General features: G+C 41.7%; 2 protein-coding genes and 1 long non-coding RNA gene across 3 annotated transcripts; 2 read left to right on the top strand and 1 right to left on the bottom strand.

The window, feature by feature from the left end:
- The first annotated feature begins 40,769 nt into the window (after window positions 1-40,769).
- LOC134647191 (uncharacterized) lies at window positions 40,770-43,164 on the top strand. Its single transcript, XR_010096811.1, has 2 exons — window positions 40,770-40,903; window positions 41,237-43,164. It is a non-coding gene; the product is annotated as an uncharacterized LOC134647191 (long non-coding RNA).
- Window positions 43,165-45,258: 2,094 nt separating this feature from the next.
- ascl1a (achaete-scute family bHLH transcription factor 1a) lies at window positions 45,259-46,984 on the bottom strand. Its single transcript, XM_063501335.1, has 2 exons — window positions 46,180-46,984; window positions 45,259-46,089 (listed from the first exon to the last, which is right to left on the bottom strand). Exon 1 carries the CDS (start codon window positions 46,760-46,762, stop codon window positions 46,196-46,198), a length of 567 nt encoding a protein of 188 aa, XP_063357405.1. The 5' UTR covers window positions 46,763-46,984; the 3' UTR covers window positions 45,259-46,089; window positions 46,180-46,195.
- A 2,315-nt stretch (window positions 46,985-49,299) lies between these two features.
- Window positions 49,300-60,020, top strand: itfg2 (integrin alpha FG-GAP repeat containing 2). The gene is made up of 12 exons (XM_063460441.1): window positions 49,300-49,493; window positions 50,519-50,614; window positions 50,689-50,730; window positions 50,818-50,995; window positions 51,072-51,211; window positions 52,483-52,631; window positions 52,717-52,811; window positions 53,198-53,251; window positions 53,477-53,568; window positions 54,407-54,524; window positions 56,070-56,243; window positions 59,870-60,020. Exons 1-12 carry the CDS (start codon window positions 49,398-49,400, stop codon window positions 59,935-59,937), a joined length of 1,302 nt encoding a protein of 433 aa, XP_063316511.1. The 5' UTR covers window positions 49,300-49,397; the 3' UTR covers window positions 59,938-60,020.
- Window positions 60,021-63,757: the final 3,737 nt, after the last annotated feature.

The raw sequence follows: 63,757 nt of genomic DNA on the forward strand, positions 1-63,757 counted from the left end.
AGGAATGTGCTCTGTGTGGATGCAAACGCAAAACTTTCTCTGATTCTCTTTTCTAGCACTGCTGGGATGCTGCTGGGAGTGCTAGTGTGTGTGTGCGTGTGTGTGTGCGTGTGCATGTGTGTGTGCGTGTGCGTGTGCGTGTTTGTGTCCATGCAGCAGAGCGTAATGTGTGAAATCCCCTCAGATAGGAATGGTAGCTCCACACCGGGGATTTGCATGGGCAGTGAGCCACACTGTCACTGATCCGCTTTTAATTGGGTGTGACGGCGAGAACTTTGGAGTCTGAGGGGGGAATTGTGTGTGTGTGTGTGTGTGTGTGTGTGTGTGTGTGTGTGTGTGTGTGTGTGTGTGTGTGTGTGTGTGTGTGTGTGTGTGTGTGGGTAGGTGGGTGTAAGGTGGGGTAGATCTGGGGTGGTTTGCTTGAGGTGGTGTGCTGTATAATTTACAGTAATTTAATAATTCAGTTTAATCAATTTTTTTTTCAGCAGATTATAAATTTTTCCAACATCTTTATGGTTGTAATACAAATATTAGACTGTGTTCTACTCTTTCAAGACTATAATGTGTTGTATACTAACAAAAGTCTTTGAATGCATATTATGTTTTACCTAATTTACTTTTACTTTTACCAGCTCATTAAGATGATGTCATAAGATGGCTTCCTGCGTACCTCATTCCCAAAATATAAAACACCTTATTATACTACATGGCGTTGGTTCCATCCCCAGATGTGCAAAGCACAAACCGATGGCCATAACTTGATGGTAATGGTCAGGCTTTATTTGCTTCTTTAGTAATTAGACCTTCCAGTGTATATTTACATATTGGTTCTAAATCATTTCATAGAGTGCTTTATCTTACTAAAAAAAAGCTATCCCAAAAGCTTTAAAATATCTGCATTCAGAAATTTCTCATTAGCATGTCACTGAGGTGAATATTTTCTCAGCAATTCTAATATTCACTGCAATGTTTTCATCCTGATTTCTTGAGCCAATCGGCTGTCAGCTGTTGAAACTTGTATCTATTTAAGTAAATAAAATATAGCATGTGTCAAGACAAGAAAGCAGTGACACAGTGCTTTACAGAGGTGTCAGTAAAATATAACAAACATACTTGAACCAATAAAACAAACCAGTTGCAAAGTTTTATAACTAAGGAATGAAATTCAAAGTACCTTTTAGTTTTCAGACGGGTAAGTAGGAGCACAAGAAGACCCAAATCTGCAGACCTAGGGACCCGACTTGGAGAATAAAGGTGGAGTAGGTCGACAATATAAGTGGGGGGACACTCACTTTGTTGGGCCATAAAAGTAAGAACCCAGATTTTGACCTGACAGGAGGCCAGTACAGAACCTTTAACAATTGGAAGATGTATGAGAAGATTTATGAATAAGAATAAGAAATATTGTGGTCATGTTTTTGTTTTTTTCTTGTTTGTTTTGTTTTGTTTCTTGGGTGGACTCTCAGCTGTGGGTGGGTCTCTGGGCCTGTACCCAGACTGTTCATTGGATAATCCAGCCCAGGTTGATGTGATCTAAGGTCCTGTTGTTCTGCCCTTGAAATGGTACTTGTTGCTATTATCTAATTTTTAAAATATAACCATTAATACCTTAGTTAATGGGTAGTGAATTTTGTAACTTTTTCTAAAAGATGAACTTTTGTACTAATTTATTCATTTGTACAAAACATTTTATTACTAATTTATTCATTTGTACACTTAGAAGTTGGCTGGTATTTTGATCTATTCTTTTTACTTACTGACCACTCAGCAGACCTGCACAGCTGATATACATGGCAATGCTTTTTATTTAAATGAAACAGTAAAACTTTGTTCATATATTTATATTTTACTAATTGACAGCACACATATACTGCACCCGTATGTGTGGGAGTGTAGTATGTAGTTTTACTTCATTGGGTGGTTATTAGTCCACCCTGCTGGATGGAAGTAATGGGCAGGAGTGTTTTCTTCAATGGTAGCAATAGGGGTTAAAGTTTGTTTTGACCTCTTTGTTTCCCTTACTGTTTGGTTAGATTTAAGCACCAATACGATACCAGAAAGTTCAGTGTAGGTTAATTAAGTAAATAAATGAGTACTTTTATTATTTAAGGGTACCTAATGGCAACATTTATATGACTTAAAAAGAACTCATAAATGCTGTTGAATAGGTTGATAACAGGCTCAGATTGGCGTGTGGTGTGTGGTTTTGTCGGCCCAGCTGGATATTTTCTGATATTCCCTTATTGTTATCAGGTTAACTTGAAGTGAGGCAACAGTGCTAACCATCGTGCTGCTCGCTTCTATGACAACCATATAGGGAAATTCACTCCTACTGACATTTGTTTACATTTTGTTCCACAGGTGTTACTTTTATATAAGATGACCTCCATTATTGGAACTTTGGCCATGTTTAATACGTGTATCCACCATTATTCATATTTATAATAGCATGTGTTATTATACTGTTATAGGATCTTTTCTATCCTATCTAAATTAACATTTTACATGTAGATGTATTAATTGTAAACGGCTCCAACATGTCTGGAGCTTTAAAGTTTATTTTTCTGATGAATATTTGAAATAATAACTGCCTGGACTAACTGGTCTGTTTGTCTAATCTTCACTGCAGAATATCAGAGCTCTCTGAACGATTCAGATCTTGTTTTTCTGGTGTAACATCTGCTGCCTCCCCCAGCAGAACTGTCCCCTGGCCTCGCAGCACTCACAATGGGCTGCGACTCTGGAAATCTGGGCTCCCTGTCCCGGGTTCAGCTGCTCCTCCTGGACCGACCGGCGCCTGAGACTCTTTTGAGTCCCTTTGAGCTGGAGGAGGAGGTGTCCCCGAGGTCCGATCTGACGATGCAGTATGATTCAGCAGGTAAAACATCAGCAATATCAAGCACGCAAAAGCTAAAAATCCAAGCTGTGTGGAAATGTAAAGACCTTAAATGTTATGAATGGAGGGAAGAGGGGTTGGTGGGTAGTTTGGGAGATTGCAATATAAACCATGGATTTAACACAACCCTGCACAAACATGCAGATACACCTGATACAAGTAGCTTGTTAATGATCAGGGGACACTGAGCCAAAAGAGGAAGTTCAGACCCAAAGAACAAACTCTGACTAACACCCGTTATTTCAGTTAAGATGTTTCTGAACAGTCTGGATCGTTTGTGTGAGAGTGAGAAAGTGAATTCCTTCTGATTTTAATTCTGGTTTTGCATGTTTGTTGTGACTTAAAGGCAAATCTGAGTTGACCGAGCGTAAACCTCCTGCTCTGACGGTTTGAGTGAGATTGTTTGATAAGCAAAAACCGTCACTGTAATAACAGGCAGCAGCCGGACAGGTGTGCCTGTGTGTGTGTGTGTGTGTGTGTGTGTGTGTGTGTGTGTGTGTGTGTGTGTGTGTGTCTGGAGAAAACACATAAGACCTTACACAGGGGGAAAATATGACCCTGAAGGTGTGTTTTCTCCATCTACGGCTGGCCTTGAGAGTAAGCAATGCATTTATGGTGTAAATCCCCCCCCCCCCCCCCCTTTTTTTTTTCTTTCTTTAACAAGCTGTAGTATCGACTCTCATCTGCTCCCAGGCATGCCGCTGCGAGCTCTTAACTGCTTTTCCCTCAAGGTGTGGTGAGGCAGAAAAAGGTTTATAGGGATATCAGGATGTGCCATATTAATAAAGATCAAACCGCTAGAGTGGATCATTAACTGGGAAAGTCCGACTAAGATAGCCAAACACACTTCGAAACAACACTGACACATAACACAGGATAAGAAACTGAGAAGAGTGTGTGCAGAAAACCCCTGCTGTTTATAGACTGATAAGGCACCAGAGAGGGAGATAAACACTGTGGATGTTTAAGAGGTCAGTTAAACCCAATCATGAAGAAACATCTCTCATTTTAACTCGACTCTGAGATTTTTGCATCTGTTCAAAAACACTAAAGATCAAGAGATCTCGCTCTTCATCGCTTCATCATCTGATTTTTTCACATAACCTCATGTTTGAGTTAATACTGTTCATGTCTTTTAGACACAAACACTGTTGTTGATTAACAAAAGTGACATATTCTGATATTTTAGTGTTAAGATGATAATCTCTGATGGTGACTTAGACCTCAGATGGCTAATTTTTTTATAATAAAGCGTGTCTTTGTCCCTCACAGCCTCTGCCTGAGTCTGATTCTCTAGAACGTTTCTTGCTTGCTTTTTCCTTCCCACTGACACCAAGTGATTTCTCATAACAGGTTGTCTGATTGGTGTGGTTTTCTCTTTATGATTAGAGGATCTTTTTCTTACAATATAAAGCACCTCGAGGCAAGTGTTGTTGTGATTTGGTACTATATAAATAAAACTGAAATGAATAAATATAATGCCAACCATTAAACTGATGTGCTTCCAACTTTTGTCCCTAGTTGGGCTTTTTCACCCCTCAGCTTCAAAGGCTTGGGGTATTGTTGTCAGCCTGCTGAGCAACCAGGCAGGCAGCATGGACACGCAACTTGGTGAATGAGGGGATGTAGGATTTTCAAATTGATACCACAGGTCTATCTACTAGGTCGTGACAGACAGACAGTTTTTTTCTTTGTTCAAACACAGACCTGTTTAAACAGACCTTGGCTTAATAGTATTAATGAATTAATAAGCTGTGTACTTTATTGTGAAGAAGAGACTGGGAATCATGTTTTATCTGTACAAAAAACAGATTGTCTGCTTCCCTAACATCCTCCTCTGTCACACCAACCCTCTGCACCTTCTCCTTCACTATACTACAAGCTTCTCTGTGGTCTTCCTCTTTTCTTCCTCCCTGGCAGCTCCATCTTGAACATCCTTTATCCATAATATCCCAAATCCCTGCTCTGTCCAAACCATCTCAGCCTTGCCTCTTTAACCTTGTTTCTAAACTTCTAAACTAGACCTGAGCTGACCCTCTGATGTATTCACTTTTAATCCTGTCCATTCTGGTCCCTCCCAGTGAAAATCTCAGCATCTTCAGCTCGACCCGCTGTCTTTTTATCCCTCAGCCGTAAAACGCTGAAAGGGTATTATCATCCAAAGTGCTTGGCAAGCGGGGAGTGCACCCAAGTTTGTGAATGCGACAACTTGAGAACGAGCTGACATAGGGATTTGAAATTCATACCGTAGGTGTATTTTCTAAAAATACACTCTCAGACAAGTTCGAATCTCAGCGACCCCAACCTCAAGGTCAGGAGCTCAAGGATAGGATGTCACATGACTTCCAAGCGTTTACTGGGTGAACCACTTGACAGCGTCACAATTTATGATGCTCTGTCTTCTTCTTTTGTTGCCAAAATATTCTTCTAAAAACATTTAACACCTTTAGTTTAATTCAGTTATCTGTACAATGGCAAATAACAACAACAGTCGCCTCAATCTGGCATTAGATAAAGACCCAACAGAGCGAAAAGCCCAACAATCAGGCAACCTCCTATGAGCAAGAACCTGCGATGGTGGGAAGGAAGAACTCTGAGTTTCTAACTTGCTGAGTTTGGTAATAAACAGTTAGTTTTGCAGGTTTTCTCAAGCATCCTGAGGTGCCCAGTTGCAGACCCCCTGATTTGCATAAAGTAAGTAAAAGACAGTGAGTGGGAAGCTTGAAAACGATGGATCTTGTGGAGACTTGCATCATCATTATCTGTATGATGGCAGTGTTTTTGCTCTTCATTTGGGGGTCAGTCAGGGTTAGTCAGTCAGTTTGGTCTTCATGTAATTATACCTTTGACCTCATACTTTTTAAACTGTAACGGTTTGTGGCTTATTTATTTAATCAGAAACAAAATTTCTCTGGGTGAATTTCCGCTGGGATTCCTTTAAATTGTCTTATCAGTGGAAATCTCCAAACTGGGCTGAATAAAACCATATTTATCTGGCTTGTGCCCAGCATAAAAAGAAATATAATCACCACGGTGTTGTTAGCATTCATGCATCCATGCCTCCGATGTTTACAAAAAGACAAAATCTGTCTGAGTTTTCTGAAAGCCCGTCTTTCCTCTCTCTGTGTCTGCAGAACAATGTTTACACCTGGCACGCTTCTGCAGACAGGTGCTCCTCTGGGGTTTTGTTGCTCCATTTTATGCCATTATTTGCTCAGAGATTAGGAGCCATAATTGGAACTACTACACAACATTACTCATATCTGAGCACACACACTCAAGTACAAAAAGACAAGTGCATAGAAGTGTGTGCCAGAGGCCAGCACTTATGTACACAGATGCATGAACACAACTGCTAACACACAATCGCTTCCTCTCCCTCCTGCCTGACGCTGTGTTCTTTGCTGGTTTCGTCAGGTGTTTCGAGGCCGCTCACAGCTGGCAGCGTCTCTGAAAGGTTCAACTCTGCAGGGAAAGTCCAAGAAAACAAATCGGTGAGTGCCGCTGCCCCTTGTGAAACCAGTTTTGGTTCTCTCACACACACCCCCAAACACACACACACACTCACCCCTCCTTCGTTCATCTATCAGATTTCCTTCAAAAGCAGGACTGTGCTTTGTTGTGAACAAACACTAGACCTTGAGGAATCAGCTACTATCGCACAACAGCCCCAAGCAGTGCACACATCCCACACAAAGACACCCTTTTACAAACTTGAACCAGCATGCATTTATAACTGTCATGCCAGTAAGACAAGCCAAATTGTTGATGATAATTGAGACACAATATAACAGAGGGCACGCGGCGTGCAGCAGGTGTGTGGTTAATCAGTCACGCGCTGCAGGAGAAGGGGGAGGCCCGACTGTATGGTAGGCTTTTACACCACCTCATTGGTGTGTCGTTGTGGTGGTGGTGGTGGGGTTAGAGCTCGACACGATAGGATTCTTTTGGAGGATGCACCACCACCAGGATCAGACAGGGTTTGATGGGGTGAGGGGTCGGGAGGGTAAACAGGGCTTTTGCACGCTGGGCTGCAGTGGAATGGATGCAGGTGCTCCACGTGATCTACGATTAATCTCCTCTTTATGACGGATGAGAGGGAGCCCCTGAAAAGGATGAATGAGAGCCATAAGCCCCCCACAATTATGCCTGACCACGATGGGGGTCTAGCTGGAGTGCTCAGAGCAGGATTCATACAAACATTTGCATAATTCACCTCACTGAAACCAAGTATCCACCCACAGGATTATTTACAATGATGAGAAACTCATAAACCATTAGTAGGTTTTTCAAGATAGAAGCCGTACTGCAAGTTCTTCCTCACGTGCTTCTTCAGAGGCAAACCTGACGTTATTAAAAGTTTTGAACCCACTTCCCTACTTGCTCATTTTGATTACTCTGCTGTGTCTTTGAAGAAAAAAAGGAAGTGCATGTACTAGGTGTTGGTTTTCAGTATTGGTGGTGGGGGCAGGAGGGGGTCCTTTTCTGCATCAATGTATGATAAAAAAAATTTTTTTATAAAGATGGAAACACAAAAATTAGGCAGCGAGTGGCAGCTTTCCTAAAGTTCCTCAACTCCTTTGCCTCATGTGTTTTATTGCAAACACAGGAACGAGCCATCTGCGTCCCCAACAAAAATCTACACTTAATAATGAAACAGAAGTTTAATCTCAGATTTTGTAATGATACACACAGATCAGCCACAATTATAAAACCACCGACAGTTAAAGTGAATAACACCAATCTTCACGTAATGCCCAACAAAAAACTGTTAAAGCAGTCTTTGCAAAGACACTCCCCGGTGGCAGCAGCTTCCCACAATAAATGGTAAATACTTTCTCCTCAATTTGAGCACTAAAAGTGCTTTCTTACTACAAGGAAGGCAAGGCAAGGCAAGTTTATTTATATAGCACAATTCAACAACAAGGTGATTCAAAGTGCTCTACAGAGACATTAAAAACAAAAACAAATAAAAAGCATGATTTAAAATTGATTAAAACAAACAAACAAACAAACAAAACAGTATATAAAATCAAAAATTAGAACAGTAGATAAAATCAGAACAGTAGATAAAATCAGTAGTTAAAATGTAAGTTTTGAAATTTAAGCTTAAAAGTGCGGATTTGGTGCTTTATTCAAATGTAGCTGAGAACAGGTGAGTCTTCAACCTGGATTTAAATAAACTGAGTGTTTCAGCTGATCTGAGGCTTTCTGGGAGTTTGTTCCAGATATAAGGAGCATAAAAGCTGAATGCAGCTTCTCCGTGTCTGGTTCTGACTCTGGGAACTGATAAAAGACCGGATCCAGATGACCTGAGGGATCTGGAAGGTTCATACTGGGTCAGGAGGTCACTGATGTATTTTGGTCCTAAACCATTCAGAGCTTTATAGACCAGCATCAGAACTTTAAAGTCTATCCTCTGACTGACAGGCAGCCAGTGTAAAGACCTCAGAGCTGGACTGATGTGGTCCACTTTTTTGGTCTTAGTGAGGACTCGAGCAGCAGAGTTCTGAATGAGCTGTAGTTGTCTGACTGATTTTTTAGGTAGACCTGTAGAGATGCTGTTACAGTAATCAAGCCTACTAAAGATGAATGCATGGACTAGTTTTTCCAGGTCCTGTTGAGACATCAGATCTTTTATCCTTGAAATATTCTTGAGGTGATAGTAAGCTGATTTTGTTAATGTCTTAATGTGTTTTTCTAAGTTTAGGTCTGCATCCATCACTACACCCAAATTTCTCGCCTGGTTTGTGGTTTTTAGGTGTATAGATTGAAGTTCTCTGGTGACCTGTAATCGTTTTTCTTTGGCACCAAAGACTATTACTTCAGTTTTGTTTTTGTTTAGCTGGAGAAAATTGTGGCACAACCAGTGGTTAATTTCCTCAATGCATTTACCAAGAGCCTGTACAGGGCCTCGGTCTCCTGGTGACATTGTGATATATATTTGTGTGTCATCTGCATAGCTATGATAGTTTATTTTGTTGTTCTTTATAATCTGTGCCAGTGGGAGCATGTAAATGTTAAACAGAAGGGGTCCCAAGATGGAACCTTGGGGAACTCCACATGTGACACTTGTCTGCTCAGATGTGAAGTTACCTATTGATACAAACAAAGGAAGGATCAAACCAACATCTTTCCCATTATTAGAAGTACTGCTATACTACCTGAGCCCAACCATGCTGGAAAAATCACCATGGAACTAACAGAGAAACAAGCAAAGCCTCAGGATGTCCATATAGCTGAGAACTCCCAGAGTCAGTTAGGGAATTTGAAAAAGGGGGACATTATGTGCATCTGAACAGGGTTAATTTCCACCCCATCTATAGCTAGGTACATTATTTAATCATTTACATATAAAATTGCTGTTTACACGTCAATTTGTTAGACATGGCAACAAATAGAACAAGAAGAAAGATCCATGTGCATTTGGAAATTTCCAGATATGGTGGCTATCGCAGACTTGTACTCAAAGAACCGCATATTACATTACACAGGTCAATCTAATTCCACCGGAACCTTAACCTAAAATAGCTCCTTCCTGTTTCTGCTGAAAAGCAGACTAACTGTTGAAAGTTAAATGATTTTTTTCCTTTCTGTTTCCGTGCAGGATCAGTCCGAAGGAGGTTCAGGGTCGCCATCGTCATGGATCATAGACCCAAGTCCGTCATTCGACATGTTCAGATCCTCCCATTCTCCCTCCCAGTCCAGCCACAGTATGTTATCCATTAGATTTACTCAGAACACATATTTTTTTCAGGCTCTGTCTGCGCTGTCATTACATACCACCTCTGTTTCAAAACTAAGAGCCTACTACAACAATACTTAATCAATACGAGAGCCCATCTTCACCATTAGCGCTTGATCCAGTAAAAGCCCACTCAGTCCCTGTCGGCTCTGCTTTATTAGAGGCCATTGTCTCCTCACTGTCAGCACTGTGTTTGGCGTTCCCTTGCCTCCGGTACACTTAAGCCTGTTAATCCTCGCTAGGGCCAGCTGGCCTGCAGTATCACCTTCACCTGTAGGGCCAGCTTGTGCACATTCATGAGTGATGGTTTAGGGGCAGTGCTTTACTGTATGGACCACAAACACTAGAGAGCTGGCAGCAAAAGGCCAGAAAACAGGCAGGAGTGTTGTCAGCACAGTGGAAATGGAGAGCCACCCTTGAAGTAATAGCTCGCTCTTTTTCCTCCCACCTTCATTTGACCACATCAGTCAGACTGTGATCATTTTCTTTCTTTTTCGCTGGTGTCTTACTTATCCATTATCCGTCATTGTGCTATAACACTAATGGTCCATGGCCTGCTGTATTGCTAGAGGAAGTTACAAATGCATCCATCACAGCTGAGATTGATGCGTCCGAAGGCTGAGCTGCAGGGCGCAGCTTTGTGTCTACCAAATCCAACATGTCTGATGCCACTGTCGGCTGATTGACATAATTAACATAATTACTTTTTTTTTTATATATATAAATTTTTTAAGTGTTCAATTACATTAATTGGATAAATAGTTTTCTAATATAATGCACTGCTTTTCCTTTTACGATCATGTCAGCATTACAGAGGCATTAAAATAAAAAGTATTTCTAAATCTTAATATGAGGTATCAGTCATGAAAAACGATGAAACACTTGTTTAGTTACAGAAAGTCTCCATGTGAAGGATTTGGCATATGTCACTTTTCAAAGCACACGTTGGCAAAGTGCTTCAGGGTTTAATAAATATACGGTACGCAATCAGACTTTCAAGCACATTATATTCTTATATAAATTCATCAGCGTGTGTGATATGGACTGGGTGTGGGGGTGTCCCAAAAATGTCATACCTCAATAGGTCACATGATAGGGTGGGACAAACCTCTTGTGGTATTGACCCCACGCCTATTTCCACACCTCGACTCATGTGATGACACACTTGATTAATAGTGCGTCACCTACCCTCCTGCAGGACAACCCCCTACTGGGATTAAAAAGCTGTGACTCTCCACCTTTTGATTTTAGAGATGAAGAGAGGATGAGAGGGTAAAAACAAAGCAAAACAATATGAATTCCTAATAAAGTTAATAATATATAAATAAATAAAACAGTCAATAACTAAGATGGGCAAATATGCAAACGTGGATAACATCTTGTGTCACCAAATGTCCCCTTTTATATCAAAGACAATAATTAAAATACCCTTGAACTTGGACATCTAGGCAGCCAAGGATGCAACCTGGATGTCCAAGCTCAAGTTCTGCTGTTTTGCATCATAGTGTAATTGAGTTTTTGAAGAGATACGTGTTTGCTTCAGTTTAGTCACTCAAGATTTTCTGATCAGGTGTCAGAACCTTTGGGACACCTTTGTACATTCAGATCTAGTCTCTTTATGGATGAAGACCTTTTCTGCAAACATGAACATACAAACTCAAAACTCTTGTTATGAAGACAAATTTTAGTTTTAACGAGGTACGGAAGTGATTGAAACTTAGAGAGGTATCTCCTAAAAAAGAGTTTGTGAGGACACCCAGAACCTCTTCTCTGTGTTTTACAGGTCTTTCCTAAAGGCTGACTTTACTGTGTAACATGTTTATTTACCTCCTCTGTTTCTGATTGTAAGAAGTGACCACACAAGTTAAGAGCATTTTATGACTCTTTAAAGGCGTTTTTACAAAGACTGATTGATTTATTAGCTTGTAGAAGGTATACAATGTATATCCATTGTCTAGTTACACAATAAGTTAAATTCCATTAAGCTGTAAAATGCTCCTTTTTTGGTTCCTGACAGATTTTAGAATAAGTCTTTGCTTGTTTAACTACCCTGTAAAACTTGGGCAAACATGAAAAAGATGTTATGCAGAGGATCCTGGTGATGGCTTGTGTGCTTTGACCTTTTAGAGGCCAAAGACACGGTCACCCTCAGAGGGAAGGGGTCATTAGCAGGCCGTGGAGAGGTCGCTGCGGAGGTTACGGCGCCTCTAAAAGATGCCCAGTGTGTGGCATGTCTTTGTGTGGATAGGTGAGATTTGGCTACCCTGGACGTGCAAGCAGTTCAACCTTTCATTTAAGCCCCTAATGGAGGGAATGACCCCAATTTGACTCCATGAGAATATGGGTATCCCTTTTGTAGGTTTAGTGTGATGTACAACTTCTCAGAATGGATTTGAAGATTATGTCAGATTTCCATCCTGAATGAACTTCCCTATATTTGTAGAAGTCATAGATCCAAACCCTACAATTATAGTATGTCCATCACTTTTATTAATAACAAAGGTTTTATGGATTGTATCATCCATAAAACCATACAACCAAACCATAAAGCCATCCATTGTTATTCACTGGACCCATGGAACTGCAATCGTTAAATTGTTGCTGGTGTTTCCAAGCAGCACATCTATATGCAGGCTAGCATTGGCTAAAGCAGTGAAAAGACATATGTCCTGCCCTATTATTTTTATTTATTAATTATGTTTATTATTATTATGATTGTTGTATATTTAGTACGTTATTGTACCACGACTGAGAGCCCAGCCAAAATACTGCAAACCATAGTTTAAGAATAATAACATCATCACTATATGAATAAAACTGAATCAAACAGAACTTTATAATAATAAAGATAATAATGATGTTATTATTAACATGTGACGGGGCTTAATGCACAAATTGCTCGTTACCCAAACATTACAGCTAGCTGACTAATTTTAGCTAGTTCATTCCTAATAGTGTTAATGCTAATGAAATTAAATTTAAAGCACATAATTCATTTCAAGTTCAAGTGTTATTGTCATATACACAGTAAAAAAAAACATAGTTCCCTGTACAATTAAATAATTCCATTGCAGTTGACAACAGAAAAGAATCCAATGATCATTTAAAACAACAGAAACAATTATAAGAGCAGCATATGAGAAATACAGTAGAAATAAATGCATAATATAATATAACATAATAAAATCAAAAATCAAAAAATATGAGCTGAAATAAGCTATTTACATAATTATACAATTTACATTCTTTTTAAGTTATTTTGTTCTTATATAGAGGTTTAGGTGGTGATTATCAAAAGTGAGGCATTGAGGCAATAAGCTCAATACCAATGTTGTTACCAATAAATTGGTAAAAAGAAAAAAAAGAGTTAAATACATAAAAAAAAATCTTCTGCACCTTCTACTTTGTTCTGGCCAAGCTCCATGAGTACTTATATCATGAATTTCCTGTAATAGAATTGAATAAAATAACCAATTTGTAATCTCTAGAAAGCTCCACCCCAGATCCCCACATCAATGAGTCATCCATCCCTTTGGATCGATTGAAAATGGTTGAATGATTTAGAGATTAAGCCAGACCCAGAAATCAGCTGCTACAAGATGCCCTGGCTCCCCAGTGACGCCTGCGATAAGACCTTTGTCCATCTTTGCTCATTTGGAATTCATAGGTAGAATAATCCCTTCCCTCGTAATTGTTTCATGGCTGTTTCTCTGCTGCTCGGTCACTCTGTGTTCACCCTCAGAGTTTAGCATTCAGCTGCAACTAAAGATGTAAGTGTCCAAATGAATGTGGCGATGTACAGGGCCACAAAGAGCACTAATCTGAACTGACCCCAGTGGATTGTTTCAGGGAAGTTGAGGAAACTACGGGACAGATTAGGCTGCAGAAAGACAGAGGTGATGCAGCCAGAGATTAGTCATGTACTAAGCAAGGATCGTTTCACCCCCTGTGGACCACACACTAACAGTGTAGCCATGTCACTATTGTCTCTGAGCCACCATCACTATGGACTCATTGGCTATTGTCTCTGAAATCCTCCGGCGTTTCCCAAAAACCTGGACTCAAGCCCATTGATTGGCACTTGTCAGGGCAGATAGAGAGGGTGACGTGTTGGGAAAGGCATCGATAAAGGAGGCCTGAAAGGAAAATCCCCTCCCCATGAATAATAATTTGAGAAGGATTTTCTTTTTTATTCCACCCTGCTCCTATTCTGCCATTCATTCAAGACATAGAGGAGTGAAGGCTCCGGGTGGCATCAGTGAATGGCCTCGGCACGTTGATTGTCTCGTTGATGCTCATCCCTTTCTCAAACATGCAAAGAAAGAGATACAAGTCCAACCTTATTGCCTCTGGCTGGTGCGCTGCATGGCAAAGGGCAGGCAGTGTGTGTTGTGGGCGGTGTGTGGCCTTTTTTCAAGATCAGCGAAGGGATTTGACTTGGCCACTCGCAGCCAAATCCAGCTATCTGCTGTGCTCAGATGCTGCGGTTGGTATGGTAACCTGCTCTGTGTGTTTTAGATGGGCTGTTGTTTTCAGCCTGAACTAACCAGTAATCACGGCTGTGCATTCATGGATTAGGCCACTGGAGGTTAGGATAGGAGGGCTTCAAAACGAATAAACTGAATACTGAATCCTTTCACCCTGATATAAAGATTGTGCAGGTTCGGAATCAGTCAGAAGAAAATATATATATAAACACCTCATAAACCACGGTATGAAGGGGATACATGAAGATGAAGGTGATTTTAATGTCGTCTTTATATTTTAGAACAATCAGTTTTAAAGTTTTGACAAATGGACACCCCCGTTCATATGCATCACAGTAGTTTGGTCCACCACCTACCGTTCACTAACTCCTTTGCTGTGCACACTTAAAACAATAGAAGTCTGCGACTTCTTCTACAGCCATCAGAATTAAACACTTAGCAGCCGCCATATTGTTTCGGGACAGCTGCATCTCCATGTTTATGCAGACTGGAGGTCTCTCTGGGAATGATTTGGGGCTCAAACACAAGCCTTCTCCCAGGCAGCATATGTTACATAGTTTTCATGCCTATGCAGCTGAGCTGAGTCTATTTGCTAAGGGGAATGTAATTTTCTTTGTAATTAGTGCAACATATGAGAAAAAAATACACATTTTTGTAATTAGGAAAAAATAAATCTTCCATTTCATGGCTAGTAAAATTAAAGATAAAGTTTTATTTAATGCTTTGACTCCCTTAAGTAAGGCGCCATCCACACTGAAAGTGATTTGCAGTGGCATGGCGACCAGAGACAAGAAAGACTGGGAAACTGTGAATATGGGCCCTGGACTTTAAAGGAGAGCGATGGAAGATGTTTGGAGTTGACCATAAACACTAAATAAGAAATGAATTATTGATTTTAGGCAGAGGAAAACAGATGAATCTGGTTAATCATGTCTAGGGATGGGTACCGGTATCCGGTGCCATTATGGCACCGGTTCTGACATAAACGGTAGTAACCAGACCGAAAAGCAGCGCACATTTCGGTGCTTTATTTCGGTGCTTTTTTTTTTTTTTCATGAGATGTCATACACTTTGGATTCTAGCCAATCATTTTACCTTTCCAAGGATAGTAGGCGGGCCCAGGTACGTACGTTCTTTTAGAGCAGAGCTACAGATTAAAAATGCCCAAGGCGAAGCGGTTAAAAGTCTGGCTGTACTTCGCAGCAAAAGATGCAAACTCAGCAGCCTGCAACAAGTGCTTTAAGCCCCACGCCCCCGGTACCGGGACCAAAAAGGAGGAGATTACGTTTAATCGGTTATAACACGGGGTGAGAAATATAAGTCCAGACATGTGTGGTATCCACAGAAACCTCTGAATCTCAGCTAAAATCTCATATAAACCATTTCTACAACTACCAAACTCAACGAAAACAAGCCATGATTAAACGAGCAGTTATGTAAATGCGCACAAGTCCGCTAAACAAACAAGGCGAACCAGAAATTCTCCAGACTTCATGTAACCGGCTAAAGACAGGCTGGTTATCTTCCAGAGCTATCACCAATTCCAAACACCAAGTTTCACCACGCTTTGACCAGAATTCACTGAATGAGCCGCAAAAGAAGACCACAAAAACACACAGCGGTGCAAATGCGCTAAGACAGAAATTGGCTTACCGTCCAGATTTCCTCCGTTATTTTCGCCGGTAGCCGGTAGCCACGTGATTATCAGCAGTTACCACGCCTACCTAGCCGCATCAGAGCCGTTTTCCGTCAACAACCTCCATTTTAGACCCACCTATAGACACGTGACTGGACAGACGTCACATGCAGTAAATTTGGGCCCACGTGGGTTTTGGCCTTGGAACGTCTGATTGGTTGAAGTAACGTGAACGTGGCATCGTTATTGTGATTCTATTGGCTCAAACAATTAAAAAGAGGTGTCAATCATGCAAATTGACCAAAAGAGTTTAAAGGGCCAGAGACCAATTAAACGCTCCATGCACGGCAGAAAAGGCCCATTACCATGTAAATGTGTGGTTAATTCTTCAAAAATGTATTTTTTTTAAAAAAAAAAGCATTTTTAGGCATGTTAATAAAATTAATTAATTTCTGCTCTTAAATACCTAAAAAATTCAACTGGCATGGTGTCCAATTGTGTGCCAAAATTGGACATTTTTGTACAACGTCTGGATATTCATGTATTGACAGTGCTGTAATTTTTCACTGTTTCACTTTAAAAACATAAATCTTTGCACAGATGATGTTTATATGTTGGTTACTGAATTTCTGTAATGAAATGTGAACTGAGGCATATTTTTAAAAGGGTTATATGCTAAAATTAAAAAAACAAAAAAGAAATAGGCGAGGATCTACTTACTTTTTCTGTGTTCCAGTCTCAGTAACTTTGACACAGTAATATCTGCTTCAATATTTACACCTCTGATGAAATTTCACAAGTGTTAGCTTTATTTTGATACCAAGATTGTAAGCACAGAGTTTGTAATTGCAGAGAAATAATCAATTAAATTTGGGCATTGCATTTTTGAGCAGGAAGCTCAGAAACCCCTTTGGGGCTTAAGAGGTTAAGGTGATACTGTGCAAAGGAGGTAACACCTCAAATCTGATGAAACACCTGGTGACGCATAGCGTTTTTTTAAAAGCCAAGAAATGCACTGTATTTGATAGCTTGCTGCAAAACCTCACACCGAGCACATCTACTGCTGGTGTGGTAAATCTCCATTAGCGAGTTAGCGTGGATCGCCACGTGCGTGGGGCTGGACGGTTCTTATCATTTTGCAGAAAAAAAGAGACTGCTAAAAATAAAAACATAAGAGGTTTTTGGACAAACTTTGTGTTCTCCATTCTTTAAGCACCGGTTCGAGCACCGTTTAAGCACCGGCACCGTTTCAAAAGTACCGATTTGGCACTGGTATCGGATAAAACCTAAACGATACCCATCCCTAATCATGTCTGTTTTGATGTTTCTTTTGTTCTTATGAGGGCTGTATAAAGTTTTATTGAGTCAAATTTGTCATTTCATAATTAATGAATGAAGATGATTGATAAAATTAAATCAGGCTTTTTTTTAACCAAAGCTTTTGTTTTCCTTTTGAAATCGTGTTCCTTCTCATCTCTTTTGTCATCGTGTCACTGTTGAAGTTTTTTGTTGCATATGAAACAGAATGATAAATTTTTTGCTCTGAAGATGAATACATTTCTCCGTCTTTCATCCGTTTTGATGACATTGGGGCTTCAGAAGGACGTGGAGGCGTGTGATTGTGTGCACTGTGGTGGAAGACAGCCTGTCAAATGAGACATGGCTCCATCAATCTGAGCTGCTGACCTCTGCACGCTCACCGGCAGGATAAATGAACGCTCGCCACCACCACGTTCGTGAGGCTTATTGAATCCAATGTCCATCATCTACTCGACCGGTCGAGCTTTCTCCTCTTAATGAATGGACCCGTCTCCCGATGTATCACATTTTGAATTATCGCTCATGTGCTAATACAAGAAACACTCGTGTTTGCAAAAGTAGCATGAAGAAAAGAGTCTAAAACTCTAATGGAAACTGTCGCAAAAGACAATTTGAGGCTCCTTTAAGCTCAAGTCTGCATTGATGGCGCTCTTTGTCTCTACGCTTCTACACCAAGAAGTGTATTCTGTGGACTTTGTATTTGGAGATAATGGGACTCGTAATTGGCTGGTCAGTGACAAAATAGATGGCTGTTTAAGTCTGGCTCTTTAGTGCGGCACTGAAAGGACTGAAGGAGATGTGACTGCAGCATTCGAAAGAACAATTTGATGAGAATTAGTGTTAGCTATTAACAGCCTGGAAATGGGTTTTAGTGCTTTCTTCTAAGTGGCTCCTTCCTCGATAATCATGAATACAAATGTGTTTCTTTTGCAGCACTGTGATGATTAAAGGGTTAAAATGTAGAGAGTAAGCATGGTAGAGCCAGGTCTTTCTTTTTAAATGTATATTTCATGTTGTATGCCTTCACTCCAGGTTCCCACACAGGCGAAGGGGTCCCAGATGAGGAGGAATCCAATTATCCAGGATGGAGGGACCAAGCTCAGTCCCCGGCTGGAGGGAGAAGGCCTGGGAGTCTCGAGGATAAGGAAAGCAAGATGGAGGAGAGGAAAACAAAGGTGCTGAACGTGCTTTCCAAACTGCAGGACGAAACGCCTCGACAGAGCAAAAGCAGCAAAGGCCACTCAAACTTCGAAGACTGTGAGTTTATAAAAAAATCTCAGAATGGTTAAAGTATTTTTAGGTTGTGTCCTGGCAGAGATTTTTCCATGTGAGTCTTATAAATCTCTGTGGCGATGGCATCTCAATGGAAAAACACCCCCAGGGAACAGCTTCTTTCCCCTCCACGATCTCTGTATTATTTCAAAACATCGGCAATCTCTACAGTGTCATGCTCTGTCTTTGACCAAAATGGGGGCGGTGTTTATGACATCATCAAATGTAAATAAAACCTTGAAGAAGACCGTTTTTCTCACCATAAGCACTTGAAATAATCGTTTGGAAAATTAGGTCCCCTCCCTTAACTTTAAGGGAGGAGGGGACCTACTCCCTTAACAGTACTTAAAGTATTGTTTGTAAAAACATGTCACAAAAGGCCAGAGACCGGTAACTGGAACTGAACCCAAGCGCAGTACCCAGAGCGGAGGCAGAGAAAAGGTTTTAACAGAGTTTTATTGATCAACACAAGGATAATATGTGGTAGTGATAAACTGTACAGGATTTGGGTAGCGTGGCAATGTGGCTGGGGCAAAACAAAGGGGCAGGACTGAGAAGGAAACTGGAGCGGGAACAGTCACATTTGCAGGTGAGAGATGGATGTGTTGAAGGAGAGACGGCGTAGGTCCGGGTGAGTTTGATGATGTGGATGTGCCTGACCTGAGTTCCTTGTGGTTCCAAGACCGAGGGACGGCAGGAGGGCAGGCAGGTGAGGCAAGGAGTGAATCCCAGGAAACGGAGAGGAAAATCCGATGTCCAAAAGCCCGTGCGGTTTAAAGCCGTGGAGTGTCTGGGAGCAGCAGAGTAGTCGATGAACTGGTGGAGAAGAGATGTCAGGACAGAGCTTAAATCTCCCAGCCTAATTAGCTCAGTCAGCTCCAGGTGGTAGAGGGTGTGGTGGCCCTGCCCATGGGCGGAGACCAGGGAAGTTCAGGAATCTAGTGGAAGTTTCCAGCCACTCACCCAGACCATGACAAAACAGTTTCAAATCTTGCAGAATTAACTAAATACATCAATGCGATGTGTTTCCAAAACATTTGTGTGTTTTATCGAAGAGATATCAGCTCAACATAAAAAACTGCTGGGCAGTACTTCTGTGTATTACTGGTTCGTACCACAAGATGGTGCAGTGTTTAGTTTAACCCTTATTTAACCAGTCGAGTCATTAAAGCTTTGAAATTTTATACTGCTGTATTGTCTAGAAAGAACTGGGGTGTCAAACTTAAGGCCCAGGGGCCAAAATTGGCCCGACAGAGACTCTAATCACACCACCACCACCACCCCCCCCCCCCCCCCCCCTCGGAATGGTTTGGAAAATCTATTACAGAAATTTTACACTAGATCCACAGTAGAAAAGAATTAACCAAAATAAGAAAACGAATTCTTCAGTTTATACAGGACAGTCTGAACAATGAGCTAACAAAACTCTTACCAAAGAGTGGTAGTGACAGATTTCTTTCTTTTACTACAGCAGTATTTCTCATTATCATGTAGAAAAACTGTACTGTTGAATTTGGACTTCTTTTTGTAATCTTGCGATATCTCAGCGATTACATGTCCAGTTAAACTTGTGTACACTGCCAGAAAGGCAAGTGTACACAATTTAAAATATACAGTGCTATAGAGCCGATACCATTGTCTGCATTTTAACACTAGCTGGCTCTGGAGTTTCTTTCACAAGTGCTACAACAGTACTAAACCTACCATAAGCCTTTGACAAAATCTGTAGTTAGATTTATGGGGAGGCGCGTGGCTTTTGCTCATGACATACAGTTTCTGACATTTTTGCGTGTATGATGTAACTACTATATATATTTAATGCAGGAGTATGAATCCTACTTAAGAGCACAAGCCTCTGTATACAGTGTTGGGGAGTAATGGAATACATGTACCGCCGTTACATATTTAAAATACAAAATACGAGTAACTGTATTCCGTTACAGTTACCGTTTAAAAAGGTGGTATTCAGAATACAGTTACTTTGCTGAAATAAAGGGATTACACAGCGGTATTTTCCTGTTTCATATGTTCGGCTATGCCCTCTCTATTTTTGGTTTCCACGCCCCAAACAAAACACACATTAAGAGGCAGTAATGCCTGGGTCTCAATCTCGCGGCCCATGTCACCCCTACTTGCGGCCCGCATAATGACGTGAAGAAATATTTTAAAAAATTATTCACAAAAATGATTTAATATGAAGGCAATAGGCAGAATGCTACAGGCATCGTCCTAAAGTATGTAGCTTCATGGGCAGTGTAGTCCGTGCTGCAGGGAGAATGGACTGCCATACCCGTTATGTGTCTGTGAGCGAGGGAGAGAGAAAAGGAGAGTGGAAAAGTACGAGCTGTCACCGACCAGAAGCGGGAGCTGGAAGCATGTAAATATAATAATAACCACTGCAGCCAAAAAGAGTGCCTGACCAGCCCAGTTGTAAGTAAGCTATTAAGACTCGACTGTACACTTTTTTCGTGTTTTTCTCCGAAACAATAATTTCAGTTGGAGCAGCCTTTCAACGCCTCTCTCCGTCTCTCGCTAGCAAAGTTGACCCAGACAACAAAGTAAAGCTAGTTGTCGGCTACGAGCCCGACACGAACCTGACGTATTAGCCAGAGGTCCCTTTACTACGGTTCGGAGCCGCGGACCTGTTTTATATATGCGTGAAACAGTTTTCTATACGAGATCGCTGCAAAAAGTGCACCTAATGTCCACCCTACTGGTGGTAAAATTTTATATTAATTCTGCAGAAGCTAATTACAAAACAGCACTTGAAATAACAGCCATAAATAGCTCTATTTCCCATCGTGTAGATTGAACTTGACCTGAAATGAGCTGTTCATTGTTGTCCTAACATCTCATTGATCACACATAAACTCATTTCTGTTTCTTCAATGGCCACTTAAAGCTGCCTAACAGCTGTGTGTACAACCACTGCATTTGGATACCATTAAAGCTTGAAGTTATGAAGTGTGGCACCTAGACTGATGGGTGTGCAGGCGCAGGGAGCTGTACCTACCTGCTAGCTGCCTCCCATTAGACCAAAAGGGTTAATGGGTGATGTCCTAGTGGTTACATCCATCTTTTATATACAGTTAAGTTGGAGGTGCACATAAAGCTGGTGTCTGGTAAGCATTTTGGCATTCCTCTGATCGTGTCATTTCACTGTTTGTTAACATGTTGAAGTTGTTGTTGCATCCATTTGCATTTTAAATTCTATACACCCAGTGTAAAGCGTTTTTAGTCTGAACTGAAAAATAAACACAGACAGACATCAGCCTGGTTGAAAATGTTAAGTGTTATTCTTAACTGTTAGCAATTAGCAATATTTGAACGCTGAATCTGTCTGTCTGCCAACCCTCTTCTTTGCCTCACTTAATAGACGATGCATAAAAAACACAAACGCATTTACCAACACTCCTCTCGACTCCAAAAATTTACCCTCAATTACAGCACTTGATTTTTACAATTGCCTTTTTTCTGCAAGCAGGAGTTTTAGCCAGGAGTTCTCGAGTTTCCCTCAAGTGCCTAATTTCTGGCATCCGAGCCTTTGTAAGAGCGCTGGGGACAGCAGCTCCGACAATAAGCATCTACACCTAAGGTCAAGTCTGAAGGGGCTGGCCCTCTGCGGAGGTCAGTCAGGTCAGAGTTGGCATGTGAGTGTTGGCACCCATGAATAGGACTGATTGGACAGGTTTGTTCACAGAGTAATCAAGCAGGATGGAGAACCCAGCAGCTGGCCTCGCTACTTTGCAGAAAGGTTATTACTAATGGAAAGCCTTTGTGTTGTTACAGGAGTGTGCACTGTGGTTACTGTGTGTGTGTGTGTGTGTGTGTGTGTGTGTGTGTGTGTGTGTGTGTGTGTGTGTGTGTGTGTGTGTGTGTGTGTGTGTCTACTGTCACTGTTTATTTTTGACCGGAGCATGACATCTGTTTTCAGAGAAATGCTCCTAAAACACACTGTGAACTGAATTTTCTCATTACCTCCTTATCAAACAATAAACTGGTGTCAGGGCTTGGTGGAGACAAAAATGGAGGGAAAAGAGAGTGACTATTGACTGATTGCTATGCCCTAACCACAGACTGCTTTCTCAGATTCTGCCTCAGACCATTAATTTCAAACCCTCTCCACTCTCTCACTATATTCCACTCTTGCAATCTAATAAGGCTAAATATAAATCTCAAAAACAAATGATAACATTCAAAATACCTTTGCTCAACTAAATACTAAACCCCAAATTTCACTCAGTCGATCCACCAATGTCTGTAGCATCAGATGCTTTATGAATGTGCCCTTGTGGTCAATTAGACTAGGAAAGAAATACAAACTAGTCCAGCTATCCTCTACCTTGATGTAGCCCATTGGTTTCTCTATATTTTGATGCATGTTGGAGGTTTTTTAAGCTAGATTTATCACATTTACTATATTTAAATATACCAACACTTATACACTTATTTGCTAACAATAGAAAGCACAAATGCTCTGGATTCTGTAACACTAGTGAGATAATTCCATTAAAAGTTCTCTAGAAAGCACCACATGCACACCTGTCAATCAAATTAGCCCCACTCCCAACATAACACCTCAATTACATCCAAACAGGTGATTAAAAAAAGTGAATGATGTAACTTTGTGTGTTGTGAGTGTAAGCCCAACAAGGGTCAATGGCTGAAAGTGAGCAATACCTATAAACCTATGTGCAGTACATCATTTGATGTTTTATATTTGGACTATGTTAAGCTTCACTGTCCCTTTCAAATAAAGAAAGAATTATAAAATGCTAAAATTAAAGGACTTCCTGTCCACAGAGACCAAACCTGTTGTTGTACCAGGCTGTGAACATGTTGCTTTAATACAGTTTTTTATTATAAGAGTAATTCTAATAAAAAATGTATGTACATTAATAAAGTAACAAGACTCTCAAGGGGTGAAAAAAAACAACCTTTTTCTCGCCATATTATGAACATCAAATAAATCCAGTTAGTTTTGAAATCTTTTGTCTTCTGTATAAAAATTGGACTCCTTGTATTGATGCAATATGAAGGATTCTTTCATTATTTTTCAGGTTTAGAAAAACAGTTTTGGTTAGAATTAACACAAAATTATTAGCATTGAAAATTTAATTAACACTGAAATATGTTGAAATTATGAAGGCACTCAGTGACTGTGCTTGTGTGATTGGCTGCTGTGTTTTCTCTACTGGCTCATTTTTGTATTTTTGTCTGCCAAGTGTCCTTTTGTTTTCTCATGTTTGTCCTTGTGTGTGGCTTGTATCTGTATGTCTGTGAACTCCCTCTGGTTCATTCTTGTAACTGTGGCCCCTCATTAGTCTCTAAAAAGGACATAATTGTTCTTGTTTTGTTCGGCACCGAGCCCTTGCCAAAGGATTCCCAAAATCCACCCCCACCCCTACACCTGTAATTTTTTTGTCCATTCAGTCCCGTGACACTCCAGGTTGTCATCAGTCAGCAATCGCTGCCGTGCGCCTCGTGTCTGGAGTCATTCTGCAGAGATGAGTCAAAGCAGAGACAGTATGTACACAGGCACAAAGAGAAGATTTAATGTGATGAGCTGTTGGTTTCTTACACAACAGAAAAAAAAAGTAAAACCTTTTTCACCTTTAATCTTCTGTGCCCCCTTTTTATAGAATAAGTGGCACCTAAATAGGGCTTCATATGCTTCATGTGCCCTTTTCTATGCTGGGAGTCCACTAAAGAGAATCTTTTTTTTTTCCTGAAATAAGCTATTATGGCTCCTGATTCCCCGAAAGCTTTGCAAAGGACCTCCTGCTTTTGAAAAGTACCGTGTGTACTTTTTGGGCATGCCATGCCTGGGTAAATGACCTTATTGTTATGGAAACGAGCAGCTAAGGAAAACTCATCTAAGCTCTGTGACCACAGCATGCAGAAAGAAGATGCCACACCCCAGATTCATATTATTTTTACTTGAAAGCAAACATAAACTAAGCTACAAGAGGCGCAAAAGGAACAAAATGAGGTAATGCAAATAACCCAAAAAAATTTCCTCCCTAAACCAGTTAAAAAACTAAAAATTAATCAAAGCTATGAAAAAAGGAAACACAAAGACAAACACTCAGAAGTCTATCAAAACATACAAGCTTAGCATGTAGCAGCTGTCTGATCTAGGAGACAGGCTTCATTTCCAACCTCCCTTAAATAAGAACAGGATAACCTTTCCCATTACTTACTCCGTCATGTCACACCTGAGAATGAGAGGGAGGAGGTGAGGAAGGGGGTCAAAAAGAGGGACTCCTACTGAGAAGAACCTCTTTTTCACTGCTTGTATTTATGATGTCATTCTTTTGGGCATTAAACACCGCTTGTATGAACGTAGATGGACCAGTAAATCTCCTCTCACTAATGATAAGGACCCTAAGAGACAATTTAAAGGCCTCCACTTTAGGGTTCATGTCAATTCCAATTCACCGTGGGTACTGAAAGCCTTGAACTCCAGTTCCAAAAACTGTTTCAAATGAACAAATATAAAACAACATATGTAGAAATGGAATAAAATTAATGAGTAATATTTACTTTCTTAAAAATAAAAAACTATTTACACTCAGAATCACCTTGCAACACAAAACAACAAGAACAGCATAAAAAATAAGAATAATAAGGATGTAAAACAGGACGGTTATAGCTGATATTCAGATGAAAACTGATAGGTTTTCAGCTGTGATTTGAACTGTGTCAAAGAGTCTAGCTGACAAAGTTGTAGTGTTAATGAGTTTCTGGACTTCTAAAAGCCACTTTGGGCTCCATTCACCTCTATCTCCAATGGACAACCCAAGCGGATGTCAAGTAGTTGTGGTTTCCTTTGTGTTGCTAAAGCGTGCCTGTTAGCCAGCGGCTGGCTGTGGTGGAAGGGACCCTGTGGGTCTCTGATGAATGCCATTGTTGATATGGAACACCTGCCAGCCTTGAAACCAGCCTCACTTTGACCCCACCCAGTAACACCACCACCACCAACCCACATTACTGTGTTCTACCTGTGGGTTGATGTCTAATTGTTGGCTCCAAACAGTGAATTAAAGAGAAAGTGAACAAGAAAGACCAGTTGCTTAAAGAGCAGGTAACAAGAGGTCATAGAAATAGTTACGTGTTTGCAGGGGGATGTCCATAGTGTGCGTTCAGGTACAGTGCTTTTATGTAAGCCCTGTTTGTTCAGCCTTTGGTGTGGCATACCTCTATGTATTTACCATCAGTCCAGAATGACTAGGCAAACAAACAGCTTGTCTATTGATGAGCAGGAGCGTGGAATATGCCCGCTGTATTCATAAGAGAGAGAAAAAATAAAGGGGTAGAGGGAGAGAGCAAAGTAAATCTGTCAAAGAGTCTATTATATGGTGTCCAAACAGAGAGTGCCCTCGACAATGGCCTTATTAATGGCACAATGTCAAGGAGAGGCAGGGCAATAATAGCAAATGATTTGTCTTTGTAAGGTTATCTCTGGAGATCAGGTATTGCAGTAAAGCAAATGATTTGGACTCTTGGGAGCATATCAGGAGGATCTGCGGCAGGAGCTGATTGGTCGTAAGCGTGTGTGCATGTGGAAAGCGTAAGTTGTGGTTTGTGGTGAGGCCGATGGCGTGCAGCCAGAATCAGGAGTGTGGCCGCTACGTGCGTCTTTGTTTGTTTTCCTACCAGAGCTTTAACACCCCCCCCCCCCCCCCCCCCACCTTCAACACACACAAACAGTCTTTTTGGAGAAAGTGAGGGGTGGAGTCATGTGTCAATGCAGAAACAACAGAGGCTGAAGGATAATACTGCTACCTAATTCTGCTACACTGTGTTTTGAACACTGGTGATCTTTAAAAAAAACAGTTGCATTTAAAGTTCTTGCATTTCCCGTGTTTGCAACAGTTATGATTATAATGTAGTCTTTCACCACAGTCACTGATATGACAAAATTCCACCTCACTTCTTTTCTGTTTTCTAAGCTCCTTCTTTACCTGCTAGTATAGAAAATAAGTCGGCATTGTGAAGGTGTTTTTTAAGCTCCATAAATGTTTTCCATGTATCCAGTGATACAATTGCCTGCCTGTAACTTAGTTTCTTGTTGTAATCTAGTCTTTCTGGACTGTGAGTGAATGGTGGGCTACAGTTCCTCTTAAAAAATATATTCTATTAGGCCATTTCTAAATGTGATGTAGGCTTTGAACTTACATAAGGAGACATAGAACCACCTCAAAAAGACTCTGAACCACCAAAAATGTACCTGCGATGTTCCCCCTTTACTCCCGATGTGATCTCCTGTGCTGTCCACACCTGCAGTTTGTATTTTGTGGACTTAATATCAACTAATAAATGTAATTAATTTAATGCGCAATGTGACATGCATTGAATTTGTGAGTACAAAGATAACAGGTTAGCTGTTTATTCTTTAATATTAATCCTTTGCAGGCTGGGTTAAATGTGCATGAGTTGTCTGTTGTAACTCTGGACTTAGGTAGGTTTCATGAAAAATGTACAGGTACAGGGGGAACGTAATTGCTGTTACACAACTTACTCATACATTTGACTCTATGTGTTCAGTATAGACTGCACCTCCTGCTGGTGTATTATAGTCCGGTGTTTAACCGATCTGTTAAGACTTCTATCTTTCATGTGGAGGCTGACATCTCCACCTCATCTATATTCTATATATTCAATATTATTGTGTAATGACACGCTCAAAGCTCATGCCTTTCACCTGCTTAACACATAGGGTCTCATCACTTTTACAGAATCATCTCATTTTTAAGGACTTCTAAAGACCCATTTCTCATAGATTTTATTCTGTCAAAACATGTTTATCTGCTTCTGTATGAACGCACTTTGTTCTAAATCTGCGCTCTTAATCACATATTTTAGTCCCGTATATGTGGTGCATGTTTCACCCTGACATCTTCCTGCTGTTAAAAACGAGGTCACCTCCTCTCTGCTGCTGAATGTGACCTTTGTTGAAGGAATTATGGGGCACAGCATACAGTGTGATGATGAGCAGAAACAAAAGTCTGGGATTAAGCGGGAAAGAGAGCAACAAACAAGTGGACACGTTACAAACACAATGAACCCCTCTGTGTGCCTGTGTGTTATACATCACAGCCTTACATTGTTTTACAGAGGTGTTTTTGTGTAGGTATGCACAAATTGAATGTGGGCTGTATTTTAAACTTAAGGCATCAAAACAGTCAGAACTGGGTGAGATGATCTGTTTTCACATATTTCACATTTTTATGCATAAATTTGTTTTGTAAATACAGCACACACTTTAACCAAGTGCAGTTTTCCTGCTGAAACTATTATATTTACATGTATGATGCTCCGAGTTGAGGGGAGGGATATTTCAACCCTCCCCCATGCACTTCGAGGGCTTGTAACTCTGTTTCATTAATTTCATTAAATTACCATAGAAAGTCTTTTTTTAATCCAAGGGGTCAGGTGGTAACGTTTTGCAGATTTGTCTGATTTTACATGTATTTGTGTCTCTAGTATGCTGTTCAGTTTCAAGACCGGACCGTTTTGCTGTTTCTATTCAACAAGTGAAAGCTAAGGGAAAAAGGTAACTAGCTTATAATTTGTGGAAAAACTAATTAACCCTATTATCGAGCACAAATTCCACCAAAGCGTTAATTTAAAACACTTTGGTGATTAAATTATAAAGGACTGGTACCCTTAAGAGCAGAAGTTATTAATAGCAGATATTCAGACTCAGGAAGGGCAAAACACAGCTGAATCAAATGGAGCTGCTGAAAGTAGCTCTATTAATGGTTTATTAACAGTGTTAATATGCAGAGTAATTGGTAACTAAAATCTTTAACATCTTAGGACCTGGCGTTCACATATGTGGACATCACATTTTGGGTTGTCTAGACCAAAATACTAAATTTTGCTCTACAAGGGCCTGATTTCCACTTAAGAGGACATTATACTGCCACTGTTCTATCAAAATTTAAAGAGAATGTCCTTATATGTGGATCTTATTTTTCTCAGAAACAAAAATCAGGTAAAAAAAAAAAAAAAAAAATCATGTCATTCTTTGTTTTTACATTCATCAGGTCCCAATCGGCCCAAATAGCAAAAAGAAATTAAAAATACATGCCATGAAAGAGTTTGGGTCTTAGGAGGTTAAAATTCATGGCTCTCTTTAGACTCAACCCTACTGCTGCTGCCAGCCTGCAGTAGGATCTATCAGAAACCTGCCAAATATAAAGAGGTAAGGGAACTAGAGAAGCAGTTTATCTGCATACAAACACGTATTTATTTTTTTGTTGTTGTTGTTGATTCAGGCGCTTTGCCCTATTTAAAACAAACCTCCGGTGGTTTTAACGTTTTGAAGAGGAGGTCAGACAATTAACTTTTATTGGCTTACCTCAAAGCTTTTGATAACAAACATGATTAAAAAGACGTCGTCAACTCTGGAAAAGGTGCTTTCTTTCACTCCACCTGGATTCATTGTCTTGGTCGCAGCAAAGAGGCAGGGCTTTAAATCCACCATGAAACAGATGCTGCTGGGGATGACTTGGTCATGGTGACTTTACTACATGTTTGTTTCCTTCATTACAGTCCATCTACTTCTAGTTGCACATGCGAGTGAAACGTTTCACTGCCGAGTGCGGCACAAGCATTGTCCACTTCCTGCTTTGTTTTCCACTGCACTAAGACAACCTCTGTATTTACTACAGACTGCAAGAAACAAGCAAATAATTAATGAGGGTTGCATCAGTCGGTTTTTAGAACTGTGATTACTAGAAACAGCATCAATATTTGCCACAGAGGGAAATATAAATCATACACAGACTGATAACGGTCAGTGGAGCAATCAGAAGTATTTTTCATCTGTCAGCTGCAGACATTGGAAACAATGTCCGAGGGTGTGTATTAAATGAGCTGTGACCCGCGGCTGTGTGACGGTGCAAGAGCACTGACTCCACGAGAGAAAAGGAACAAAACAGAAAAACAAACGCCGGTAAAAGAGTGAACCTCCCTGCTCATCATCATCATCATGGCCCCATTCTTCCTCTCTCAATTGCAACTGAATCGCCTCGGTCTCATTACAGATTATGGCCTCAACAGAGTGACTCTCCCCTTTCTCTCGCCTTTCTCCACACAGTCCCTCTCTTGATTAACATTTTCTGCTAGGCTTCACACCAAAGGCACAACCTGTGCGCTTTAAAGGCAGGGTGAAAAAAAGCCATCAAGCGCTGGAGTAGAATCAGATAAGGCTATCAGGCAGGAGGCTTTACTGCCTCGGCTTTGTCCCGCTCCTCCACCCGGCCTCGCTTCCTCCCTCAATCTCTCACTCCACTGCACCTTTTGTCCAGCTGATTCCCTGACAGTACGCTCTTCTCAGCCGGGGACCCCCCAACCTCCTCCAGCACCACTGCACTGTGAGCCTGAGCGCTGCAAACAGCAGCTGAAAGAGAAGGCGAGGCTGATGTTGAAGGTGAAGCCCCAGCAAACGACTTTAACTCTCAGAACAAGCCCCATTCAGCGTGTTTCACAGAAACAAGTGGAAAATAAAGTGCAGTTTTCATCCAGTCACAGTACTCAGAGGACAGTTTGGCCCCAGATTTCATTTATGTGAACCATTGGCTCTGGTGAAAGCTGAGAAAAGTTCATACCTGACACCATCAGAATCGAGTGATTTATTCATTTATTTAGTTTTTGTATTGTAACATTAGTATATGTTTATGAGGCAAAACGTTACCTCCATATTATGAATATTTTCCTAAACACATTTAACACTTTAAGGCCTGATTTGTTTGAAAATATACTGTTGTTAATAACAGCAGGTCTTGATCTAAGACCAAAATCTTGCTTTGTTACATAAAACTTCAGATGCATTAACATCATGGGATATAGCAGAGTTTCAGTAGCAAAACTCCATCAATTTAATGTCTCAGATTTAGAGTATCGGTTAACATGCTTGAATATTTGTGCACAAATGTGCCATATTGTTTTAAGTTTAAGTTTTAAGACTGCAAACATGTTTGTAGCTTAACTAATGCGTATCATTAGACCAGGCAATGTTTCCCATCTTCTGTGAGCGTGTGAATTGTAGCCTGTAGTGGAATAGCACCTGGCGTGGTCTTCTGCTGCTGGAGCCCGTCTGCTTCAGGGTTGTGCTTTCAGAGATGCTCTTCTGCATACCTTGATGTAGCGAGTTTTGTTTTACGTACTTTAGCCTTTCTGTCAACTCAAAGCAGTCTGGCCACTCTCCTGTGACCTCTGACATTTTCACCCTGAAAACTGTCCATGCATACACTCAATATAATATATATTGTCCCGTCCCTCCCTGAGCCTGGTTCTGCTGGAAATGTTTTTCCTGTTAAAAGAAAATTTTTATCTCCTGCTGTCGCCAAGTGCTTGCTCATAAGGGGTCGTCTAATAGTTTAACTTTAACTTTAAAAATATAAAGCACCTTGAGTGCTTTATTACAACAGTGACTGCTGTTGTAATTTGGTGCTATATAAATGAAACCAAATTGAATAGTGAAAAGAAATTAGTCATTTTATATTGAGTGTGGCTTGCTGTATTAGCTGTGTTGTCATATATTTCTGGGGTAAAGTCTCAAAATATAAAGTCTAATGGAGTGCAAAAATTAAAAAAAATCCTGCCTGAATAAATGATCAGAAAAATTATTTTAAAAATGCACCTTATATACGCCTGGATGGTTTTTATTATTAGCGGTATCAGTGTGTGTGTGTGTGTGTGTGTGTGTGTGTAACCTCATATTGTCATTGTGGACTCACAGACGTCAGCACAGGTCAGCTGCTCACTCTCCTCCAGATGGTCAGTGAACCTCAGCCTCCTCAGAAAAAAGAGGAGGAGGATCCATTCACTGTGTCACACAAGGTGCCAGTTCACTTTAGCAGATTGACCGGTGCACTGATGCAGCCACCGAGGAGGATGAGGAAAGCCTTTAAATCCCCGCCTGGGCCCACTGCAGGCCGAGCTGCGGCTGCACGCATGTGTCCCTCCAGATCCTCGTCCCGCACCCTCGTCTCATCGCAGATATTTGCAAACAGATGCGAAGAAGGCAGGCCGCCTTGCTTTTTTTGATTAATCAAGCTTTAACAAGTCAAGTTGACTGGATGCGAATGTAACATTTAGCATGTGAAAAGAGGAGGCCTGGTTTTGATTAGGCCTAAGCTGATAAATGGCAGATTCAAACAGGCCCCCCTGCCATTGGAGAGAAACCCCAGAGGTCCAGAGGTTTAAGTCCAGACTGATATCAACTCTGTTGCTTCTCTTTCTTCTTCACACCAATGAATAGATCCATTATTCAGTAGACTCATTCGCATCTCCTAAATTGAAGTGGCAGCAGCTTAAAAGCCCCGTTTTCTAACCCCCCTTCTCGCTTTTTATACGGAGTGGCTCTCCCTAACAAATTTGCCTGCTGAAATATTCATGGGTGCGATTTGTCTCAGTTTGTGCCCCTTGTGTAATCATCGCTTTTACATTTGGGATTTTTGCACTGAATCAGGGAAATAAGCTCATGTTTTTCTCCTAATAGAGTATGTTTAAAAGGAGTCTTTACATGAAAGCGGCATAAAAACATCACTTAAAACAATACAGAATCGAATTTAGCAGATACTGTTTCTGTACTTTGCGTTTTTTGCATGCAAAAGGACTGTATTGTAATCTGCTGGCATACTTAACTCCCTTCTGTTTTCCTTTGGGTAGCTTTACATTGTTATAGTAATGATTCTCCTAAAAACAATTTATTTTTTTTTTTACATCTTGTAAATAAACTCCAGCTTGATACACTTGGTGTCTTGGGAAACTTGTAAATCTACAGTTTAATTAATGCCCCGTAAAACAAACAAACAAACAAACAAACAAAAAAAAGCATGTTTTTTTAAAAACTCTTCTAGAAGGGCAAAAGTGGTGCCTAGATGATTAGCCTGGTTTTAAAATGTGGATAAAAAGGAGACCATTCATATGCCAGAAGTTGTTTTGACCAGCCACCAATTCCATATGGTGATCAAACACCTGGAACATTTACCCCAAATGCGCCAAAAAAGCACAGCAAGTTATCAGAAAAGACTTTGTTGCCACAACGATGCAATTTGATGGTCTATAACTCAAAAAAACTGAAGGTAACATTTTGTCTGGCTTCATCAAATATACTAAAGTCAATATATAAAAACAGCTGAGCCTCTGAAAAGCTTTCCCATTATATCCGTGTAGTTCCACTGTAGAGCTTGCATGGAAACCTGCCTCCCAGTAGACCCACATGTGGACAAACTGCTGTCAGTACAGGGAAGCAGGTGGGCTTCCCTGTACCAAGACTCATATCGTTATTGGGTTGATACTAGAGTGAGGGTTGAAACTTTGTTTCTATCCAAGTTCAGTATGTAGGCCATAGAATTTTGTTAAAGCGATTAATTTTTTAAAATGAAGAAATAGAACAGAAGTTGTAAAAAACACAAGTTGACATCCACAAAGTTAAATGTTATGCTTTTGATCTTTGAACACATCTGGAAACAGTGGGAAGCCTCCACCTGTCAGCCTTTGTGGGGTTTTTTTTTTTATTATTTATTTATAAGTCCTGAAAATAGAAAAAATTGAAAAATAGAAAAAGTTTGCTATTACACAAACCTCAGAAAAGTGGTCAGTCTAGGCGCTCTTCAGTGTTTTTAATAAGCAGAAATGATTTAATACAAATGCTAATATTTCCCTCTAATATACTCAAACTCAGGAAAAACCTTTTCCCTATTCAACCACAGCAGTGCCGTTCATTTCGAGGCCTTGACCGCTGCATCTATTCATCTCACTTTCTGTCTTCATATAAAGACCCAGCAGCCAAGTGCCACTCTGACCCCCTTCCTCCCCTCCTTTGCTCCCTCCTCCCCGATCTTGGTCAACTGGACGCCCTGTGAACCTCTCGCCCCGTATTGTCCCCCCTCCCTGACCCCGGTGCGACCGGAGGAGAGAAATATTGCCCTAATCCACTCTGCACACACACACATGCACACACCGTGAGAAGCCTGATGTTGTTACTCGAGCTGCATGTTTCTTTTGACTATCACACAGAATGATGATGAATTCACCATCTGAAATTTAGTTTGTCTAAGAGTACAGTTAACATGGCTTCCCCTAGCTCTCAACTTTTGCCTTTGTTTTCTTCTCTTTCCAGTCGACTTTTTGGCAAAGTACTGCATTTTCAGTCAGGAGAAGCTGGCTGAGTACAAAAGGGCTTTTGAAGCAGTAAGTGAAAAGGGATTTAAACCCTTTATATTCCCCTTTTTCTTTTGGGATATTCTGTTTCACTCACTGTAATTTGCTGCTCTCCCTCCCAGAAATAAGGATTTTTTTTCTCCTAACGGTAGCAATGGCTTGCAAAATTTAGGAAAACAGTAAAAATGTTCATCTCAGAATTTAAGAAAAATCACTTTTTTCCAGTTCGCAATCACAGTCAACTAAGAAAACCAATGAGTATTAAAAGAAGGTTGAAACAGATTTCAGCCTTAAGAAAAGTTTCTGCTAGTTAATTAATGTGATAATTCACACCTTGGTTGGATTCCTAAAATATTTCCAAGGGTTGAAACAAAAAGAAAAGTTAAAAGAAAAGACTTTAAATCTCAAGTTTTGAGTTTTTGTTTTGCTTTTTTGTAAAATATTTTCCACTTTAACCACTATGCTCTGCAACTGGTTGCCAAGTGGTTGCTGGATTTTGCTGGTTGTTACTAGGTGAAAGCACCAAAAGCCTTCTATGCTTTGTTGGTTAACATGGAAGATGGCGACTTGTCTGCAAACAGTTGACAACTACTCGCCAAGCAGCAGTGAAATGTGAAAAAGTATGAGGCAACCGCCACAACCAACATGTTTTAAAAAGCGCAGTTTTTAGTTTGAAGGCAAAATGTTTCTGTTTCCAGTTTGCGTTTTGAAGTTTCACTGCTGAAAAGATGACAAGTTGGCATCTTTCATGCAAACTAGAGGCAATCTGCTACCAACCAATCTGGTGGTGTAACCTCGAGCAACCACTCTCCAACTAGTTGGGGAATACACGTTTTCCTCTAGCAACCGGTCTCTAGGCCTGCGTGATTCAGGTTTTATATCCACCTTTATTCTTTAGTATATTCTCTTTCTTTCACTGTAATTTTGCTGAACTTCCTTTTAGTAATGATGTAATTTTTCCCACTGATGGTAGTAAGGTTGACAATAAGTTGGCTTTTAATTAATCAGTTAATCCAATCATCCTCAAATTGGATGGATTTATTTCCAAAGGTAATAAAGAAAGTAAAGGTCAAGCTACAGATTTTAATCATCTATCACAAATTTCTGTTGTTTCTTTATATAGTACACAGCATTTTTCCCTGTTTAATCCTTTAAGTTAAAGATGGTAATGGCAGTCTTCTTTTGCAGGAGGACAGTGACGGTGATGGCTACATCTCCTGTCTGCAGGTCCTCCTCGCTCTTAAAAACATCATCCCTCCTGAGCTGCTGTCCGAAGAGGAAGAGATCTACGTCTACAGGGTGGGTCTTCACTTTGCCTGCACACGCTCACATCACACATTCACGACGCTTTAACAGTTGCATGGGTTTGTTTTTTGGATTTCTTTTCTTTCTTTTTTTCAGATCCTGGAGATGGTGGACTTCAGAGTGACAGATGGGCTTGTGGACCTGAGGCTGTTTGCTGTAATTGCAAGCCTGGCACAGAAAATTGCATCCATGGAGTAAGTAACCAACTAACACACCCCTCAGAGAAGCCGGAGGAGGAGTTGCTGACCTCCCATAAATAAGAATAAGACTGTGTATGCAAGTTTGTTCCAGTGATTTTGCCATCGTGTGTGGGACTCTCTTTGATCCACTTTGCCTTTTTAGAAACGTTTTATACGACTTTAGAGGTCAAGGTTTCGAGTCTGGATGTGATAACTGTGCACTTTGCCCTTAAGGGCTGAAACCAATGTTGAATAGTCACCAGAATTTGACTTAATTCAAACTTATCTTACCATGACATCATATATGTCCATTAATTTGGAAGAAAACTGCTAGAAAAATGATGCAAAAGCTGTAAAAGAGTTAAAAAACTTTATTTAAAGAGCTGTGTTGTATTACTTTTAAAAATTAATGCATTGCCTCCTTAAAGAGAGTAAAAGTTATATAATTACCAAATAAACAGTATAAAACTAACATTACAGCCACACCGTGACACAAATCCCTGTGCTAATGAAGGCACACGCTACTCTTTCTTTTAGTCTTTAGGTTTTATTACAAAGATGACCAATGAGCGCATCACAGGAAACACTGACTGCACTGTGGCCGTGAAGCAAGTCTGCTCAGCTGGTTTTACCTTTCGAAACTCAAGCTTTGGCTGTTTGGTGTAAGAGGGGTCTTCATACACTCACTCTGGGGTCGTTGCCTACATGGACCGTCGACTACTGTGTCACAAACGACCGTTCTGTGTGTTACTCTCACGTGTGCTGTTGTTGGTGCTTGAAGGTGTCCACTTCAGACACTTTCTGCGCTTCTCATGCTGCTTTTTGGATCTCTGATGTTTTTTCGTGCTTCTCCCATTCCTATAGAGCTCCACTGTGGTCCCGCTGCCAGTAGCATCTGTGTGTTTATTTATGTGCAGTATCTTTATTTGTATTGATAAACAGACTGCAGTGAACAGGATGGATGAAAGGATTATATATAATTATATATAAAATAAAGAGATAACATCTGGTTGTCTGTAGGAACTTACTGTACATTAAATAATTAGCCGGTAATGAGGATAATCACTTTCTCCGACCCTCAAATAACAGTATTATTGCTTTGGGTAAATATACCTGTAGTTATTTTATATAAAAATCATTAAAATTGATACATTATAATGTATTTATTGTAGTTTGTCTGACTGCTGGTCTGCAATTAATACATTAAAAAAATTCAACAATTTATTAATTAATTTATTTAAAACAACCCTGAAACAAAACAAAACAAAAAAATTCTCCTCATATCAAACGCTCTACAATCCAGGGGGCTGCTCGCTGTGTGTCTGTGTTTTTAGGTAAAAAGAAAAAAGTATTCAGTGTTTTTCTTTATATATCAGGTGTTTTCACTCCTTTCTTACTTTTCACGGTGTAAACGGGAGAAAAAAGAATTTGCAGGCGAACAGATCGTGAAAATAACCGAACCCTGAACCCTGCTCGGGCGGCGCTCAGCCTCCGCGTCCTTGTGTCTCTGCATTGTGCCCCATATGTCGCAGATTCCCACACACAGCGATCTCTCGCTGCCCCGGGCTCTATAGCTTCCTACACACAGGAGAGTGTGGAGCCAAGCCAGCACCAGAGGTCCCCGAGGGTCAAGGCCTGCACCCAAAACCTTCACCCCAGAGTGAGAGCTCCCTCTCAGCGAGTACGGGGCCAGGGTCACGGGTCCTCTGATTTACGGCCAGCCCCTTTGTGTGGTGCATTAGAGGAGGCCTGTAGACTGGCTGCCTCGCTGGCACAGAAAGCCCAGGGTGTCTGCGCTCTATAGAGGCAATTATAGTAATGATAATGAATGTCCATATTAAACCTCTTTTCACAGAACTCCTTTCTGCGATTTAAATGATAAGAAGAGAGGAGATCAGCGCTCCTATCGCCACCTCCTAAACAAGGAGAAAACAATAGCATCCTTCTGCCGTCTCATCCCAACTGAACTCAGCTGATCCTCTTACCTGTTTCACTTAATCCTGTTGTCTGTAATCCTAGCTTTGAAATGAGCTGCAACAGTAGTTACACAATCAGCCTTTCTGATCATGAAGGGCTTAGAGGAGGTGGCTCCCTCATGTTCATAGATGTTTCTTGCAGTTTAACGGCACAGTAATTACACCCTCCTCCTCCCCCGTTTGCTCTCCTCTTTTCTTTTCATCTTTAACTGTCCTCCCCTCTCGTGTCTCTCATCTCTCCGGCTCTCTTTTTGCCTCTCTCTCACCCTCTCTGTGCTCTCCTGTTTTGCCCCTTGACTCAGGCCATCTGTCCCTGTGTGGCATTGTGCTTCCTCACAAGTCCACCTCACACAATGCCACATTCCCTCAGGCAGCATCACGTGGTCTGACGGGAAGCACATTACCATGCAGAATTCCCGAATGGCATCGAGCGGAGCCGGCTCATCCTCATGCTTTCGCTGGAAACTCATGCTGACGATCTCCCCGCTACGTAAACTGTCTGATAGAGTTTCCCATCACCCGTCAGCCTGCTCAGAATATCCCAAAACAACCCTCAACTCTGTCAAGTCGAACTAGGTCAGGATATGTTTGCTTCCCTTCACCTCCTGCTTCGCTGGCTCCCCAGTGAGGGGACCGCCAAAATTTTGGGGGTATTACGCAAGCGAGAAGTCTGCTGTGCTGGCCACAGCGGGGTGCCAGAGGAGGTCCGACAAAAGAAAATGGGTTAGGCTGCTATTATCCTCCCTGCAGTCCATCACCGGTCCCCTCGCCCCTCATTTACGCGAGCCATTATCACGCCAGTGTCCTTAGCGCACCAGCGTTTGGACTCTTTTACTGCAAACCAAGTGCAATTAATAATCATTAGCTGCCCTGTCTCTCTTCATCCCCATCAAGCCCCTGCCTGCACCGTGGTTGGAGGACAAGGGCCAATCATGGAGCTGGGAGCACTCAGGCGTGCACTGCACTCGATGGCCTGGTGTTCAGCCATTCTTTGGTCTAACAGGCCATTGAGCGCTCGGCGAGGAGGGGCTCATTAACACTGGGCGCTCGTTAGAGAAGGGACGGCCGTCGCTGTGCCACACGCTGGACAGGAGAGGCCTGTGCCCACATAATCGGACCGGTCTCCCTCTAATTATCCGAGCAGACCTAGATTGTGCCGGTCTGCGAGTGGTCACATTGCTGCAGAGTGTGCGTCCGGTCGCTGACGCCCCTCCCCAAACCTCCACACGGACTCAAAACCAGAGCAGTTTTATCCGTTACTGTGGCGGGGTGTCCCCGTGTGCCCACGCATTGTTTGGCTACTGTGAACAACCACAATGGACTCAGAACATTTTACCATCACGTCTCCTGTAAACACGACGTCGCACAGGACAAACCCGCCAAAAAATGCCGCCAAAGTTTTTCCTATTTTTGGAGCGATTACATGACCGCAATTATTTGTATTCACAACAACCCCGTTTGTCCAAATGTTTCCCTCCTTAAAGGCCAGCTGCTCTCTTCTTTTACACTTCATGACTTAGTTAATAAAAGAATTAGTGCAGCGTGCTCTGGAGGCTCATGGAGCCACTTTTGTGTCTGTATTATGAAATCAGAACAGGTTTGCAATCTAATAGCAAAACTATACAAACTGGAAATGTGTAAATAAACTTAACCCTAACCTGGTTTCCTCTGCAAAAAGTTGATCATTTTTCTTCTTTTTTTTTCAGTTATTGCAAAAAATAATCTTCAAAATGTAAAAATAATATGTTTTTATCTGTTTCAAACATTAGGGAGTTTTTTATGTGTTTCTTTTTAACTCTGTAAAGCCTGAACCATGAAATAACTGTCATCCATCCATCCATTCTCTAAACCTTATCAGAATCGGGGGGGGGGGGGGGGGGTCGGAGTCCATCCCAGCTACCACAGGGCGAGAGGCGGGGTACACTCTGGACAGGTCGCCAGTCTGACGCAGGGCTGAAATAATGCCAAAATAAACCTCATGTATCAGATATTATACACTCGATGTTAAACAGTTAAACATGTGTCTCTGAAAACCATGAAACCTGTACATGTGATTTTGGGCTACAGAAATACAAATGACTTGACAAACAAATAAATAAATGCATTTGAACAATTAATTTAAAAAATGAAAATAAAGTTATAAATAGCTCTAAAAAAGCAGATGTTCTGCAATAATGTTATATAGAGAATAAGTAGATAAGTAGATAGTATATCAGCTTTGTCAGAGAAAAACAACCAGATCATATGACCTAAATGATGTGCATCCACACGTTGTACAAGTGTGTGTCATACAATTTGGTAGCTTGTATTGTGTATGGAATTATTTAGGGTCTTTTTTTATGTTTTTAATCTTTAGGCCAGTAAACTACTTGTGTTTTTTTCCCTCTTATTTAAAAAGAATAATAAACAATTCGATAGACACAAACAGATGATTTCAGAGTCACTGACAGTCTGTGTTCAGCATTACCAAGACCGCACGTTAGGCATCAAACATTACAAACATTTCTTGGATTGTTACTTTTGAGCTTATGCGTGTAAATCTTGTTTTAATGATCTGCAGTGTTGTAACCAGTGCTGGGTGTAACACATTCCAAACTAACATGTTACTGTAATCACATTACATTTGTCAGTAATGTAGTAATGTAGCTAAATTGTACTAACTTCATTAATTACATTACAGTTAACTGTGTTATTACTCGTGTTACATTTACTCAACACTGAGTGTTCGCCAACTCCTGTTCTCTGGAACCGGCTAGAATCACTGTGGCTCTTTGGGCTCGTTTCCAGCTTTGCTTTGGATCTTGTATGTCCTCATTAGGATAGAGATTTATGTCAGTATGTGGGACTGAAGCCTCAGGTTTATATTGTTAGCTGGTAGTTGTGTAGCAATGTATTTCAGGTCATATTGTAGAATAATGGCAAAGTAATGCAACAAGTAGTGAATTACTTTTTCCGGTCAGTAATTAAGTAACGTACTGCACTACTTTTAGACAAGTAACGTTTAAGAAATCACATTTTAATTGTGAATTTATCTGACTGGCAGTAAAGCCTTATTTCAAAGCAGCTCTCAGATCTGTTGTGATTTCACTTTATAGCTTTATAAAGATATAAACGTAGCTCCTCTCTTTCGGGAGTTTCCCAAAGCCTGAAAAATACCCTGATTACATCATCGGGGTAACTCACTTTGGACTTGGACACATGAATTTAAAAGTGAAGATATCCTGGATGTGGTTTCTCTACAGGCAGAATTAAACCTTGAAAAGTTTTCAGCTCATGTTCTTATTTTTGCTTTTTCCTTTCAGCGAGTTTATGCGATCGCTAATCAGCAGCATGGACTTCCGATCCTTGGAAGTGAGACTCTTCAAAGCTAAGGTGCAGTGAAAGCTTCCTTCGCCTCATGTTTACACTCTGGAGTTTGTTTTCATGATGTGCCCTCAATGCAACATCAGATTAACTCACACATTAGTAACATTTATTCCACACACGCCGTCCCCGCCTCTTTTCATGGCCTCGCTGGTATAATTATAATGAAATAAATGCTGGCAAACACTTTGAAGAGTAATTCCAAGGCATCCTTTATACAGCAAGCTTTTTTTTATGAGAGGCACTCACCCCTCATGCATAGAAATGAGGGAAGCAAGCCAGGGAGAGAAAGAGAGGGGTGCCTTTCCCTTTTCATAGATTAGCACAGCCTTAATCTCATTAAAGTGCCCAGCAGTGAACATGCCGTCCACTCCGCCCAGCCCTGTAATCAGCCTGAGACACACGGCTCATCTTAGATGGACCAGGATGGATCTACCAGCTGGCCCAGTACTCATTCACAGAAGGAAGTACTGAGCAATAGAAAGGCAGGAGGAACATGAAAGCCTGCAGCCATGGGTTTGGAAACTGAGCCCCTGGCCAGGTAGGGGAGGCTTCGTAATTACAGAGCTGTTAGGGATAGGGTTGTTAACTGGAGAAGTTTTGGGGGGGGCAGCAGCAATGGGGTGTTTGCCAGAGGGATTATAACCCTCCCACCCCTACTCCGCCTCCGCGTCTGACAATTAGTACCTTGACTGCATTAACTGTGCAAACAGGTGCACTCAAAAAAGACTAGAAACAGCCTGTGGTAATCTGAGGCTTCCCTAAAGAGCACACACACAATAACAACACACAAGTGGTTCAAAGAGCAAGACCAGAGCCAGTTTTCCATGTTTGAGGTCATGTCAAAAACTATGATTGTTATTAACTCCTGCAGCAACTTTTCCTGTTCCTCCTGGAGGACCAGCAGGGCGATGCGGGTGCTCAGAAGGGCTTCATCAGCGCAGAGCAGCTGCTGCTGGAGCTGAAGGCCGGGGGCATCCACCTGGATCAGGAGGTGGCCGTCAGACTGGAGCTGCAGCACATTCCTCCTCTGGACCTGCTGGACTTCTTGGCCTACCTGCCCCTCTTCATGCTCATTCACAAATCTGTGATTTCCAACCCTTTTGATGACTCCAGCAACCTTTGACCTCAGCACTGTGTGGCTGACATCTCAGCTGAGCCACGTCTGCTTGTATGAAAAGACGACATGTGACAAACAGAAAAATGATTTTAAAAAGGACATTTGTGGTGGAGATTTAAATTATTTCTTTTAAATTATGCAACTTTGTTGCATTTCTCTTCTAGCTTTAACCTTTAAATTTGCTGGTAACAACCAGCAAGAGTGAGTTTAGAGTGGAAGAAACCATTATACCTTGCTATCTCTGCTGCACCTGAAACTTATTTCTTTCATTTTAAATTGCTCTAAATTAGACATTCAGCATTAGTTTGGGTTTCATAAAATGTATATATATAAATAAGCACTAATATTAGGCAATTAGATATTTAGATCTTAAAGACGAACTCGCTAAAAGAATGCTTTCACATACTAATGATAAAAACTATGAATACAGAATGTTTAGTAATTTAACAGACCATCAGAGACAAGTGTTTGTTGTTGGACGTTAAAAAATAACAGAAGCCTTGGTGATAAAAGCCGCCAGAACAGAAGTTACACTGGATGTTTATGACACACTGATAAAAGATAAGTCGATCATTAGACTGACGATCCCTTAGGGACTTCTGTAGGGTAATGTTCAAACAATCTCTCTCCTCGACGGCTGTGTAAACACATATTTCCATATGAATACTTTGAATATAAACAAGAGTCAAGATTTTGGAAGCCAAAATGTTTTTGACCTTTTATAGTTCAATTAATGAATAAACCATGGAAATACAGTCGTGAAACCATCAGTTATCTTCTGTCAAGGATTCAGATTTTTATTGTCTCCTTTATTTTTTTTTGCATTAATAATGTAAACACTCTGCAGCATGTGTGTGTGTTATTTCAATTCCCTGAAAATAGAAATGAATTTACCCTGCACTTCCCACTCCATCTCTCATCTGTACGAGTGGCTGAATTTTATTGGCATCGCACAGTCTCAGGTGGTCACATTGCTGCTGGTCTCTTCCTGTGCGTATGTCCTTTGCGTCACACATGTGCTGAGTATGTTCTGTTTCCAGCCTCTGTCGTTTCTCTGAGGCATGTGGATCACGTCACAGAGCAGTAAAGTGCTGTCTGTGGTCCTGAAATCTTCAGTGGCTGCTGTAGTTTCAGAGTCTGACGCTCTGATTCATGTAACAAGTGCTCATTGTTGTGGAGTTTATTAAAAAAAAAGACACAAAAACATTTAAGAAAAATGCAGCACCGCAGCAGAGCTATTGGCTACCGTCCAGTTCAGTCCAACTTAATCAACACTGATGAATGATGTTCGCTAAGATACTCAACTGATGTGGTTTGAGCCTTTGTTTTGCCTCAGCTTTGCCAATTAGATATGGCCGCGCTCTCCTGCCGCTTGTGCACGCTTGACAGACTGCCGCTGAGGGAAACATAATGAGCTGTGACAGGCAGCAAACCTTTGTAAGCTCTATGTCACCAGAGAAAACAGTCAAAACTGCTTTTATTGTGACTCTTTAGATGCATGTTTTGAACTCCATCTAGTTTGAAAATGTGGCTGCAGGTGAGCTTTAGGGTCTCTTACCAGAGACTACAGGAGGAAATGTACTGTCCATTGTTCCTGCTAAATAAATACAGCTAAATAATAAAAAAGTAAACATTAACTTTCAGCATCCTTCCCTTCCCTCCAATAAACACTTTCCTGCGGACTTTCTGGGCTCAGTCACTTGTTTTGTCTTACTTAAAACAACTTGATTTTCATTTTGTAAATTTTGATCCTCCTCAGATTCCAGAAGGTTGTTAACATAGAGTATAGTTCATCATGTGACTGAGTCATTAGTCAGTGAGCTCAGATCCATATAGATTGGTTTTAAAACACTCAACAAGTCTATAAGGTTAAATGCATCTTTTATTTACAGTCTATAATAATAAATATGTATTTTGTGTACACTCTGTGGGCTTGCCCTACTTGCCATAAGTTGTCGTTTTATATTTTTAAAACGATCAAAAACATTGATTTTATCTTTAGAGAAACAAAGTTCCTCACTCCATAGGTTCCTTGAGTCATAAAGTACCACTGTGTGGCTTTTCCCCCACTGCTGAGCCACATGACAAAGTCTGGGGACCTCTCACTGTTGGTTGTGTGTTGGAGATCTTTTTTATTTTTATTTTTTATTTTAATCCAGTCATCATAATTTTTTACTTGTTAAACTGTGATGGTGCTTTGCTGGAGGCTGCCGTGCCTCTTACTTCACTTTTTTAGACACTGAATTAAAGTTAAATTTGAAAACTTTAAAAAAAAATCACATCTCATTTTTAATGAAGTTCAAGATGCCTTTCAAAATAAAAGGTCTTGAAGTAAATTAAAAGAGGTGAGGAAATTAGAGATGTATTTGCACATACAAGAGTGGGATCAAACCTTTCTCATGTGTCATTCTGATAGAAAAGTTTTATTCAGGTTTAAAGATATTCCAAGCTGGCAGAAATTTTTACTCACATCAGAAAATACATACAGAATTTAGAGGTATCATCTGTTTGATCTGAAGTGTTGCAGGTCCTCGTCCGGCAGTGTTTGAGGTGGGGAAACCTGTTTGTTTCTGTGCTTCTAATAAATAGTTTAAGTGAATAGATATTATAATTGTTTATTAATTGTACAAACAGTGAAGTGTCTGCAGGTTAATGCTAAACTCAGACAGTTTTCTAATAATTTATGTTTTTGAATGAGCCAGGAGGACCCTCTGCCTCTCTCTCAGGCCCCCTGGTGGTCCACGAACTCTCCTTTGTGCGCTCATATTTACAATAAACACGAGGTTTTCCAAAGAATTTCACTAAAATGTGTCTTATTTATGTATTTAACGCCATTTCTGCATAAACACCCACATTAACACCAACATGTTGAACCCCACACACTCTGACGGATGTTTTTTCCGCTCCCAGGTGGTGGTTGTGTGTTCAGCGGCATGCTGCTGTCAGGAGGCACACGCCATCAGCCAATTCAGCTCCGTGTCTCCACTCGACCACCATTCAGACCCCATTCACTCATTAAACCAGACACGCGTCCGGCTGCAGCCTCCGCCCTACCTGTCAAACTCAGTTGTGCAGAAACCTCAGAGCTCTACTTCACAATCTCACGTCATGCCCTCCATCTGCTAATTTTAAAGCCTCCTGTTTACTTGAATTATATTTCTCGGTGTGAGTTGAATTGGGGGAAATAGTGTCATTGTAATCCTACAACTTGGGTGATCCACCTTCCAGCCGCTTCGTGCGCACAGACGCTAAGGAAGGCTAGATTGAAAAGCTCACTCGACGCTTCATTAACTGCAGAGGTGTGTTCATTTTAAGGTCATGCTGTTAAGAGGAATATCACGGCAGTATTTTTATTTTTCACAACATCAATGTGGTGGCGGAGGTGTATGTGTGTTTTTAAAATGGGGACAAAGTGGAGTTTTACGCACGTTTTGCGAGTGTGAAAAAATGCGTCTGTTGGGTTGAAGGTGCTGGCTGGTATTACAAAGGAGAAAGAGATAGCAGTGTGGGAGTTCTCTAGTAAAAGACCTGTGGTTACAGAATTAGTTGAGCCACTCTGTGCTCAGCTTCAAACAAGAAAAGAGAACATGCATCGTGCGTAAAACGTGCGTTCCTCCACTTTTATCTCGACTTATTCCATCTACTTATTGGGTTGGGTTTAATGGCCACACAAGGAAAACTGTACCCAGTTACCCCCCCCCCCCACCACCACCACTACCACCACACACACACACTTTAAAATTAAGACATGAACAGTAATTCAGTAGCATCTCATTTTATTTTTAGACTAGAGTGTAGAAAATATGGTTATAAGACTTCTTATTTTCCGCTTATGTGGAGAGGATATAGAGCTGGCAGTATAAAGAGACAATGCGTGGCTATTGCACTCTGTTTGGACAATAGCTGCATAAGTTTTTGATCATTGTGACATGACATAATGCAATAACGTGGTTCTGCTATTAAATAAGACACATCGGTGCTATAGGATAAAACATCGGAGTATCAAACTCCCTCTGGAAACCTCGTGAACACGAGAGCCAGAGAATAATAGACTACACGTCTACATAGGCAGGAGGTATAGAAGCGACTTCGCAAATATATAGACAAAATATATACAAAAGGATGTGTACAAAACATCTATAAATCTCTTACATACAAAAATATCTTAATATATCTTAAAAAAGAGCGTTTGATATAGAATTTTATAGAATAAATCCGTGACTTGGAAGCATTTTTTTCTGAAGTCAGCGTCTGAGAGAGAGTTGGTGCTGCTGTGATGGGGTTGGCATAGAAGAGTTTTTAATGTGCTGAGAGCGTGAATCGCTTTAGGGTCATTTTCTTTTGTTTTTTGTTTTGTTTGTTTGTTTGTTTGTTTGTTTGTTTGTTTGTTTTATCAAGGGGACACACAGAAAGTTTGGATTCCCACGCTGCATGTGGGAGACCCGTCTTCCTTTAATCCTTTGGCGCTGATCTCCGGCCTGATGTTCAGTTAAGGCTCCGGGACCCTGCTGAGTCTGTCAGGTGGACCGGGGAGGACCATCTTGTTCTTCTCCTCCTCGGGACCACCCCAAGCGCAGGAGAGCAATAAAGTGAGCTGATCCATATTTCTGCGAGGAGGAGGAGAAACGGGAAGTTAGGTTTGTCGGGAGTTAAATGACGATGGTGCCTGGAACGAGCGCGGTGACGTGTGCGCTTACCTCGCACGGATGCTCCTCAGAACCAGTTTGTGAAGTCCAGCAGCTCCTGCTCCTCCGGACTCAGGGGGTCATAGGAGCCCTCGTCGGATGAGTAGGAGGACACGGGGGAGCCTGCCATGGAGTTCATGTCCGCGGAGTATCCCTGCGACATGCCGGGCGACAGCACGCCCGCCTGGAATGCCGCGCTCACGGCGTCGTGCTCGTCCAGCAGCTGCTGCAGCGCGCGGATGTACTCCACGGCTGAGCGCAGTGTCTCCACTTTGCTCATCTTCTTGTTGGCGGCGCCGTTTGGCACGTGCTCCCGCAGCGTGGCGAAGCCGTTGTTGACCAGCTTCACGCGGTTGCGCTCGCGCTCGTTCCTGCGCGCCACCGCGTGCGGCTGCTGCTGCGGCAGGCTGTAGCCGAAGCCCGCGAAGTTCAGCCGCCGCTTGCAGCGAAGCAGCTCCGGGGAGGAGGAGCGCGGGCGCTTCGGTTGCTTGCTCGCGGACTTCCCGCCGCCGCTCGCGCTCAGCTGGACGCTCTGCGCGGAGAAGAAGCACGCGGGCGGCATCAACTGCTGCTGCTGACTCGCGTTAATTTCCATTTTGGTCGTGAGGTCCGTACGCGCGTGTGGGAAAAAACCCAGAAGTTTTAAAGAATCGCAGAGATTCCGGGAGCGCGTCCCGCTCGTGCCGTTCACGTGCTGTGGCCGCTGGTCGCGCACTTGCTCCAGTGTGGAGGGGGGGTGCTGCTATTGGTTAGGGGGGCAGTCCCAGCTCCGCTGATGCTGCCTCGCGCTCCTCAAAGCTGCTCTGAGCTCTCGGAGAAAGACGCCACTGCTTTTCAACACGGCTGGCTGAGGGGCTGGCCACGCCCTCCTGTCGCGTGGATACACCTTGGGCTCCTGCCCCGGTACCGGTGCGCCGCGCGCGCCTGACGCGTGCCACTTGAAGCACTAAACAAACAGTGAGAGGAGAGGGGGTTTTTTACGAGAAGGTGAAACAGACTCATAGAAGTCCACACCGAACTCAGTCTGACGCATTTCCAGGTGGATAGTCACGCGTTTTGTTTTGGGTTTGTTTTTTGCTTTTGTTTTTTACAGGTCAGCCAAAATAAAGAAGAGCGAGAGAAAACACAAACTATGCAAAAAAATCTCTTCACAAAGTGAAGTGTGCGACGTTCTCTCTGCCCGATCCTGATTCTGGTCCCTGTCTCTGCCCTTTCTTTACACACCGCTCGTTTGCGGGACTTTTGCTGTTTGTAAAATTTTCCACTTTGCGCGCATCATCGGCCGCAGAAGCGGAACGAGGAGGCGCAAATCCTCGGTCTGTGCGCGTAACTGGACTCTCTATGCGGTTCCTGCGGCACTAAGAGGTGCACAACAAGAAAACACGCACAGACTCCAACACGCTCTCTCGCGTCTTTGCGCATGCACGCACAACTTTGCGCACTAAACAGAATTAGGATTGTTTTGGGGTTCAGTTTTTGCAGGTGAACTTCTTGCGTGTGTGTGCGCACACTCTTTTCTCTTCCCCCTTATTCTGGGCACCCGTGCACGCGCGCCTTTAGAGGGGATTGCCATAAATAGTTCAATTTTTCTGTGGCATTCACATTCAGGCACACACACACAGATACACACACACACACACCACCTCCACTTTCTCCTTCTCTCTTTTTTTTAAGCCCAGCCGGAGAGTTTAGAAAAGAGGCGTGGGTCCTATTCAGCGTCCCCCCTGCGCCCCTCCGCCCTGCCTGATCTTTCTGAAACATATATCCACGCTGTTAGCGGGCTTCCACAGTCCAATTAGCGTTTTGTGAGGACTCTCTCTCTCTCTCTCTCTCTCTCCGCTGCTGCTGCTGCTCGTCGTCCAGAGGCTGGGAGGGCACTCACTTTACTCGAGGGGCCTTCCACTCAAAGCCGGGTGTAATAATTAATATGACATCTGTCTACCCGAGTTCCCTCTTTAACCACTTTCTGTATTTTTCCCTCTTTTCTTTGGTGTTGATGTGTGCGTGCGTGTGTGTGTGTGTGTGTGGGGGGGGGGGGGGGGGGTGATGCGAGGGATTATCTGTCAGTTTGTTTTGTGGCAGGCTCAGTCACCCAGAAAGACCGATAAACACTTAAGCTCTACAAAAATAAATGTAATTTATCATAGTATCATTATTTACGTCTTGTTTTTTGTTTGGTTGTTTTTTTTACACTGAATTATAATTATGGCTGACAAAGTTAAAAATAACTCTTCTGCAGTGGAGCTTCTCTTCTCTTCTAGAATGTTTGGCTTCACACTGATTTAACTCCCTCACGCCTGCGTCGTTTATTGCTTTACAGGTAAAGTTGTAATTGACGGGCGCCCTCTAGAGGACAGCAGTGGACGTTATCACCGAGAAGTCAATCCTCCCATCCTCCCCTTTTTCAGATTGATAGATAGATTCCACAAGAGAAATTGTTGTGTTAAATAAGCAACACTGTTAAAATAAAAACAAACAAACCCGAATTTAGTTAAAAGGACTGACACTGTGTAAGATAGAAGTGCAAACTGCATTAATAAATAATATGTGCACTATGATCTAAGAACATCTGCAAGTTTAAATAACTTTTTTTCTAATTTTAGCTTATTTTTATAAGCTAATTTAAGCTATAAGCTAGTTTTCTTCACTTTGAGTGTCCGTTTTCGTGCTTTTCACGCTTTAATATGAATTAATATCGTGTTTGTTTGCAAAATGTTTAAATTAATAAGATAACGATGAGATTTACTTTGTTTTTTCACCAACTTGGGGAAGATTCAAACAGTCATCAAGTGCATGGTCTGGGTACATAATGTAATTTTCTTTGCTGTTAGGGGGGCTCAGCAAAGACAAAGAACAGAGGCAAGAGCGAAAATCAAACTATTTGAAAGCATGTACTTACGCACATTGACCGCCAGGTGTCAGTATTTCACAGCGTATTAACGGACAAACTTAAACTATCTCAGTTTTAAAAGCTCTCTTTCTACAAACATACACATGTGCGTACAGGTTTTTACTACTAATAATAAAATATATATGTGGAAACAGGAACACGTCCAGGCAGATCAGTGCTTTGGTTTGCGGATCACCTTTTATGTCTCTGCTACGATCCCGTAGATATTAGGTCACGTGGTTTTGTTTACTAGGAGGAGGCGGTGAGCGCGTGAATGAGGTAGCCAGAGTAGTTTATCGGTAAATCAGCGGCCGTAAAGGGAATACAAAGACTATCAGCTATGCGCTCTCTGAACTATGTTCACCGGGTTAGCTTAGACTTCACAGGGACTCTGTTTCCTCACGCCATCTGTCTGGGAGACGCAGACAACGATTCGGTACGGAAGCTAAGCTAACTTTTGTTTATTATTGTTATCGTTAATCTTTGTTTTGTCTTCTCAGACCTCTTGAATGCAGACTTTTAAATGTTTAAATTAAATCCTAAATATATTTAGTAATATATTTATGTATGGTTTGATAACTAGACTTTTTGCAGTCTGTTCTTATTATAATATGTCTTCAGTCGCCGCTCATTTCTTTCTCCGTCTTGCTTCCAAAGAGGAAGAACTTAAAAAGATTCTGGTAATTTTTTCAAGTTCTCCTGGGTTGTTCGGACACTGGCTGCTTTTTAAACTTATTTTCAGTTGAGTGCTGTTTGCTTCCTGATCTTTTTCATTTTTACCTGACTGAAAAAACAATTTAAAAAAAGGCACCACAATAAAGGGATGAATCAGTGCTGTGTCTGCACATGACTTACAACTTAGCAAAGATCCCGTTTTAAATTTAAATTAGACTTAAAGCATTGCGTCCTTAAAAAAACAAAAACTGTCTACAGCTGATGAAGAGTCAGGTGGCTGTCAGTCTGAGGTATGCTACATTACACTAGAACTGGACTGAAAATCAGTGCACAGGTCTGATGGAGTGGTAAATCCAAATTTGAAAATTCTTGGTTTAAATCATCTTCGGCTTATATGGAGGTCAGGAAAGAGGTACAACAGTGAGTGTCTTCAGCCATCTGTGAAACACAGTGGAGGCACAGTCGTGGTGTGGGCTGGGTTTCAGCCAGTGTCGTGCCAGAGAAGTCACATTTTGATCCACCATTGCTGAGGTGTGCCAAATTACCTGGAAAACATGTGATTGGCAGTGGCTCTGTTTATCAGCATGACAGTGATTCCAAACACAAACACATCTATTCCCCATTTTCCTAGCAAAATGTAATGATGTTTTGTCTCACAATTAATGACTTTTTAGTTTCTCATTTTAGAATTTGTCTTGATCAAGAAGAGTAAAACTATGTTTTTATGACCTGCGTTACCTGATTGTTCAACTGCTCCACTAACACGGCTGTCTCCCTTCTCTGCAGCTGAACGAGCTGGTCGTAGGAGACACCAACGGAAAGCTGCTTGTTTACAAGAACGATGACTCCAAACCTTGGATCACAAGGTCCTGCGTGGGCATGGTCAGTGCAGGTGCTAGAAAAATCCTTTTGTGTCATGTGATCTGTGACTCATGTGGTGTGTTGTGCTTTCCCAGCTGACCTGTGTTGCTGTTGGAGATGTGTGCAACAAAGGAAAGGTGAGGACAGAGAAGTCAGAAGCTGCTTATTGTCTTAAAGTTTAGGATTTGATGTGATGGCGTGTTTTTATTTTTTCTGTGTGTCAGAACTTCGTGGTTGCCGTGGGCGCAGAGGGCTGGTTTCACCTCTTTGACCTCACAGCTGCCGCCGCGAGCAAGGCAGACTCATCCAGCCAGCACGAGTTTCAGTCACCTGATGACCAGAAGCCCTTCTTCACCCAGCACATTCCCGCCAACACCAAAGTCATCCTCATCAGTGATATTGGTAAATTCTGGCTAAATTCTTCTGTGATAAATGTGGATTTTTGTGATTTTTGAGTGCAGCGTGTGCGTGTCTGCAGATGGAGATGGGCGCTGCGAGCTGGTGGTGGGATACACAGACCGAGTGGTGCGAGCCTTTCGGTGGGAGGAGCCGTCTGACAGCTCTGATGCAGGGCCTGGTCAGCTGATTCTGCTGAAGAAATGGCTTCTGGAGGGACAGGTGAGCTCAGGTGTTGTTTCTTACCAGCATGTGAATTATTATTTCTTGTATAATATGTATATATAGTATTTTCTGGGCACACTGTGGATCCCTTTGTACAAACTGAGCATCATTTAAACCCCACGGCCTACCCGAGTGTTGTTCCGGATGAGATCTATCCCTTGGACCACAGTGCACACATCTCCTCATGTACTCTGTACTCCACAGGCTGTCATCAGATCTCAGTACAATAGAGCACCTTTGGGATGTGGTGCAGAGGGAGATTTGCATCATGGATGTGCAGCCAACAAATCTGCAGCTACTGTGTGATGTTATCATGTCAGTATGGACCAAAATCTCTGAGGAATGCTTCCAGGACCTTTTTAAATCTGTTCCACAAAGAATTAAAGCGCTTCTGAACGCAAAAGAGGGTGCAGTCTGGTGCCAGCAAGGTGCACCTTATAAATCAACTACTTTATATTTTCTCGGCAAACTTTAATGAAAACATCCACTAGGTGGTAGCATTTTACCAAATTATTTTAGCGTAGCCCACCCCAATGAGCAGTACCTTCGTCTGTGTACACGTGAAATTATTTTCTATTACCACTGTGAAAACGTCAAAATAACTGAATGTTTCGATGGCTGCACAGTCTGTCATCTTCTTCCTACCAGAACAAACCAGTTAAGTGAGACAGCAGCATGAGCGCAGTACAAATCCTGAGGAGACGCTAACATAAAACAATAAGCAAACACAAACTGCGCACTCAGATCGGCTTGACGCGACTCATTTTCCATTAAAAATTGAGTACCACCTAATGTGTGTGGGGTCTTTTTAGCATTGTGTCTGAGCGTCCCATGACATAGATAGTGTGCAACATGAACACTACAACAAGGCAGCGATATACCTGCTGCTCGGTCTGTGGCTTTTTGTCAAGACTCGGGGACCACATCGTTGTTTTTTGTGAACGTTTCCCCTGTTGCCAGGTTTCAAAAACAGCGGTTTTGATTTTCGTGAAGGAGACACCTTCTTTACTCATCGAGTGATCCCACTGACCAGCCAATTGGTGGAGTGCAGTTTGCAGTTTTTGGATCGTTTGGAACCCCAGTTGAGCAGGTACTAAAAAAAGTACCTGGTACAGGTGCAATGACCTAACAGAAAAGCCATAAAACCATGGTGAGCTGACCCTAGTAGGTACTGATGGAAAAGGGCGTTTGGGCACTCAACGCCCTCCATAGATGAGACCTAGCTGAATAAATAATCAGGGTGTGACATGGTATTGGCTGTTCTGCAGGTGGACAGTCTGTCAGTGAACCCGGGTCCAGAGGGGTTACCTGAGCTGATGGTGTCTCAGCCAGGCTGCGGCTACGCCATCCTGCTCTGCTCCTGGACGCAACAGGACTCCTCCGACTCTGGCGACGACACCCCCACCACGCCTGGGAGGTAGACGCCTCCTCCATTATAATGTGAGTGTCGGTTAAAGTGATTGATGGACTGGATTAATTTAGCGTGATTTCCCTCCTCACAGCGAGGGGCCCTCCAGAGACGTAGTTCTCCATCTGACCACCGGGCGGATACACAACAAGAACGTTTCCACTCACCTCATCGGCAGCATTAGCAAAGGTAGACGCTCTTACCAGCCGGCTCGTTTTACACTCGCACCTACGCTTGTTTACTGGGTCGCTGATGAGGTAAATAATGTGGGGACAGCAGGTGTCTGCAGGTAAACCCGGTCCCTGTCGCTCACCTGGAAACACTTTTAAACTGCAGCTGAGTCTCGTCTCAGTGGGTTTCTTTAGGTGTGTGTTGTACTTGTACTATTTTCTTTAAGTCTCCTCTTTTCAAGATGCAGAAACACAGATGATGCAAATGATTTCCTCTCATACTGCGATCGGTGTGACACTAAAAACATATAAAAGTGCGTTTGATATTGTTTTAAAAAACTCACAAAAAAAAATGTCTGAATGCATCTTAATAGAAGAATTCTGGGTTTTTTGTTTTTTTTACAGGATCCAAGGAAGAGTCGTCAACGTGTGGACTGTTTGCTCTCTGTACTTTAGATGGTAGGATGGGAATTTTAAACACTTAAAGTTCTCATCTCCACATCTCTGTGGAGAAGTCTGTGCTTTTCTAGAACTAGAACAAGCTGGTTAAGCAGGAGAAGGAGTTTTTTAATTTGTTTGCTAAAATGCATATGACAGTCTGTACACAACGGCAGTTTTTAGCCGTGTTGATTTATTTTTGACCATTTTTAAGGCCGACCTGTTTTCTGCCTCCTCGTGTCACAGGGACGCTGAAGCTGATGGACAGTTCGGAGCAGTTGTTGTGGTCGGTGCAGGTGGATCATCAGCTGTTTGCCCTGCAGAAGCTCGACGTCACAGTGAGTCTCTGCGACAGGCCGACACTCGTGGACGCTTTCAACTTTTAGCAAATATAAACCCGTGGTTTGTTTTTGTTTTTTTAGTTTCCAGTGAAAAACAGATGTTTTGCTAACTCGTCTGTTTTTAATGTTCTTACGTGTGTTATTAGAAATTGTTGGAGCTGATGGGACTCATTTAACTAACATTTAACTTAAAATGCAGATAAAGCTGGCAGGAAGTCAGACGTAACAACAGCACAGAGAAGCCATTCAGTTTTCAAAATAAAACCCCCGTGTAGGCTACACGTGACATTGCAGTCATGCAGCTGCTGTCGAGAAAATCTCTCTGTTCTTCTCGGCACTCGTGGATATTTCATGTTAGTCACTTTAGTTTATACTATACCAGTTTGATCTCCATTAAGCCACCACAGCAAGAACAACACCCGTCCAAATTCAGATTTTTCCCCTTTACCCTGCTCACTTAAAAACTTTTACCAGACAACTGTTTCCTGTTTGGTTATTTTCCTCATCTAATGAACAGACTGACAGGTGTATCATCAGCAGGTACAGGTCATGTATGGAAACACACAGATCTGGAAGTACTTTTCATTCCCCATCTATTTGCTCTTCAGGAATAACACAGTGTCTTATACTAAAAACTAAAGGAGTTAAGGACTTCACTGAAAGTTTCAGATGCATGAATTTCATTGACTTTGTGGCATTTCCTCCATAATTACCTAAAAATCACATGCGGGCTGGTCTAATTAGTCCCAGTTTTGTTTTTTGTCCATCGGCTACTCGATTACATGCTGAATTAATTCAGAAATGTGTGTTTGCCTGTGTTTGTGTCTTCTTCCAGGGGGACGGCAGAGAGGAGGTGGTGGCGTGCGCTTGGGACGGTCAAACCTACATCATCGACCATAATCGGACCGTGGTGAGGTTCCAGTTCGACGAGAACGTCAACGCCTTCTGTGCAGGTGAGGGACATCGCACCACCTCCTCCTTGTTTTTGCTCCGCCGTCATTTTTCTGTGACGGTCACGACACTCGTCAAGTTTTCGGCTAATGCAACGACGCGCCACTCGGAACTTTCCAACAGTAGATCTAAATCTGCAGCTTTGTCCAACTTATAATGCGAGTTTCAGCTCACTGTTGAATGTGACACACTTAAAAACAAGCCACTGGGGCGTTTTTGGTTTTCACGTTAACTCACACATCAGCTCAGTATTGATGGTGAGCTTAAGGCAAAGGGAATAAATAACAAACAGACATGTGTACGCTCAGATCTGTGCTCTATAAATTGTTTACACATGTTTGCAGGTAAATCCACCCGGAGTCTTCTAATCCTCTGGATTAGCGGAGTTGCTGAACATCCATAAATCTGTTGATTCTGCTTAATGTGTCTCTGAGCCTTTCAGCAGCTGAAGACACAGATATTTCCCTCAGGCTGTCCACACAGCTCCAGATTAATACAGATGAAACCATTTTTCACATGAGGTTCTGACTGTTTGGGGAGAAGGTGTTTGGAATATTTTCCACTGTTTTCCTCTCTCAGCAGGAAATAATCTGCTTTACACTTCTGGATTTGAGGTTAAGGCACCTAAATGTTTGACAACACCTCAGCTACAACTCCTCTCAGGCTCGAACTTCAAACTCCTTTTAGTTCATGGGCCACAAACATGTGCATACTGGGCCAGAGCCAAGATAACAACAAGCTAAGATAACAAGCTAAAACCGTGAGCCCAGGTGAAGGACAGCTCTTTACCCCACACCCCTAAAAATAACCAGAAAACTGAAGGTTCTCAAATTAAATGACTGAACCCTTTAGAAAATGAGTGCATTGTCATCAGTATATCTCAGCTTTCCCACATGTTACATTACATTTTGCAGGTTAGTGGAAAATCATTTTTGTAGCTAAGCAACAATGATATTTAATACACTTACAATTCAAACAAGATCTGGAAATCCTCTGGATTTTTCATATATTTTCACTCCCGTGGCCTCACTGCAGTTTTCGTGCTCTCTACAACCTGATTTCTTACCTTAGTCCAGGCGTTTGTAACCTCAAACAAAGGTGGAATTTCAAACTTGCACCACCAGATGGCAGCATAGAACTTTAGCCTCGCCTTGCTTTGAGCTCTTCCTCCTCTCCTCTCTCTGTCTTTCTTATCTGTGCTGTCAGATCTCTCTGCAGTGTTTGGACAGTTAATCTGAGGCGCCTAATGTGACATGTGCGGCTTTAAGTGGATTAAAGAAAGAGACAAAAGACTCCTGAGATCTCTGATTCCAGCCATGTTTGCTGCTTTCCACCTGCTGAGTGTAAACGAGGTGTTCAGGCCTCACTCCCCTCTGCTCTCAGCTCCTCAGACAGATCAGACTTGTTGTGTGGAGGCTACAGTAGCCCGGCAGCGGAGGATTGCTGATCTATTTATTTGTATTCACATAGCACGGTCCCTCATATCACCGCCACCACCTGTTGAGTGAAAACTGTGTGTAAGATTGTCAGGTTTTCTCTGGTTGCAGGTCAGTACACGTGTAAGGAGGGCAAAAACGGCCCCTGCCTCGTCTATGTCAGCTTCAACCACAAAATCTACATCTACTGGAAGGTGGAGCTGGAGCGCATGGAGTCCACCAACCTGCTGCGAGTGCTGGAGGAAAAGCCCGGCTTTAAAAGCCACCTGAAGATGCTGGGAGTCGGTAAGTACGTCGGCAGCTCAGCGTTCGGAGTCAAGCACACACCTCCTCAGTTTGAGGGTGAATAAGAGCCCAACTGGGGCTCTGATCTTGAATACTGATGAGGAGGAAGGAAGAAAATGACCCCACCATGACAGACTTTACAACTAACAAGGCCCTGCCAGCAAGTTCTTACTCTTCTTTAAAGAAACAGTTTGCAGCACAGTCTCTGCAAGAATTCCTATTGATCACCAAACAAATATAACTAGGATATTGTAAACTGGTTAGATGTAACGTTTGGTATTAATTGAGTGTTAATTGAAGTCTTGTGGCTTTTTCTACACGTAGCTGTCATTACCGCCCCCTAGTGTCAGTTTATGCTCTCCTCCTGCAGGCACACACTTTAGCTGCTTCTGGCTGTATTATAAAAACTGGTTGTTTATTACCCAGCCTTTCCCTCTGACTGCTCGCTTTACATGTAAATATAGCTGAAATTAAAGAACAGTTACCATCTACAGCGTATGTGGTTAAAATGAACTGCGTGTTGCTGCGATGTATGCATCTGAGTTTTTTTCTGCCCAGTGTTCTTCATTAGAGGCCTCAAGTTGGTGCAGAGTACACAGTCACGGTGCAAAACACTGTAAATTTGGGGAGAAGTAAATGACTGTGGTCCTGCTTGCGCTTCCAGTCGTCTTCCTTATCTGTTGTGTTGCCTTCAAGCTCAGAGACTCTTCCACTCTAACCTCGCTGCGAGGGGTCAGAACAGGACTTCATGCTAAGCAGCTGCTGGTGGCAACTTTATATTCAGCCGATACATCAGAGAGAGTATCAACCTTCTCATTTTTACCCGCTCGGGATATAGGAGAAACTCTTCTCTCTACATCCGAATGTAAACACACGCTCTGAGTCCTCCAAGCTGAAAAGACTCAAGTATTTTTAGAGCGGTGGACTCCAAGAGCCCACAGATGATCCTCCCCCTTTTCTGAAAAAGGGTCTTTGTGCATTTCCATGTCGTCCTCCTGCCAAATGTGATGCTTAACTCGATTCAGGTTAATCATTTGTGGATGCACACAGTGGTTATTTATTTCCTGTTAATTTCCTTTGTCAAAGGCCTTTTGCTATTAGAACATAAATCTAGTCTCTGAGCTTCATGTGAGGGAGGAGGGAAGTGATTAAATCACAGACGAGCTCATGCTTGTTGGTCTGCATGGATGACCAACCTGTCAAAAGCTTCACGTCAGAAATCTCTGTAAGAGCTTTACTGCAGTGTCACGACTGCAGGTGAAAACGCACGTTCCATTTTATTTTTTATCAGTGCTGCTGGTTTTGTTAGCAGTGCTTCCTGCTGCCTGTGTTAATAATTCAGCCTCTGGGCCTGTGGTCTTTCTTTTGACTGTGATTTCACAGGCTTGTTGCCAAACCCACTGTGGAAAATGTGTGATGTGAAGAATGAAGAAGGAAGGACACATTATTAGTGTAAAAATGTGCCTTTAACCATTGCTGTCCATCTGCCATCTACAATTTCCAGTAGTTTAAATAAACTACACAATAAAAAGTGAAGAAGGACAGAAGGTAAACTGTTCTGTAGGTGTCGATGGTTTTAGCTGCCTCACCCTGACCTCCTTGAAATGTCAGCAGCAGCTCTGAGGCGCTCCCCTGCTGCTTTTTCACCTTAATAAGCTCCCTTTAGCCAAGCGCTGATTATGAGTTTGCCAGTTCTCCATCACAAAGAGGGGAAGGTTTCTAAATCAGCTGCTCCTACGTGGTCATTTTCAAATTTGTGACGGAGGAGTTCAAACATCAGCTTGTAAAGTGTCAGCAATGTTTGCTGAGCGGTGCAAGGTAAGCGGCGCACACCTGACATCAAAGTAGAGATGAAGGTGGGAGGCTGACTGTGAAATTAGGAGTTTGTGCCCACAAAAAGTCATATTTATCCAGTGTGCAGTTCAGGACTAAATATAGCTGCTCACTGATGTATTAACTCACTTAATCTGCAGCTGTTTCCCAGAAGGTTCTGAAATTTAGGGGCAGATGTTCCCAACAATAGTGTCTGATAGTCACACACAGAATACCTCAGCACAGTGCCGTCTCTAAAAGATTCACTGGGGTTTTTTAAAAATTCCTTTTAGGATGTGGTGTGGCCGTTTCCAGGACTTTTTCAATGATGCGCAACCAACAACAAAGTCGTCGGCCTACAGGGAACCAACATAAGTGACCTGAAATAAATACAATGAGTGGATGCTTAAGACCTCTTTCAAATCTGATTTCTATTTCTTTCACAATCGAGGCCTGGAGGGCAGTGCATCGCATTGGAGGGAAAGCTGAAAAAGCATCTACTTTCACCCCAGTTAACAGCCTGGATTCAATATGAAGGGTATTTTTTCTTCTGGAGACGATAACAGACTATGCAAACAACTGTATTAAAAATGTTGAGTACTCTGACATTTAAAACCATGCTGTGTAAATTTTCAGTGGGTGTTGTGGGATTAGTGATCCTAAACTGGGACAGACCTGAGAGAGGGAATTGAGATCACAGAAAGTATGTGAGAGGACAATTGGAATAATGATTTGTACCAAATTTAGAGCACTGCAGCTTAAAATCCTGCACTCAAATTCAATGCTATGACTTCACCTTCATATCCTACGTGTAAAAGAAATACTGGAAGCATTACACACTGGAAAATATTAAGGATCATTTTAAAAAGTGCAGAAGATCTTAGTCTCGTCCCCTTGTTCTCCCAAATATTTACATCTATACTTACAATTCTGGTATTCGATGGCAAATGCCAATCGGGCTCAATGGTGCCGGGTAGCGAGCACAGGGCCCACTGATTGTTTGGTCAGACATTCACACTTGTGGCCTTGTGGAGATTATTTTTTAGCTCTGGCAGTGCTCATTCTACTCGTCGTTGCACAAAGGAGCAGCTACCTGTCCTGCTGATGTGTTAAGGCCTTCTATGGCCCTGTAAAGACTGTTTAGACTCTTGAGACTGTGCTGTAACACTGACTCTAGCCAAATGCAAAACTACTTGACAAAACTACTTAACAAATGTAATACTTCTCGGAGAAGTCAGAAATGAATTAGGAATAAATAATAATCAACCACTAAAACTAATTCTTCTGTTTAGGAAAACAAATGCAATTTAGCATCTTAGTGTCTCAAAAAACAATAATGTGCTGGTTTGATTAGTAGGTTTATATTTGAAAGTCTGCCAAATAATAACACAAATTAAAGGTTTAAAGCAAATATTCTTGAGTATAAACTAAAATATTTGCATTATGAATGTAATGTGCACGATGATTGATTATTAATTCCACAAAAAGGCTGCAAGCTAATATTTTTTCAATTTGAGCTTGAAACGGTCGATATGATCTGCGCCTTTGTTTGTGGGAATTTCTGTTTAATCCTGATGACATCAACAGGTTGTGAAAGGCTGTGAGCTGTGATTGGTCGATGTCCAACGTGTCATCAGTCACGGCCATAATGTATGGCTTTCGTAATTGTGTAATCTGACACGGTGCCTATCAGACCGTGCCTGAATGCACCGTGAACGTTTGTGGAGTCATTTCCTGTGAAGTCATGTTAATCTGGTCACATGTCAGTACTCCGGTTTCATCGGTAACCGTCACATTGTGTTTTGCCTCCACAGATGCTGATGATCCGGCCGCAGTGCGAGCCCTGGTGGCAGATGTTCTCTACAAGGATGTGCAGACGTAGCTTGGTGACATGCATCACCACGCTGCCTTCTCTGTTTTCCCCCTGACTGTAAATACTCTGTAAATAAACACTAACAGACCGTCTTCCGTGCTGCTGCTCTTGTTACTTGCGCTCCTGGCAGATAGATGTTGGGGTTTGGGTTTCTGATCAGCTCGCCGCCGGCTGTTATCTCAGACCTGCATGCTGCCTCTGTCATTGGTATTCTGTCCGCCCAGGTTGCTTTTAACAAGGCGGGCAGAGGATGAAAGCAATGAGACATAATGCAGGGGAAATGCTGCATTGTTTAACCTGCTGTTTTCACCGGTGACTATGTGAATCTGGGAGCGAGGGGAGGGCGGGGGATTAGCAGAAGCTTTATGTGGCCGTCAGTCAGCGGTGACAAGCGGCTGAAAAGAGCTCCCCAGTCAAACAGCAGTGCCTTCCTATTATTCATTTCCTGTAGTGTCTGAGAAAATTCTCCTATCCAGTGTATCATCTCAGACATGAAGCGCTTCTGATTATGCATAACACGATTACTTCATGAGGACATTTGACTAGCAGTGAGTGAGTAGTGTTGAAGTGATGATGGGAAGGACTGGGGGAATCTCCCACTGTTCCCAATGGGAGGATCCTATTACCACCTGTGTCGACTGCCTCTGTCTTTCCCATGCAATATTAATAAGATGAGCATGTGGCTCAGGTGTCCTGGTAGCCTCTTATCTCTCCTGCCCTTTAGAGACCTGCAAAAAGAAGGCTTTCCTTTGAGGACCAAGTCCATGAACTCTTTTTCTTAGTCTTGTTTTGTTTGCGTCCCATCTAAGAAAAATCCAGCAGTTATAATTTCTTCTTAATCCACTCTTAATCACGTGATTGTCTGCATTAGCTTCAGCTAAAGATAAAACTCCTTATATGTTCTCCCTCAGTGGAAAAAGTTGATGAGGTGAAAGATATTTTACATTTTAAAAATAAAATTTGAAAAAATGTTTATTTTTTTAAAAAGGAAAAGAAATGATCACGCATATAAAGGAGAATAAGTGCAAAACAGCCCAGTGGATCATTCTGGTGGCAAGTTTGTAGGCAATTATAGCAATGTGGGACACAGAAATGCATAATCTGTTCTCTAATTGTTTGTAGGATGATGTTTTCTTTGTGGGCTTTACTAAGATTTTAGTCGATCCCAAAGATGCTGAATGGAATTGAACTTTTTTTTTTTTTTTTACATTTAAAAAAAATTAAATTGTCTGCAGAAGCAAGTCTTACTGCAGTAAAATTAATATTCTATACTTTAGTTGTTTTCCTCCTTTGGTCTGGAGACATGACAACTCTGTGGAGATGAGAGTGTGGTTGTCTGTTTCTCTGTCAGCCAAGTGACCAGTCCTCGGTGAATCCCACCTCTTCAGTTTAGCTGCAACCCTAAATGGGACGAGTGATCAAGAAGATGGATAATTTTGCCATCATTTCTTTAGGTAATAGTAGCACTAAGCCCAAAGAGGTTGACGATGGTAAACCATGGATATGACAGTTTACAGAGGCTTTGTTTGCTCTAATCTGGATTACTGGAAACAAACACCTCTTCTGCATCAGCGAACCAACAAATCAATGATAAAACCACTAATGCAGCAGCCTCACTTAGCGCCTGCCCCAGAGGAGCTGTTAGCTCACAGTTGATGGGAATAAGGATTTCAACACTAACCAAACAATGCTAGCTCTTAAATGTAGCTTGATTGCTGTTGACCAGTTGTGTATATATCTATTGGCTCTACTAGAATGAGAGTCTGAGTGCATGGGTTCCCAGATTTTTTCCAGCTAATTACTGATAAGGACTGCTATTTCCACATTGTGTGTGAGTTTGAAAGCAGAGCAGCAGACTCTTGCACAAATTTGCTGACTTCCAGGCTGAATAGAGGAGGAGAAATGTTTCAGGAAGTCAAAACGTGTCACTGGGTTGTTGGTGAACCTGAAAATGACCACAAAGCAAGGCATCTTGGAGTAAGATTAAAGTTCATTAATCTTAATACACTGATGGGATGACAATCAGTTTCATAAAATTGTAGTGAGTATAGGCAAAATAACTGTTAGCAATGCAAAGTGTGTGGTACTTATATCAGAGGATTATCTTACAAAATCACAACCAAGACTATCCACAAGCAACAAAGTGATGGATGACAAGCAAATTGTTTTTGTGCTGCATCTCTATTTGATAGCTTAAAGGTAAATAAATATAATGTAAATTATTTAGACACCACCATTAGAAATGGAGTTGTACAATTTACAAGGATGCAGAAACCTGTATTCAGCTGAGATTGAAGTAGTCACTTGGATGAGTAATGAAGTGCAGGGGTCGTAATTATGATTTTGCTGGGAAAATTAAAGGTGTCCCACAGGGCTCCCTTTTAGGACGTGTTTTATTTTCTGTTTTTATAGAAGCATCTTCATGCAGATGAAGTTATTTAAATTCCCTTTGTAGTACAAGAGCAGACTTGTACTACTACAGAGACTGCATTTCACATCTTGTTTTTTCTTTACTCTAAGAAAAACTTTTTTTCTGACCTTGGCCAGGTCTCTCTTGGCCGGGACTTCCTGGTTAAAAGTTAATAATAATGCTGGGTTTGATAGAAGAACATCAAAAGGCTATAAAATGTGGACGTAGATGATGCAGTTTTTAATGTCATTAAAGATGCTGTACAAATCATTTCACCCTGGAAAAGAACAGTTTAAAAAAATCATTAAAAGCCCTAAATTACCACGGCATCCATGCCCACAATGAGTTTACATTAACTTTTAACCACAACCATATCCACTACCAAAATAGGGCTGTTCAGGGGACTATTTCCTAAAAACTTTTACTTTAAATTGCAAATATTTTGTGTTATCTACATCACAGTAGTTCTGAATCCTAAAAGTACCTCATGTTACGATTGGTATCTTTTAAATGTACTTAACTATATTTACCTCATCAGTTTGTACGTCATGAAAAGGGCAAGTGGCCAAAATGTATGCTGATAGCTGTGTCAGTAGATGAGTCATTATTAAGTTAACCCCAGCTGTAAAGATAATTGCAGCAGTTGCAGTCATATCACAGTCCTTGGTTCAGTTACAGCCTGGTCTTTTAAATGAGTCCAGTAAGTTCACACTGCCTCATCTTTATGACCATCAAAGGTCAAGCAGGGCCCAGCTCATTTGTTATGCTGTTGTATTTATGTATCCCATCAGATAAGCATGGATTTAAGCTGGTTGGTTTGTGTTGAAACAGAGTATGGGACTCCTGTTTCCATTCGGATTTCCCAGGCAAAATGTCAGCCTGTTTAGCATACAGAGCCCTGCCTGCTTTCCAGCAATGATTCCTGTGCTCGGCCGTGACTTTTGCTCTGATATTTTCCCCTAGCAGGCAAGCTGGACGTAAAACACATCTCAGACATCTGACCCTGTGACATGACCATGCAGGGCTAATAGCCTTGCCATGATGTCTCTGACCTCCTGTGTGTATATATGGATTTATCTGCAGCTATTTTAGCCACATCATTTCATGGACTTAGTCGAGTTGAAGCCTAGTTTGTTTTGTTTAGCAGGAAATTGTTGATAGGCCACCGGGGGTATCTCATGTAGGGATTTTGTTGTTATATAGTGTGGAACAATGTGAGCAGTGTTGTCTTCGTGTCCCTGAATGTTATCGCTTGAACACATTTCACATAGAAAATTGCAATCTGGCTTTTTATTAATGTGAATCCAGTTCACCTTTGAGGATTATTAGAGGAAAAAAATGTTCAGGTTTAGGATTTTTTTGAGTAACTGTTTTCATCAGATGACTGTTTTAACCCTCATCTCACTGAGAAGTGTGGTT

This window comes from Pelmatolapia mariae, linkage group LG17 (genome assembly GCF_036321145.2).
Source record: "Pelmatolapia mariae isolate MD_Pm_ZW linkage group LG17, Pm_UMD_F_2, whole genome shotgun sequence".
NCBI classification, from domain to species: domain Eukaryota; kingdom Metazoa; phylum Chordata; class Actinopteri; order Cichliformes; family Cichlidae; genus Pelmatolapia; species Pelmatolapia mariae.

Bases quoted from the DNA above. Each gene is read 5' to 3' on its own strand.
- ascl1a (XM_063501335.1), bottom strand. From the start codon at position 46,762: ATGGAAATTAACGCGAGTCAGCAGCAGCAGTTGATGCCGCCCGCGTGC.
- itfg2 (XM_063460441.1), top strand. From the start codon at position 49,398: ATGCGCTCTCTGAACTATGTTCACCGGGTTAGCTTAGACTTCACAGGG. The intron at 49,494-50,518 runs GTACGGAAGCTA...CCTTCTCTGCAG, and splicing joins GAGACGCAGACAACGATTCG to CTGAACGAGCTGGTCGTAGG. The intron at 50,731-50,817 runs GTGAGGACAGAG...TCTGTGTGTCAG, and splicing joins ATGTGTGCAACAAAGGAAAG to AACTTCGTGGTTGCCGTGGG.